The 67,039-nt window shown below is 33.6% G+C and overlaps 4 protein-coding genes and 2 pseudogenes across 7 annotated transcripts; 2 read left to right on the forward strand and 4 right to left on the reverse strand.

The window, feature by feature from the left end:
* Window positions 1-2,479, reverse strand: part of LOC110692350 — a 3,473-nt pseudogene extending 994 nt beyond the window's left edge.
* A 3,008-nt stretch (window positions 2,480-5,487) lies between these two features.
* Window positions 5,488-12,405, reverse strand: LOC110692300 (annotated as a pseudogene).
* A 2,468-nt stretch (window positions 12,406-14,873) lies between these two features.
* Window positions 14,874-24,859, reverse strand: LOC110692301 (subtilisin-like protease SBT2.5). 4 transcript variants are annotated; one of them, XM_021869303.1, is made up of 11 exons: window positions 24,597-24,859; window positions 23,706-23,926; window positions 22,499-22,643; window positions 22,015-22,409; window positions 21,059-21,154; window positions 20,901-20,973; window positions 19,804-20,089; window positions 18,279-18,604; window positions 17,604-17,871; window positions 16,920-17,204; window positions 14,874-15,738 (listed from the first exon to the last, which is right to left on the reverse strand). In XM_021869303.1, exons 2-11 carry the CDS (start codon window positions 23,894-23,896, stop codon window positions 15,332-15,334), a joined length of 2,472 nt encoding a protein of 823 aa, XP_021724995.1. In that variant the 5' UTR covers window positions 23,897-23,926; window positions 24,597-24,859; the 3' UTR covers window positions 14,874-15,331. The 4 variants fall into 4 exon arrangements, with proteins under 4 accessions (XP_021724995.1, XP_021724996.1, XP_021724997.1 ...); XM_021869304.1 differs by lacking the exon at window positions 24,597-24,859 and adding an exon at window positions 24,495-24,580; XM_021869305.1 differs by lacking the exon at window positions 24,597-24,859 and adding an exon at window positions 24,215-24,467.
* Window positions 24,860-32,332: 7,473 nt separating this feature from the next.
* Window positions 32,333-32,995, reverse strand: LOC110692351. The gene has a single exon (XM_021869358.1). The coding sequence runs from the start codon at window positions 32,993-32,995 to the stop codon at window positions 32,333-32,335; it is 663 nt and encodes a 220-aa protein (XP_021725050.1).
* A 15,063-nt stretch (window positions 32,996-48,058) lies between these two features.
* LOC110692353 (uncharacterized mitochondrial protein AtMg00810-like) lies at window positions 48,059-48,646 on the forward strand. The gene has a single exon (XM_021869359.1). The coding sequence runs from the start codon at window positions 48,059-48,061 to the stop codon at window positions 48,644-48,646; it is 588 nt and encodes a 195-aa protein (XP_021725051.1).
* A 5,687-nt stretch (window positions 48,647-54,333) lies between these two features.
* LOC110692303 lies at window positions 54,334-60,326 on the forward strand. The gene is made up of 5 exons (XM_021869307.1): window positions 54,334-54,955; window positions 55,966-56,069; window positions 56,388-56,564; window positions 56,825-58,683; window positions 59,966-60,326. The coding sequence occupies exons 1-5, from the start codon at window positions 54,780-54,782 to the stop codon at window positions 60,113-60,115; spliced, it is 2,466 nt and encodes an 821-aa protein (XP_021724999.1). The 5' UTR covers window positions 54,334-54,779; the 3' UTR covers window positions 60,116-60,326.
* Window positions 60,327-67,039: the final 6,713 nt, after the last annotated feature.

Genomic DNA, 67,039 nt, shown 5'->3' on the forward strand with positions numbered 1-67,039 from the left:
CCTCCTAAGCCCAAGAAAGAGCCACTTTTGAAGTATAATTCAGCTTCAAGACCTGTTTCTTGGCACTTAATAGATGTAGCCTCCTCTTTCCATGGGTCACTCCTTCTATGACAGTTCCTTTAACAAATTAAAGAGATTAGATCATTAGAGAACAACAAAGAAGAAAATAAATTAGTCCCAAACCAGCTTAGTTATTCAACTTGGTTAGTTGTATTAGCTAGTTTGGCTAATTAATTAATTGTCTAAAAGTATTTGGTAATAATTCATTACCCGATACATAATTACTTTAATTGTACCATAGTAAAAACTAGAAACTAAAAAGAATTGACGCTACTAGTTCTAACTATGGACATTCTTTTTTAAAGAGTCCCAACTTTTTTTTCAACTTATGGCAGTCCCAACTTTTGGGGTACTTCGGTCAAATTGATTAAAAAAATATGTTAGGGACCGTTTTGAAAAGGACGATGTTAATTAGGATTGCCTTAAGTTTATCGATAATTAGACCATTAAAGAAACTGACCATGCGTAGTTGAGATAGCTGGCGTTAATTTTTCCGAACTGAAATTGATTGATAGAACCAAACATGCAAATTTGTGCTCTAATAGTTTTGTTTGGTTCAAACAAACAATGAATAATTAATTAATACAAATAAATTATATAATTCACTTAGCCATGATAGTAATTAATACCGAACATATAAGAGTCATTTTGCAACACTTCACAAAGTTCTCCAAAACCTCAACTCTCAATTTTCATGCACTCCTTTTTTTTTTAATTATTTTGTTAATAACACACATACATTAAAATACTATGTACCTATTTTATTATATTATCCTATAAATTTCTTTTTAGAAACCCCAATATTAAAAGGAATCCATAATATAATTGCACTTTTTTTTTTCCCTAACTTTTCAGCACAGCTGCAGAGCACTTGAAAACTCAATCTTTTTTTTGAAATTATGTGCACTTCATTTTTTTTCCATAAGTTCCCAATTTTCCTTTAAGAAACTATAAATAGTGGAGTAGAAGTTTTGGAGTTTTATTTTAAAAAATTCAAATTAGAGAGGTTTTTTAAGAGTTTAAGACATCTATAATGCTGAGGGGTAATCCCTATAAAACTTTCATAATCGCCGCCCACACGATATACACAGCTACATATAATGATTAGTCACTATATCAAAACAACTTCCTGTAGTTGAAATATAATTTTGTTATTAGAGTTTTTTTTTATATATTTCTGTAAAATATATATCCCGTGCATTTTATACTGTTACATTCTAGTATGCTGTAATAGTTGAGTGATTATTAAGGAAAATAAAATGTACATAAGCATTTTAAAGGAGTAATGACAATACCATAGAACTTAGGAACAGCATGTTGGCACCAAATGAGTTCAATATTGTTGGCCTCGTCAGTTCCATGCAATGCTGTTACGGGCAATTGATGAGAAACCTACGAACAAGGGGCAGCAAAAGATGGTATAAATACGTATGTATGTATAATATATACGGAGTGCAAAAGATTAAATTAAAGTATTAGTAAGTTACGTACGTACGTACTTGTTCAACTAGGACTTAGAGGGTGCCTCTAGATGCATGATGAGTTTCACCAAGAATAGGGTTGAATGGGGCAACCCCAAACACCGGCGTACGAAGAGCGGAGAGGTTCCAAGCAACAACCGAGATCATCCGGTCGATGGCATTCTCTCCGGTGGCGCATTTTCTAAGCATGTCCTTGTTTACACAATATACTAATTCTCCATAGCATTGTAGTTGTGATTTTGGAAAATTAAACAAGGGAGGTAGCTGAAAATGTACACATCGAAATTTCCTTATTAATACTCCATAGTAAACTAGAGTATAAATACATATATTAATTCAAAAGTTTTGATTTGATTCCCATTCATTACATATTTCTCCCCTCTACCATATGTCCATATCTATCTATATCAAATGATAGACCGCTTTTGAAATTTAGTAAGTGTAAGATTATAGTATACAGTTATGACATTTTTAGTTTTTATTTACTCATTCGTTCCCTTAAAATGACCACTTTTGTACGTGGCATATTATTTAATAAAAGTAGATAAAATCTTACATTGAATCGAGTAAGATCAGCTCCAGGTCTAATATTTTTAAAGAGACTAAAAATCAATTGAAGAATATTGGGAGCCCTGTAATCAATATCCGATGAAATCCCTTCTGGAGAGAGCGGAGATGTTAATATGACATCCTTATTGTTCTCGGTCTCCAAATCATGATCCTATATATACATACATATCATCACCAGCTAAGTTACTCTGTATATAAGGTCTATTGAGTGAAAATCGGATGAATAAGACACGACTTAAGTTTTCTAATATAAGTTATACTAAGTTCAGATAAGATAGATAAATGAAAATCAAGTGAATGGAAAACCCCTTAAGATATTTTTTTTTTTTTTTTTTTTTTTTGGTGAACTCTATAACTTTTAACTCCATAATTTAAATACGGTTCTATACAAAATTAAATACATTAACATATTGAAACTCGTTGAGGAAAAAAAAAAATGAGTAAACAAATAAATTAAACGTTGCATTGTAATGTAAAGTTGTTTGGCCATAAGTGGAGAAGTTAAATGCTCAAATGCTAATTTAAGTGAAGCTACGTAGTAAAACAGATCTAGTTGAACATTCAATGTTGATAATTATTTTGGTCAATCAAATGACTGTCTGTGGCTCTGTGCAACGTGGTCTTAATAATTAAGCCGATGACGATAGTATTATGGGAGCATCCTATTCAGTTAATTTTTAATTATCTATATTTGTATTAGACGTTATTATAACTTATTTTAATATTAAAATTAGTGAGTAGTTCGAACGTTGTCCGAGGTTACTAATGTTGTTGACGTGTAATTGATAATTTTTTTAAAAGGTTTTTTAAAATTAAAATTGTTATTGTCAAATTAAAATTGAGTTATTCGTTGAGGTTTTTTTTTTTTTTTTTTTTTTTTTTAATGTAATTGAACCTTGTTTGCACTTATATAATTTTTTTACATATTAATAACATAGTTGTAATTGGTTTAGATAGTTAAATAAGCATGTTTGATATAAGAGGTTGACAGTACGAATCTTCTTATCCTTATGTTTTAATATGGAGTAATATTGGTTGCTTGGGTGATGTGGTGTATTATACTAAATAATATTGGTTTCTTGGGTGACGTGGCGTAATGGTTAAGATCGTTCGAGTGATGATGTGGGAGATGTTGGAAAGGTGACGTGACGCACAAAGGGACTACGTGACACATCGACGTTCTTAGAAACACCTTTTAATAGATTAGTATAGATTGAACTTGGGTAGTCCTTATTGATTTTAATCTAAGCTTATTTTTTTCTTAACTTAAAGTGAAAATAAGGTGAGCCTAAATATTTCCTGAAGTGAAAACAAGGTGAATCTAAATATTAGTTCCATCCCAATAAATGGAAATAAAGAGACAAATGTATTATGTAACTAGGATGGCTAACGAGCACGATGCGCGCGCCATAGCTAGTTATTTCCAGGGAGCTCTCAATTATTGGCAACATGATATGAGAAAATATGTAAACAAATATTTTTAGGGATATAAATTTACACACACTATTTTATAGAGTTTTTTAAAAAAAAGGCAATTAACGTTAAAGAGAGCAAATAAGTAATTAAAACATTTTAGAGGGTGTAATTGTCCAAACACTATTCTTGAGTTAAATCATTAAATCACACAAGGAAAAATTTATAGACAATTAACATCATATCAATAGAGACATGTAGATAAACAAACATTTTAAGAATATAATTATCCCCACACTATTTATAAGTGTTTTTTTTAATACTTTTTAAAAGGTAGGAAAGAGACATACCCAGTAATTGTACCTAAATCTTTAGAAGTGAATTACGGGGTATTATATATGTAAAGAGTCTCATTCTAGACCTGATCATAGGCTGAGCATGTTTTTAAAAAAATGTGGCCCATTTTAGGCTAAAGTTTCAGGCCAAGCCCAAGTTGAAGGAAAAATAGTTGTGCCTAAACCTGCAAATTTTAAGTGCACCCCGGTGCACTTTTTTATACTTTGAACCTTTAGTTAAAAAATCTGAACAATTGCAAATTTTGAACATTTAGTAAAAAAATCTGAACATCTCAAATTTTGAACATTTAGTAAGAAAAACTGAACAATTACAAGGCACCACGCCTACACTTTTAAACATGTAGTAAGAAAATCTTAACAATTGCAAAATTTGAACATTTAGTAAAAAAAATCTGAACATCTCAAATTTTGAACATTTAGTAAAAAAAATCTGAACAATCGCAATGCACCACGCCTATACTTTTAAACATTTAGTAAAAAAAATCTGAACAATCGCAAATTTTAAACATTTAGTAAAAAAATCTGAACAATTGCAAATTTTGAACATGTAGTACATTAAATAAAACACTATATAATAAACATCAATTTTTTATAAGAAGGTTGTCTGACTCATAATAATTCAATAGTTTTGTAATATAAACTGAACATTTATTGCATATAAAATGAACATTTCTTTATAAAATATGAACATATCAAATTGGATGTTTATGTTCATTTTTTTGTGACATGTTCATATTTTATACTAAATGTTTAAAAATATAGATGTGGTGCACCTATTTTTATGCGCACCATGATGCACATAATAACTATTGTTGCCAAAATCCTCCCGCAAAAAAATTCTGCCTAAATCCGGCCATGTTCAGGCTAGGTGTTTGATCACCTCTATCTCATACTATCATGAAGCTAAGTAACAATAAGAAATTCTGAAAAACTCAAAAACCTTAAACTAGGCCACACAGAAGTAAGATATATGATGCCACCACTTCACCTCAACCTCTGAACAAGACTTACGTAATTTTAAACTTATAGTATGTAAAAATCTATACTTTGCTTGTATACCAAGAACCAAAACATTTAATATTAGAAGATATTATTGTTAGTTATGGATTTTAATCAACCTACACATCTCAAGCAAATACCAACTGTAATCTTTATATACAAATCATAGTTCGATACAAAAGAGAAACAACATATGTAAAAGTGAAAGAAAATTTAAGCAAAGAAATAAATACTTCATATAATGCAAGTCCGGTCCCTTCAATTTAGAAGGTTTGAACACGATAACAAAGCATGCATCAAAGCTGTAATTAATCTCCTCGGATCGTACGTACTCATGTACACGTTGTCCCTAAATCATTGCACTAGCTCATATTTCGACTTAAAAAAAAAAAAAAAAAAAGGCACGCACAAATAGAGAGCGAAAGAGTTACGTACCATTATGATCGATCGATATGATGAGGAGAGATAGAAAGGAGTACAAAACTAGCTATTTAGTGTTAAATTGTTGATTGAATGTTTATGCTGCCTTAATGGTTTTGAGAAATGCGAAGTAGTTCATGATTGTACTAGCAATAACTCCATCAATCATAGAAGAAACTATTGTGATTCACACATGACACATTGCCCATTTCCTTCATTCAGAAGTTTGTAGTGGTTAGGAGGAGACCAGTCATGGAGGATTTTTGTAGTATACCAATTACCCATCTATCTATCTAAAACCTTATGATTGAAGACCATGATCGATTTATGTATACTTTTTTTTTTTTTTTTGACTGAATCGATTTATGTATACTCTATCACTAAATACTTTGTATATCATATTAGTATTAACATTTATCGATGCCTTGATTTTCTAGTGAATCTTTCTATAGTGGATGTTGGGACGAATCAGAATTTAAAGGCATCCATTGCAACAATGAAATTTATCAAACTTTTGGGTTAAGAAATAGGAGATGTTGTATTTGATTAATGCGGAATACATCAATGGAAGATAAAAATAAAAAAGCAATAAAAAGGTAAATAAACAAATAAAACACAAAAATTAACGTGTATCGGTTAAACTAGAGCTACATCTACAAGTGGGAAGAGCTTCTCTTAACTATGATTGAGAAAGAATAAAGAAAATAATATAAGGATTCTTAATTAATTAATGATTTAAGAGGTGTGATCTAATTGATCTTCCAATAAACCCTAGAGTATTTCCCGAGTATAAGCTAAGTCTAATATTCGTCCTTGGAAAAAGGCTAACACATTATTCTCAAAGAAAAAAACCTACACGGTCGTATATATATTTTGATATAATGAATACATGCATCCACTTCAACTCTAATTTTATTCAAATTGTCTTAAACGTACACTAGCTCTAACATAAATATACAGTACTTGAGTAAATTAAATTGCCACTACATTTAATCATTAACATTATCCAAAAAAAAAGTTTTTTTTTAAAAAAAAGGTTAAATTAAATTGGGAAAATAATAGGAGCTGGTGGAATGGTCTTTTCTTTAGGAGTGCATTCCCAACCAAATTCAGTGGAGTAAGATAAATCAAAATGCTTTGGAAACCAATCTTCACCCATTGATTTCCTTTGTTTTAAGAGTTCTCTTTCTCTCTCCTCAACTGTTCTCTTTACTTCTCTTGCTTTGTCCCACTCTCTGCTTAGAATTCCTTTACTCACTTCTCCCCATACTACCCCTGATTCACTTTGCCACACTTCCTGAAAAATTATGTGCTAAATAGTCAATATCACAAATTAAATTAAGTTGACAAATTAAAATGAGATAAGAGTTTAGAGTTAAGACAACATTAAGAAATTCGTCGAATATAAGAATACCTCTGGATCCCTTAGAGTTAAGGCCGGAAGTGTAGAAATAACTTCTCTAGCATCGTATAGGACTTTAGTTTTTCCATCTATGGTGTCGGTTATGTTTACAATCCTGAAAATATACATATTTTAAAATTAGTACTCCGTGTCACATGCTAAATATACGACTAGGTAACCTGGTTTACCAACTTCATAAAAGATCATACCCGACGTATTTTTTAAAATTCATATTATAACGAAATTAATTGATGTAAATTTGAACAACAATACTTGATAATAACGCAATCACCTGTCCCATTGGCCATGAATTTCATATAATGTCTTTAAAGTAGATGAATCGATGATCTTTCCTTTAACAGATCTACTGCCTCCAAAACCTAAGAATGTACCACTTTTGAAGGATAATTCAGCTTCAAGACTAGTTTCTTGACATTTGATTCTCACATTTCCTACCCAACAACACCAAGCTTTGGCAATAATCTTATCAACAATTTTGGAGCATTCATCACATAACTTTCTCCCTTATTTACAAGATTTAGCTTCCTTCTCCCATGCACCACTGTTTCTATGGTAGCTCCTTCAAAAAAAATGTAAAAAATTAGACTGAAAATATAATTTAAACTAATTATGTGATTAATTAACCTTTTTTTTAAAAAAAAAAAAAGGAAATTAGCTTATATTATGATAAGAACTATAGCCAATTAGTTAAATTCATCAGTGGGCCATTACTTTAATGGCCCAGCATTAGTGGTTATGTAAACAATTTTGGGCCTATCATCATTCATTTGTTATATATATCTCAAGCAATTAATAATATATAATGAACTCGAGATCATGATCATGGATAAGCCTTATTCATGAACTTTCAATCAGAAAATTGTTAACGATTATGTGCTTTAATGCTATTGTCAAAAAATTTACGTTCAAGATTTCTGAAATATGTGTTCATTTTCATAGTCCTTTAGTAATTGTGTCTGAAAAAGCTCATTTAAGTATTCGGGGAAATATATTTGCTAAGGGGTTGAGGCTATGTTATCTACGTCTTATTTGTTTAGCACGGAATGTTGGTTAGTTTAATAATATTTAAAGGTTAATACTTATGTAGTATATAATATGAAACAAACAAATTTAATTTTATTTTGTAAATGGAAATTTAGGAAATAAAATCTATACCCTGAAACTTAGGAACAGCATGTTGACACCAAATGAGTTCGACACCGTTGGTCTCATCAGTTGCATGCAATGCTGATACTGGTGGGTGATGAGAAACCTACAAATATAAAGAAATAAATTAAATATAAATTTATTTTAAATATCATATTTGAAACCAATTATTTTTTTGTTTTGAAATGTAGATTCAAATTTTATATAATTCCGATCCTTATAATTACATTTGTTATTAAAGTTTCAAAAATCGTACATTTGACTAAACAGTGACAAAAAATATTTAGTGGGGTCAAATTAAAATAGATTCTATTGGGATACTTTTGCTTTATATTTTCTCATTAAACAACTTTAATTGGTTTCAATTTTTAGCAATATCATTCCAAAAAAGATTAAATAGGTATAGAATATAGATGCATACTTGTTCAAGTAGGACATTAAGGGTGCCTCTAGACGCATGATGAGTCTCACCAAGTATGGGGTTGTAAGGAGCAACCCCAAACATTAACGGACGAATGGTTAAGATGCTCCAGGCAACGACGTAGATCATCCGATCTACGGCGGTCTCTTCGTTGGCACATTTTCTTAGCATGTCCTTGTTCACACAATACACTGATTCTCCATAGCATTGTAGGTGTGATTTTGGCAAGTTAAACAATGGAGGTAGCTGCAAAAAAACACACACACACATTATACTATAATTATATGAGAGTTGTAAATTTGATTTCGAGACACGATGAATCCCTACCTTGTAAAAAGTACAAGATTACTCTTATGAATAATTTACTGCCAATTATATCCTTCAAAATGTGTATTTACATGTTTTTTTTTTCCTTCATTAATGTTAATTGTCTGTTTTTTTTTTTTTTTGAATTATTTAGAATAGTGTGTAACATTTATACCGCTAAAAATATTTATTTACCTATTTCCCTCCGTCATTACTGTAGCCAACAACTGAAAAAGCTCGCCAAACATGGCTAGCTATGACGTGCGCATCACGCGTGTTAGCCACCCTAGTTCAATAAAAACATGTTTTGAACTTTGAACATTTATACCTCTAATTAAAAATGGAAGCTAGTATAAGAAATTATGATTTTTTTCCATTACAATAAGTCAATAACATCACTAATTATATATTTCATATAAAAAATTCAATCAATAGAATTTCTTATGTTATAGGTACATGTTACGGACGTACCTGAAAACGAGTAAGATCAGCTCCAGATCTAACATTATTAAGCAGACTAAAAACCATTTGAAGAACATTGGGAGGCTTGTAATCATTCTTGGAAATTCCATCCAGAGAGAGTGGATATGTCAAAGTGACCTCCCTCTTGTTCTCATTTTTCACTTCTTGGACCTGTACATACATAATTCAACATATAGTTATAATCATTGATGTCAAATTTTATGTCTATATAAGTTTGACCATTGATTAACATGCATAACAAATTAACATAGTACAATTAAGTTTAATAATTGCAATTTCATAGTTAACCATTAAAAAGAAAATAAAGTTACAATTAAGCACTTGCCGGAAAGTAAAGAGTAAGGCAATGTTCACTCTATCTTAAAAAAAATATATTAAAAAAAATAATAATTTCAGTTCACTAAAAATAATTTCAATTCATTAAAAATAATTTCAGTTCAGTAAAAATAAGTTCAGTTCATAAAAAAAATAATTTCAGTTTAATGAAAATTAGTAACTTTAAAGAAGAAATATAACAAAGAATCATAAAAATTAATTTCAGTTCAGTAAAAATAATTTCAGTTCAGCAAAAATAAGGTGAAGTAGTTAACAGGACCTAATATAAAAATTAAGATGAAAAAGATAGTCTAATTAAAATCATTAAGGGTCTGATCCTCTCCACTGTATTATTATTGTTAAATAGAACTAACTTAGTTCTACTTAACTTATTTTATTTTCTATTATCAAATGGTTTTTTGCTTGACTTAAATTTTAAAGGACCATTTCTTGAAATTTTGTTAAAGCCATCTTAAACAATTTGTTTTACTTTTAACGAATTTTAACATAGTAGTAATTTATTATTTTCATAATTAATTTAAATAAGTCAAATCACGAATCGTAATTTGTGTTGCCTTAGGTTATGGAGACATCTAAGATCCAACCATCCATCTTTCAATAACAGGGTGCCCAACCTTAAGTTACACTTAATGTAGGCTTTGTATGAGACTTCTTTAACACTCATCTTAATTTGGATAGTCGTATAGAGCCTTAAAATTGCGATGCAGACGAAAGTAGATTTTACTTTAAAAGTATATCTTAAGTACCACCATTTAACCAATTATTAATTAAAATAGTTGACATCTACAGTTGCTCAATTTAACCGAAAATTAATAAAGAAATTATTGTGATCTTTTTGGCTAGAAATTGGGCTGAAATTGAGCATCATTTATAGTGGGTTGGGAGCACTCGATCGGGCTAGAAATGACACGTTTATGTTCATGACTCATGAGTGATTTAAAGTAGAATGGATGAACACTTAAGAAAGTAATGTGAACACAATGTCATTTGCACTATTTAATAATAATCAAATAAAGGTATATAATTATTATTTTGCGTATGGAAAGTTTATCAGTAACACGGTTTTACTAATAACGTGATTTTCACATACTACGTATCTCAAGTTATTAGTTTAATTGATTTTTTTTTTTCTTAACTAAATTTAATTAAATTTGTTTAAAACTATTAAATTTTATTTCAATTATGATTTGAATTTAATATTCACTGTTTTTCCTTTGAATATATTTTTCATTATAGTATTACTAAATGAAACCCATGCGATATACGGTTTGTTTGTACTTTTTAAAAAAATATTTTTTGTATTTATGTGATAAAATATTATTTTATTTGTAGTAAGTAGTATATCATTTAATATTTTTATTTTAAAATAAATTGTGAATTTTCACTCATTCGTTATATATTTTAAATAAAATTCTTAATCTCATAAGATAATATTTTATATTTAATTAATTTAAACTTTAAAATCGCATTCGTCAATTTTGCTTATGTGACATTTAAATTGTTTAATTTTAAAAGTATTTACAAATCTCTTATTTAATTGGCTATAACTAAACTTTATAATACGCATTTAGAAAATTCTATTTTAAAAGCTCGGAAAATAAAATTCCCCTTTGTATATAGCCAAGAGGTTTTGTGCCCAGGCGATATACCCAGGTTGTTTATTAAGTATTAGGATAAACCTTTTGGCTATATACTATGCTCTGCAATTCCCCAATTTTCACTGTTTCATCAACCTTCTCCTTCGAATGAATCACATTCATCCATTCAGACAATCGAGACTCCATTATTGACCCTTGAATCAATTCATGCATCGATTGTTCAGGCGAGAGAAGTAGATCATCCAGATTGTCCAGATTCCCAAAATTAATCGAAGGAACACCCTCATCATTTCTAGGTCTGTTCTTCGATTGAGCTCGCAGAGGTGTACTATCAGTAATTGCGCCATCTTCCAATGTCCGTTGTAAGTCTCCCTCCCCTCTGATCGAATCCTTCTTCGCCTTTTTCCTCGCCATGGCAAAGGAAGCTCAAGCTTAGAGAGAGAGATTCTTTTTTTTTTTTTTTTTTTTTTTTTTTTTTGATAAGCTAGATTATAGTCGGAGAAAACCAGCCTAGTTTTTAAGTCTAAATTTTTTCAAAAAAAAAAAAAAATTAAATCGATATAGATTTCAATAAAATAAATGAAATTGTTATAAATTTCAATATGTATCACATTATTACATTATTACCTACTTTCAAAATTTAATTTACTATGTATTTTATGATAGGGGGAGGTTGAATGATTAGTATTTTTATTATAGGTTCATAATTATTTATTCATATTATTATAAGTTTATATCATCAAGACATTATAAATAAAAAAATGTGTTCGAAAAGTACAAGAGCGCCTTCCCCGTAAGAGTAGAATGGAAGGTTACAACTTGTATTTGATCCAAATTATTCTTTCAAATTAATCCAACGAACCTGATTGGTTGAAGCTTTCTTAACAACGTTTTTTCTGACCTTCCTCAAAAATTCAGTTAGCACATCATATTCTCGAACCCTTAAAAAAAACTTTTTTTTGCGTATCAAGAACACTGTTATGTTCTATTCTATTATATTCTATTCAATTTATAAGAAAAGAAAATTAGACGAACAATAATGTGAATGAACATCCTTTCGAATGAAATATAATGACTTTAAGGCGATAAGAATAACTTTGATTCCGACCTATATATGCATCAATGCAAGAATCGCAAGATCGAATTGAACAACAACTAAGACCATCACCATAAAAATCAAAGAAACAATAACATTAACACTTGTAGAATTATATTATATGATATTATATACACAAATATATGCGCAAATAATAATTTAAGCAAGAACTTAGAGAGAGACGTACCATGAGGAAAGATGAACCAGGAAAAACTGGAGGAGTTTTGGGGGTCTCGAAATTAAGAGCTTTGATGCCTTGATTAATTAAGGAGGGTGGATTATTAATTAATAAGCAAGATTAATATTTTAATGTAATTTTGTTGGCTTTTTTTGGTAGTGAAAAAAAATTGGAGGTGGAGTTGTTGCACGAATTCTTGTGTATATATAATAGAGAGAGAAAGAGAGAAGAGATTAGGAGTAATAAGTAGGATTATTTCATGTGGATCTTAATCATCTTATTTATATTAGGGTGTGTCTAAGCCGCTCTCTAAGGGAATAAGTATTTTTCTTTTAAATAAATATGTTTACGTCACGCTTTTTAACTTAATATGAAGTTAAGTTTTGTTTTTTTTTTTTATTTTTTTTATGGTGTTTAGAGAGCCACAAAGATGGAGGTGAGAATCGATCCCAAGATCTCTTGGAACTGGAAGAGAAGCTCTAACCACTTGATATATCCCTCACTCTCGTAATATGAAGCATATAGATGGTTTAAAAAATACTACGTATTTGTATAAATTTTGCTCCGTATTTCTTTATCTTAAATGATTAAACCTCAAACAATTTAGATCATTGCATCCTCTAAAAATTAAAAAAACTAAAAAATATAAAAAATGATCGATGCATGACTCTCGAATCAAGGATATATATACACAATGTTACATGATCTCGTAGATACTCTATACACTATAGCACAACATTTATAAATAGGTTTGATTGTTTTTCTAAATTTTGATGTCAAAATAGTTATTACAACATACTCGTATGATGCAAAATTGCAAAAATGCCTTGGTTATTAGACCTTTTGTACTGGTTACCGCTTTCAAATTCATACGGTAGATATTTAAAAAGTTCATTAATATTCCGGAGTATGTTTTAATTTGATTAGTGGGCCTTTAAGTACAAGCAAGAACCCAAGTAAGAGTGATTTTCATCATCTTCCACTATGCTTTACATACCAAAAACTAAAGCTTTTGGAAAGAACTAGAAATAATAATCAAGCAAACGGCCTAGGAAAAAACATTGTAATTCCTTTATCGGTTTACCCTCCTTACTTTTAAGCCATGTTCTCTTCACCTTAAAAATAAGTTAAGTTCAGTAAAGTAATAGTTTTAACCAATGAAATAAGTAATTTTAATGAACTTAGAAAATAACACCTGCTAAAAGACCCGATTTTATTTTTAACACCTTAACATTTCGAAATTTTATTATAACACCTACAAAAATCCCAAAATTTTGGTTTCACCACCCACTAACGGATTTTTGGATGGAAACCGTTAGTGGGACACGTGTCAGTTGTTTATTGGCTTAAAAATAAAAATTAGGGGTTTTTTTTTTATTAATTTTTATTTTTAAGCCAATAAACAACTGACACGTGTCCCTAGTGGGTCCCACTAACGGTTTTCATCCAAAAATCCGTTAGTGGGTGGTGAAACCAAAATTTTGGGATTTTTGTAGGTGTTATAATAAAATTTCGAAATGTTAAGGTGTTAAAAACAAAATCGGGTCTTTTAGCAGGTGTTATTTTCTAATTCAGTTAAAATAAGTTTTAATCGGTTAAAATAATTATCTACTTCTAATGTCGGAATTTGTGCATGCTCCCCATAGGCCCATACTATTCACTGCACCTTCATACTGTAAGAAGAATATTCAGGTATATGAAGGTGACACTAGATCATGGCCAATTCTTTAATTTTACCAAGTACTTGTAGCGTGCTATTGTGATTGCTTACTTTGATGTTGTCTTGGCAAAGAGTCCAGATAGTCAACCAACCACCACAGTTTATGCAGTTTTGTTGGGAAAAATTTTATCTCTTGGCTCTCCAGGAAACAACCTATTGGTGTCTAGATCCTCCGCAGAAGTTGAATATCGATCGAATAATTTTTTGTGTATGACTTGATAATAAAGTAGGAATTTTGCGACAAAATAATCTCATTACAGAGTATATTTAATCTCAAAATAATTACATATTACATGCATTTAATTTAAAGGGTTGTTAAAATCACACGGAGTGCTAAATTACTAAAAATTAACATCGTGACTAGGAAGTGGAATAACTCGCTAACCAATACATTACATAGATGAAGAATTTTATATGTTAGAAATATGTACCAAGTGATGAGAAAACATAAGTTATATTTTCACTTTCTTGCCTATCCAGGAAGCAACCATGGGTGGAATCCTTACTTGTGAGCTTCCAAAGTCCCTACTTTTCTCATTACTTTTTTGTATTAAGAGCATAGCATAATATGAATGAAATCAAAGAGAAAGTGATCATAAAGAAGTATAGAACAAATCGCGTCTGTGTTACGAATTATTCTATAGCAATTCAATACCTTTTTTGTTCTTTTTAGTTGTTCCACGTTGATTTTTGATTCTATTCATATCACAACTTAGACTAATGTTGGTTATGTACACTATACATAACGATTAACACGGTCATTTAGAACTTGTTAGATTTGTCTCAGTACAATTACTAAAATACAAAGTAAACTGACCAAAGAAAAGCTAATGAATTAATCAACTGTAAAACTGTTAGAGGAGATAGTGAAATTAACATGCATGTATATCATACAATTAAAGCCCTTTTTATTATGGAAGCTTTAAATTATGTTTAAAATACTCAAAATATTCATAATATTACAACGATCATGTAACTTACAATACTTTTTTTTTTTTTTTTTACCTCTTGCCTTCTCTTTCCCCAATTACCACTGCTTCGCTAGCTTCTTTACAACGAAAACGACCAGAAGAAGAGGTCAAGCTGAATCTATACTATGATTAACCTAAAGACTAATACAACAGCATATTACAACAAAAATTAGCCACCAAAAAGAAGTAAAAAAAAACTTCACCTAGGAAGAAAACGAGTGAGTTTCCCACCTATAAAACCTCTTCGATATTCATATATAGCATTCTCAAAACACCTTGTCTTCTCGCTTATTACCAAGTCATAAAGAATACCGTAAGTTATAAGTTCATGCTACAACGACAAGCATCCCTAACCTATCGCTTGAAACCCATAGCTACTACTGGAATACTAACCTTGTGCCCTCGGCTTCCTTTTAAGACAACTTGGCCAAAGGTGTAGGATCCAGTCACTGAACGTACAGTCAAAGACACTGAAAATTTCCGAGATGCCCCTGGAAGTAAAGTCATGGCAGGAGGGTTTACCTCAATGGCAATTGATGGTCCCATCCTAGCGGAAATTTTGTATGTTTCTTCCTCAGCGACATTAGTAACAGTTCTTGTGACAGTTTGGGTCCTGACAAGGTGTGAGATTGCTATTGACGGTGTGTTCAGATTTGATGGATGGCCCATGGTAAAATTACAAGGTGATTTTGTGAAGTTCCTTATTTCATGAGGGTTGATTCCTGGTGTGGTACATAAGAACCCCAAGTAATCTGAATAACCTGTTAATTGACATGAATATTGACAAGTGATCAATAAAGCAAAGAGTATTAATATCAAGAAAATATTATGCGAAGTATAAGGCAGAATGAGAAAGCCACTGAGGGGCAAGAGAAACCGAAACCACAAACCAAATGTACAACTTTCAAATTAATAGATTAAAGGTTCTCTTGAATGTGTAAATCCTGTATCCAAGAGTTTCTAACTTCAGGTCAGACATGTTAACAGCTTATTAAGCATTTTTCGTGCTAGGAAGTTTGAATGTCATTTCATTTGCTAAACATAACAAACGCATGAGGAATGCATCTAAACCCATCCCTAAACAACCCACTGCTTTATTTTGAACTTCTCAATCAAGCACGTTTATCCATGGAAAACTTGGTAATCACCATGGCATATTTATTTTAAACAAAAGGTCGCCCTTGATAACAGGATAAGTTTGACCTTCACCAGCTTACTTGGAAATCACTGACCTCCTCAGCATATGATTTCTTTTACATTCCTAATCAATGTGCTAACCGTTTTAATTATATTCTTCTCTTGTATTCATTTACCTTTCTATGTTCTTTAGAGTTTTTAATCAACAAGTTTCTGCAATTTTACCTTGCTTGGTACCTATTCAACTTCACAAGTTAGGGAATAGAAATTACTAAAAAGAACACAAAATTCGTATACAATTACCCCCCCCCCCCCCACACACACACAGAGAGAGAGAGAGAGAGAGAGAGAGAGAGAGGACTCCTGGATCTCTCAGAACACCCTGCCAGATGCAGAGACAGAAAAATAATAATTGCCCTTTCGTCAAACAATGTATCAACTTCTTTCAAAATCTAGCTTGGCTCTCTATAAGGAAGACTTTGTCTACTTTATACAGAGTAGAAATCTAACTCTTACTAAAAATATAAGAGTAGGTGACTAGGTGGTACTTTGTTAAAAATACATGTGCGAGGTTATATGTTAAACAAAAAGTTGAGATTCTTGAGAACAAGGAGAGGTTTTAATTATATTGACATAAACAAGGGGTGTGCTGTTAAAAACTTTGATGCTTACTCTAATTTTTGGTTTTTATTATTTTGCCCAGCAATATTTTGTTTCAAATGTGCTGATTGTTAATTGCAATGAGCAAGAATTCACATGAACACTGACAAAAAGCATGTTTTAGAAAGATAACATAAGCACATACCTGCATCAAAAATTAGTCCTGGATCTAGAGCAGCTCGGGGATCTACATGCCCACTTCCATAATCGAATGGTGTTGCAGGTACCAAGGTCATCTCCTCAGACGATCCAGTGTACTGCTGAGCTTGAAGTGGTACCCCAGCTCTATTGATTGTTGTCGTTGTAGTCATCAAAGCTGACTTAATAGCTGCCGGGCTCCAGGTAGGGTGCTTTTGCTTTATGAGAGCAGCAATCCCAGCAATATGTGGAGCAGCCATACTTGTTCCAGAAATCATGGCAAATGCTTCCCCTGATAGGAGAGTAAAATTAGCCTGTAAACAATTCTCTACCAACCAATATTCCTTAATTTAACAAGTTTTTGCCTCATAATGACACATGCAGCAACAGAAGAGGTCTTTGTGTTGAGAAAAATTTTCTGGTTAGGTATCGGGTTCAATATTTAATGTGCCTTCATTGCTTACTTGTATGTACATATTTGTAGTGGTTTTTGTGCCTTAAATTCTGGGGAGGGGAAAAATGGGATAACAAGGTTGAACAACAGTAGCATTATACTAAGTATATTAAGTTGGTTCTATACTTCAGTTCAGAATCAAGAAATTCGGAACCTTGGATGCTTCCAACTTCCATCAGATGAGAAAATTAACCCTTAACTGAACTTGTCATAAAATTGACAGTCATACACTCATACCTGCATAGTTGGGTTCGTCAGTACCGCTTGGAGACCAAGCTCCCCATATGAGAGCTCCAGGAGCCAAAATGTCAGGCTTCAAAAGATCAGCATCTCGGAAGCTGTAGTCTTTTATGTTGGGACCCCTTGCAGAAAATAATGCCACCTGTGGGGCCGATTTGTGAAGAGTAGCCTTTAACCCATTTCCAATATGGCCTTTTGCTTCAAAGCTCTTAACTCGTCCAGTCCAATCCCGTGGAGTAGAGACATTATAATAATCTATGAGCTCCTGAACAACAGAGGTTCAGAAATTAGAATGCATTGCATCAACATGTTGTAGACTTTGGAAGCCAAAATTCACCACAGCTTGCAGAAACTAAAGACTTGTATTATACAATTGTACAAGTATTAGATGATAATGTTGTTGGGGAATAATTGACACATCTAGCACAAGAATTTAAGTATGTCAACAAGTTTTCTAGTCAAAAAAAAAAAAAAAAAAAAAAAAAGGAATACTCTTGCCTTTAAATTGTTATTAAAACAAAAGAAAACATATATAACCAAATAGTTTACTAGGAAATTTTTTTAAATATCCACTATCCAATAGCCAAATGAAATTAGCATTATTGTCTAAATCGACTAAATGTCATTTCTACTTAAGACTCGTTCACATAATGGATGTCTCAGGAAGGTTACCAGAGACTTGCTGACATCAGTCACAACAATGCCAGGTATACTGCTAGGGACAGGGTCAAACTTTGTCCCAGGAGTAACGCTTTCCACAGCAAGTACAAAACCAGCAGCACCAAGGCTCTTGGCTGTCTCAGAAACTCTCTTGATTGATGCACTACCAACAACAAAATTGAAAGAATAGCCACAAAGCAGAATCTTTCCCTCCACCAATTTTCTGTTCAGAACTTCAGGCCTCTGACAATCTGAAGGACTGAATCTCATAACAGATGTATCTAGCAATGCATCATTTGCCGAAACAAGGGTGTAAGATTTGTTGAAATGAGTGGCAGCTGCAAGGGGAGCAAAATACACGCATCAGCTTGACATGAGATTAGATCAAGAAAAAAAAAAAAAAAAAAAAAAAAAAAAAAGCAGATAAACATGGTATATAGAGAATTTAACATCTTACAAAATCCATTTGGCACAGATAGTAGCTAAACAAGGGTCATGATAATAAAGGACATAAAAACAAGTACGTAGAGATAAAGCAAAAGTCCACATTAAAAGAGGCATACTACAAAATCCTAGTAAACCTAGGACTTATTCACATATAGTGAAGAATTGCTAATGAATCATAAAATTAAAGCCAATACATAATCATGTTTTCCTCCTTGACAATTTGAGATATATATAGCAACATCTCTGTCACTGTGTGAGGAAAATAATTTGCAGCAAGTCACATATCAGCTTTCCCTATAATAAGCAAAAGCATCAAAACTACTTGCAGAATGTTATGCAGCTTTTAACTAACTGACAACCAGCAAAACCATTAACATGTGTTTCCTGATCTTCAGTTGGTACCAGAAGTAATTAGACCATGGATTCAAGATAATAAGGTACATACAGATTCAGAATCATGATACTATACCATATAACAGTTATATATAATTCCTCAAGCAACCATCGTCCTAATATGAGAATTCATTCAAAGAAATTTAGAACCTGAAGATATTTGAAAAGGCCCTAATGGATAAACTTTATTTACTACGTCGTACAATGGACAAAATGTCAAAATCAATTACGTTATAAAATAGTCCTCCTTGTTAAAATGTAAACCAATCTGGTGCTCAATTAAGGAACAAAAGTTTTATGAAAACCCTCCTTGCAATTGTGGAATATTATCCCACTTTAATAACTTCATTAAACATTGAGGTAAATCATATGGAATGGTAAAGTACCAGAATTCGAAGAACGCTAACCAAACGAACTTCAAACTGTGAACCACAACATACAGGTGAAAGATACAGAATAAATAGCTGTCACTGTTATTAGGTTAAAGGAGGAAATGTTACACACTCCTACTAAACTTAGAAACTGAAAAATTGATTATATTTTGGGCTGGAGGGATGGGGTCACTGTTATTAGGTTAAAGGAGGCAATGTTACACACTCCTACTAAACTTAGAAACTGAAAAATTGATTATATTTTTGGGCTGGAGGGATGGGAAACAAATAAAGTATATAAAAGGAAGGGTAGGCATAACACTTACGTGAAAGTCCTATTCCAGCCAGAACTTTTCCATTTCCCAAGAAAAAGTGATTTTTATATCTTCGATCATCAATTGCAGCTGCAACAGATGTTATCCATGGACTGTAAGACAAAACAGTCTTAGGAAAAGGACCCCCATTTCCAGCTGCCTGAGCAATAAAGATGCCTGCCTTAACAGCTGAAAGAAGTGCAGCATCAAAAGGATTTAGAAACGTTGTTTTTGTTGCTGCTGGCGGACTATTTGGCCCAACTGAAAGATTTATGATATCAACACCATCGTGAACAGCCTGTGAAATATTAGTTGTGAGTTCAAGAATAAAAATTAAAAACACAATCTATTACATAGCTTTAAGTAATCAGTTTAAAGACATCTTGAAGCAGCCAACAGAATCAATTCAACCTCCAGACAATATATTTTTTACTTTTTTTGGTTTGTGAAATGAGCAGATTAGAAGTGTTTAATATTTGCTCCTATTCTTCCCCTATCACTAGCACAAAAAAGGAACACTCCCTAAACATGATATATAAAAAAATCTATACCTCCTCTGTTCTTTTATAATTGCAAAAATGTAAGGGACACAATATTTTAGGAGCCCATGTGATGAGAAGAGAGATAGAGATAAATTACTAGAGGGACTGAAGGACATATGTGATGAAGACGAGATAGTGAGAAATCATGAGCAAATAAGGAAACATGGCAACAGATATAAAACTTTTAAAAGGGACATGTTGCATTTTTTAAAGAACGGATGAAGTACTTTGTATTAAGGTTCCATTCTCCTTGGGATGTTTTTTAGGATCTTACCCAGACTCATTGCTTTACTAATTTTTGTGTAAACTTATTTCGACAAGTTAAGGAGAACAGAGCCTTGGTATCCTGGACAATACATGACTATAATCTAATTTCAACAAACATACAACTATACAAGCACATGTCCCTCATTTGATACTGCAGAAGTCTCACCGAACTTCATCCGAACCCCAGGGAGAAATTATAACCACTCAAACTGAAAGACTCTGGCATAACCCACAATATTGATCGTGTATGTGCAAAACCAATTCTACATCAGCAAAATATTCAATAATAATGTTATTTACCTGGTCGATTGCGGCCATCACATCTGCAACAAATCCTCCAAAAAGTGGGTAAAGCGCCTTATAAACAGCAATTCTGCAGCAATATAGAATATGTTTTGTTCCTCAATTCCAGTAGAATGTAACAGCCAGCCATAAGCAGAAAGGTCTGTAATTCTTACCTGGCACGAGGAGCCATGCCACTTGCTTTTCCAAATTCATATCTATGCAATCTGACAGGAACTCCATTGTTTCCAGCAGCAATAGAAGCTGTGTGGCTGCATGAATATAGAGTTCACAGAAACAGATTCCATCCAAATCATTTTCTAAATCGGATTTAATGGGTAATAGAGGGGCGATTAAACAAAAGATGCAATCTCCTTATTTTCGCTGATGTAATATATTACTCCCTCTGTTCCACAATATGTTCCTGTTTTCCTATTTTGAAGACCCAAAATGTTGTTCCTGTTTCTATTTTTGGATAGTATGTAAAGACCATTATACCCTCATTTTTTAAACTTTATTCATTGAACTTTCTAATTTACCCTTAACTTATCAACTTACATTGTACTTTTTTCCACTTTCTCTCTCTAACTTTTGTCTATAATTGTACTTTTCACTTTTTTTTCCCCTTAAATTATCCACTTACCTTGTACTAACTTTTGTTTAGCTTTTTTCCACTTTTAATGTACTCTTCCACTTCTCCTCCCATTTCTTAAATACCGTGAAAAAAACACAATAGGAACTATATTATGGGACGGAGGGAGTAGAAATCATGAAAATAAAATCTGATATAAAGCAACTTATTCTGACGACTAACATCTTGTTTGGCTTTTAAAGGTGCTCTAAAAAGGAAATGAAGGGAAAAGGGAAGATTGTTTGGTTTGAATGGTAAGATTTTCACATTCTTTTCAAGTTTCAACCAAAATCTGCTGTTTTGAAGGGAAGAAAGTAAGAATGTTATACAGTTGGATTGCTTGTCACCTCCTTTCCTTTCCTACCAATTCATGCATAAACAATATACCTAACTCTGGAAAGGTATACATTTTATATCTTTTCCTTATCTTTATTTCCCATCCTATTACTTTGAATCAAATAACCTTGCGATAAGAAGCCCATCAAAGTATATGGTTCTGACCTTCCATGTCCATCACCATCAAGAGGAGAAGCATGATCAACAGAAGGATTGAATGCTCCAGCTGCTTTGGCAGCTTTTGCAAAATGCTGAGCACCAACAATCTTGCCATTACAGAAACTCCTCTTTGTATCAGGATCAACTTCACATTTCCCTGTATACTTAGGAACAGGTCCGTATCGTTCTGAATCATGTGCTGCAAAGCTTGGATGTGAAGGAAAAATTCCTGAGTCCACAAATCCGATTACAATGTCTTCTCCTGCCTTGTCGTGGCCACCTCCAGTTGGCCATACTTCAGTTGGGAGCCCCAGAAACTCAGGTGTATGTGTTGTAAGCCTCTTCACCTTCCAATCTCTTTCTACTGATTTCACACCAGGGGCTCTTCTAAGGGTTTCTACCTACTAAAAGTTGTGGTTGCATAAGTAAGAAGAAACGAACATGAATTAGCATCAAAATACTTCATATTAAACAAAACATAAAGTTTCACCTGCTCAGGTGATGTATGAACTGCAAAGCCATTAATAAGGTGCCAATAGCTGTATAATTTGGTGTAAGTACCACCTTTGAACAGCAACCCAAGAAGCATATCATGTCTTTTTTCTAAGTGGCGAGCATATGATATGACAGCCTCACTGAAATAAACCCAAGAAACAAAAAGCACAAGTAAACCTTCAATGTTGTGACCTATATAGTATATAAAATTATCATACTAAGAATATAATGGCATAATAAACATTCATAATGCCATTAAGAAAGTCATTTAACATTACTGAGAACATTTTTTCATAAGTGTCAATTGATTAAGAAAAAATATGTATTCATCACTCATTATCTCTATGACTTGAGTCTTTTTGCCAACCAAAAGCACTTGGTATGCTGCCAGAAACTCAACATGATTGCCTATGTTGACCTAACACATCCCTCCAGCATGTCAGTAAAATTTGTTTGACTGTCGCTATTAAGTTTAACACCCCCCTCCCCCCCCCCCCCCCCAAGGGTATCACACATGTACTGCACCTGATTACACCTTTAAGATTACAGTGTGTACTTCCTCTCTTAAATTAGCCTCAGTAGTCAAAATCTAAGCTTGTAATAGAGCTATAGAAGATAGATGGTGAGTGAATGAAGCTCAAGCCTAGATGCTTGGAGAGAGATATTCGTCCAAGGTTTATGTTTCTTCTTTTGGTTTTATTTAGCTTTAATTCTTCACTAACAGAATCCATCTTTAATTGGCTTCCTAAATCTCACTCAAATTCCCCAAAAAAGTCATTTTTGAGGTGACCCAATAATTAAAAGAAATCCTTCAACATTGGATTGTTGGGCCTCACCAAGGACCATGTCCTTTACTGTACTCTAATATACTTATTACTTCAAAATACCAAAGCAGTATAATTGGTCTAATTACAATACTAATAAAATCACCACTAATCCATCATATGTGTGTTGACTAAAAGCTTCATTTAATCTGAAGTGTACTACATGACATTTTAGGCAATTTGGCACATTTCAGCCGATAATACAAGAAAATTCTCCTCTAACAAACAAACAAATTCAATAATACGAAGGACAAACACCCTAACTTCATCCCTTCACCATAGGTCAAGATAACATAACATATATTTTCATAAACCTTAAACCTACAGGCTACAGCATAGCAATTGACAAATTCACCAGAATCAAATGAGCAAATTTACCTAGTAACATCAATCTTCTCATCAGTCTCAGAAGCAGTGGCTTCGAAACCGTTCACGCCTCCTCGGTAACTCACTACAGGATCTTCCTCAAGTGTCACTATGTATATCTCTGCCTTCAGGAAAGCCAAATGGGCAACCAACACTACCACCAATAATCCAAATGAAATGCCCTTCATTTTCACAGTGGCCATCAAAGTTGATCAGCAGCACATCCCCTTTATCTATTCAAGAAATTACTCAAACCTTAGTACACTGCACTGAAACTCTCAAAGAGTATTAAAGTAACACTCAACTAGAAACTTATACCTTACATAAACAGAAAACAAATCATATGGCAAGATAAAAATATTCATTTATCAATTGAAAAATTAATAAGATATAATTACATCAATCATACACTTACACAGATTCTGACAATCAGATTTTACACAAGATCTAGATAATTAAGTCTACAAAATTTACACTCAAAGAATTAAACAAATTAAAATTAAAGCAAAAGTGGGTATTACAAAAAGGGAAAGTTGCCTGCTTTCTTTTGTTTGTAAGTTTATAAAATGCAGCCCAATGTAACACACACATTCAAGAAAGGAATCCAAAACACCCAACTTCACATCCACACTAACATTCAGGTTAAGGATTTAACCCCGTCTACGTCACTGTCCTTTATGGCTCTTGGAAAATTATACATTCACAATCACTAGTACTCCACTAAAACCACAAGCAAGCCCCACAAAAATGTAGATAAAATAAGTACAGGAAATAGAAAAAAGATAAGATCTTTTTACTCACATTAATCCAAAGAAAGGAATCAGACCCAGAAATTGCAAAAAAAAAAAAAAAAAAAAAAAAAAAAAAAAAAAAATGGAATAATTAGATAAAATCTGAATGTACCCAGTTGTTATTTATGTTGGTAGATAAAAACCCAGAAATTTGGTGATACTATTGGTTGAAAGAAGGCAGAATGATTCAGTGGAGGTGAGTGGAAGTAAGAGTGAGTGAGAGTGAAGTAAGAGAGAGAGAGAGAAAGATGGTAGTTAGGGTTTTTAATTAGACTATAAAGATAGGAGTAATTAAAAATACGCGCCAGACAGAAAAATCGAACGTGGAGGGGTCTCCTTTTTGTGTTTATTTTTTTTGTTGCAACTATTATGGTCCTTATTTGCAACTACAAAGACACCCGAGTATAGAATGAAAATTAGTAATTAGTCAAATAACGATAGTTGAATTTACTCTTATCTATCTATATATTGGACTTTGCTTTGAAATTAGTAAGATTTTTTTTTTATTTATACGAATTGAATAATGACTAATATTTAATTATTATTTTTTTTTCACGAAGTTATTAAATAAATCTTGTAAATAGGTATGATAGGGTTTTTGTTCTTGCATTTAAAATCTTAAATTTAGCCATTGTTTTGTAGCAAATTATTAACTGTATCACAAAGTATTAAGGGTGATGTCTCCCGTCCATATGTAGACAATATGCGAATGTGGGAGAAGTGCATATTATGTTGTCTGTGTATTCACTCGTTGGCACATGATGCACACACATCCGTTCATGTTAGCAGGTATCATCCTTTGTGTGCCCCAAAAGTCCCAAGAGAATTATACATTTTGAAGAAGAATAGTTCTTATAATTTGAATCCTTGGTTGTTTAATACATTAATATTTGTATCATGTTGTTACTTTGATTCTTCAAAATATAAGTCACCTTAGTTAATATCTTTTAAAAACAACAAATTTTAAAGTTATTGACAAATCATAGTATATCATGTTATTCGGTCATTCGATGTTACCAAAACTAAACTTTCTTTGTATTATTTGTATAATTTAATAAAATGATGGGTTTTGAAACTTTTATTTGAATTAGAGGAATAGATGGATAGAACAAAATTAATCATCATATATGATGAATCCAACTCACTCATCTATAAACCATGTAGATGTTGTGGTGGGACAATGTTGGTATAATCTAGGCAATCAAATTACTAGTTGTATGAAAATTATGTAGCTATAATATGAGCAAATCGGGAGAGAGGAGAAAAAATGATGGAATTGGACCATTTTTCCAGCTTTAACAGCTATCAGCATAATCATATATAGAAACAAACTATACAAGTACCTTTTATCAATTTTATGCAATGATATATTGATGACCAAAAATGTTAGCGATTGAATTTTTCTTTTTACCTTAATTGATGAACTATGCAATATCAAATTAGATCAATAATCCAAAACATTTTAGATTAGATTAGAACAAATCCGCTAACTTGTGTATGTGGTTGATATCATATCCGTCAACTCATTTAAAAGTTTAAGATTATAGTTGAAGTCTGTGTGATTGATTTTTTATTTTATCACCGTATCACGCCTCTCACATGAAAGTCTTAAGTGTGAATGTAGTGTGGACTCCTTTATGCACCGTGCTAAATGTTCCATAAAGCTGGGAAAATGATGTATACGAAATTTGACAAATTTTAAATATCAGATCACCCCTCAACACTTTAACCAAATAAGTTAGTTGATCGTTTACAGAGTACAAACAACATACTTACACGTTAAGAAAAATCGTACTCCAACACAAAACAACTCATGATTAGCTCTACTCATAGTATTTTTTAGGATCGGGCTAATAACACTAATCAAGATCATCTATGAAAAGCTAAAAGAATTCACCAGCTTTTCAGTTTAAAATCAATAATTATTGGTAGCTAAGAAAAAGGAAAAAAGCAATTCAAACAATGGCCCCCATCCTTTTTATAGTCCTAAGTATAATTAAGAAACATTATAATTAAAATTTTGGTAAGGTAATTGATATAATAATCGATTATATTTTCACAGCTAAACTTTCATGAGAATGTTTGCCAAAAAGTGAAGAAGAAACGCGTTAAAATCACTAATGTTGGGTTAAAGTCAAAAAGATGTAAAGATTGTGATTGAATTTTTGCATGAAATTTGGACGCATGCATCATAAATTCATAATCTTTTGGTGTTAATAGTTGTTTCTTTTGAAAGTTAGCACATGGCCATTGCTACACTTACATATAGTGTTTGACAAAAACTTTATAATTTGTGGACTTGTGGAGCAAACTATATATGACCATAATATATAATTCTATAAATAGTATGTTTATATGGTGTGTTGTTTTGGTTGATGACAATTAACAAGGGGAGAATTTAGAAAAGTTGTGCAAGAGGAATGAAGGGGTGAGAAGAGGATAAAAATTGAGGGAGGATAGGATATATTAGCTAATTGAGGGAGAGCTTTTATGCGTATTGATTAAATCTAGTTATTAAGTAGATCAGGTCGGATTATAAGAAGGTTGTTATTTTAAAGGTCAAAATGAATTGGGCCAAAGCAAGTTAAGGCTAATAGTGGATCGTTAATGAACCAGTCATTACACGACCCACTGGAAATGAAAAAGGCGAGAGACAAATTATCTACATATCTAAGAATATGGGTCAGTAAGGAATGGAGGCGGCATGTAATATGCTCATAGTCATAGTTCGTTCATGGTTAAAGCGTGATTGATCATCATGCTAGTAAGACATCTCATACACCACCATTTCACTAATAGCTACGGAATAAGACTGTTCTCCCCTTTTCAATTTTTTGGGTAATATCGTATTACACATGGTAAATATTTTAAGGTTTTTTTTTCTAAATTCTCACCACATCACTCCAAAATCCCAACCCTTCAATTTTGTTTTTTTTGGTGCGAAAGAGAGACTAAGTCTCTAAATAAAAAAAACGCAAAACACACAACTGCAAAAAAGATAAAAAATAAAAAATAAAAAAAATAAAAAAAAAAGAAATAAAAGAATAGAACAAAAAACTATCTAGCAACAAAACAGACTTCGTTGCTTTATTTCTCCTAGCACACGAACAACTATGGCATAGCAGCAAGCACCATCCGAGCTCAACACACACCTCCCAAGTCCTCCAATAAAATGGCACGAAGGTCCAACGGGACCGCATCACACTACTAGAAATAGGCCGTTTTCCGACGGACTAAAATTCCGTTGAAAAATTCGAATATTCCGACGGAATTTTGGTCTGTCAAAAAAATCCGTCGGAAAATATAAGTTGCGACGGAAACTCCCTCAGAAATATTCTGACTGATTTTTTATCCCTTGGAATTTACAGCTTCCGACGGAATATTCCCTCGGCAAAATTTCTCCCGACGTAATACGACAGAAATTCCATCGGAAGATTTAAATTCCAAGGGAAAAAAATCCGTCGAAACATATTAATTTCCTACGGTTTTAAATCCGTAGGAAAATTTCCGACGGAGTTTATTTCCGTCAGAAATTTCCGACATAATTTAGGCCTTTTCCGACGGAAATTTATTTTAAAAAAAAAAACAAAAATAAACCCCTAAATGAAAACCGGACCCCCTAACCCCTTCCCTTTTCATTTCTCTTTCTCTCTCCCCGCCCCTTTTCCATCTCCTCCTATTCATTTCTCTTTCTTTCTCCTCTCCTCCTCCTCTTTCTCTCTCCTCTCCTCCTCTCTTTCTCTCTCCTCACCTCCTCTTTCACCGCAACCAATAAACGGCTATCCCTCACTCACCGAAGCTTTAACACCCATAAACGGCTCTAGATTTCCCGACGAATTTTCAGGGGATGACTGAGGTTCGGCGTCGAAACGAGGCTTGGAATTGTTGAGCTGGACTCGGTTTCATCAACAACAACCTAAACATCAATTGTAGATCTTGTAATTTAGGTTTGTGTTTAGATCTAGTTTTTTTTTTTTTTTGAATAAATGTTTAGATCTAGTTAATTGTATATGTAATTGTAATGTTAATTTATAAAATTTATTAGACAATTATATATTTATACATTTCTATTAATTTTCCTTGTTTAATTTTGGTTTTTTGAATTTTTTTGGGGTGTTTTTGGGGTTATTTCCGGTTTTTTGGGGTTAATAGTGGTGGTGTGGTGGTGTCGGTGGTGGTGGGGTGGGCTGTTGTGGTGGTGTCGGTGGTGGTGGGGTGGGCTGTTGTGGTGGTGTCGGTGGTTATGGGGTGGGGTTGTGGTGGTGTGGGTGGCATGGGGGAGGTTTGGACTGGTGGATGTGGGAGGTTTGGAAGGGGGGTCTGGGTGGTGTAGGGTCCGTGGGGTGTGGGTTATTTAGTGGTTCTGGGTTGGGTTTGGTGGGTCTGGGTAGGGTGTCTGGGTGGAGTGGGGAGATTGGTCTGGGTTTGGTTTGGTGGGTCTGGGTCTGGGTGGGGGGGGTGTCTGGGTGGGGTCAGGTGTCTGGGTGGGGAGATGGGTCTGGGTTTGGTTTGGTGGGTCTGGGTGGGGTGGGGTGGGGAGTCTGGGTGGGGGAAAATGGGTTGGGGACGTGGTGGGTGGTGTAGGTTGGTGGCGGGGGTGGATCTGGGTGGGAATTGTGGTGCTTTTTTTTATTTTTTTTTATTTACTTTTCCGACGGAATATACCTCTTCGACGGAAAATTTCGTTAGAACATCTCCTCCATCGACGGAAATTTCCGTCGGAACATAACCCACTCCGACGGAATTTCCGTCGGAACCTTGCGACGGATTTTCAATTAAAGTCAACAAAAGCGCCGACAGAACATAAACCGTCGGAATAGACCTTTCCGACGGAATATCGCGAAATTCCTACAAAGTGTAATGTGACGGTGCTTTCTGACGGAATTTTTCCGTCGTTGATTGACTGTTTTCTAGAAGTGTCAAGAACCATTACTCTTTGGGAAGATCAACACCGAAATTAGCTAACCAATCCGCGGCACGATTAGCTTCCCTATAGCAATGATGAACCGTAACTTCCCATCCACTCCTACGAGCGATGGCTTTGCATTTTCTGATGAGATGAATGTATGGGGAGTTAGAGGGAGTTTCCTTCGTCAGAAGTCGAACCACCACTTCATAATCTACCTCCAATTGAACCCTTCTATGGCCAGCATTTCAAGCAATGGCAAGACCCCTCAACACGCCCAAGAGCTCGGCTTTTGTACATGAACAAACACCACAATTAGTGGCAAAAATTTCAAACAATACACCTCTATGTCCACGTATAATGCCTCCAGCTCCAGCTTGTCCCGGATTCCCTTTCGAAGTCCTATCAGTATTTAATTTGACCCACTCCTCTTTAGGACACAGCCATCGAACCAAGCGTTCAGGTCTAGCACTCCTAGCAGCCTTCTTTCCAACACTAAGATATCTATCTAGCGCTTTATTAATTTCACCAACCCTCGCATAAATGAAAGCAACTTGGTCCACTGGAATGTTCACCTCTCTAGCAAAAGAGTGTTCATTTCTCCACCGCCACAGCCACCAGCAAGTGACTGCAAACACTATCTCAAGACCTTTGTTACTTCCACTCTTGCTCAAATCAATATTAGCAATCATCCATTCATTAAAACACTCCCCCGAGTTCATGAGGAAATCTCTAACTCCAAGCTTGCGCCACACCATTTTAGCAGCAGGACAAAGCCTTAGTATACTTCAACTTCCCCACATGCTATACACCTTGGATCATCCGTGAATTTTCGAATGAATCTATTAACATTTGTCATAAGCCGATCCTTCATAGCCAACCACATAAACATACGAATGCGCTGTGGCACAGACGTTTTCCAAATAAGTTTCCAGCCCTTAACGTGTTCCAGATCAGTACTCCAATTATTCTTCATAATTGCGAAGGATGAACCAATATTGAAACCCTCCGAAGGAGCACCAAACCAGTAGATCTCGTCCACCGCATCTTCTTCATCTGCTAACTCGAAGGAAGCTATTTCACTTAGCATATGAGCAAGCAACTAATCCGCAAAGAGCTCATGCTTCTAACATGTGTTTGTATCCCACATATCTTCAACCAAATCTTCTTGAATTTCAATCGGAGGTTCCATAACAGCACACTCCAATAAAGTCTCCTTCGAAGCCCATCTATGCTTCCAAAATTTGGTCTTACGGCCATTGCCAACCGCCATACCCACACCCTTCCGGAGGGTATCTACACAACTTAAAATCCCCTTCCACGCATTCGAAGCATCTGAACGATCCTTGAACATGTCAATATCACATCTTCCACCACAATACTTGTACCTCAACACTCTAGACTATAAGGTGTTAGGCTCAGCCAACACTCTCCAGCCCAACTTAGTAAGGAAGCCCGCATTTTCTTGCCTCATGGATCGAATCCCCAAACCGCTAGCACTTTTAGGCTTAGTAAGCGCATCCCATGCCACTAAGTGCACTTTTCTCATACTTTCACTTCCACCCCACAAAAATTGTCTAGCCTTTTTATCAATATCATCACATAGGGATCTAGGAAGCTTAGTGGTCTGCATAGTGTAGTATGGCACACTCGACAAACATGACTGGATCAACGTAGTTCGGCCAGCCATAGAAAGTGTCTTCAACTTCCATCCTGCCAATTTCGAGTTAATTCTTTCCATGAGGTATTCATAGTCATTTCTTGAGGTCCTTCCATTAATCTTGGGGACCCCCAAATATTTACCAAAATCCAAAGTAGCTTCCATGCCAAGCTCTTCACAAATAGCATCTCTGAAATCCAGGCTGGTGTTAGCCGAGAAAAAAAACACGAGATTTCTTCGAACTAACTTTGATGCCCGATACTTCACAAAACTTGTCTAGGCACTCACGCATCAACCTTGCTTGGTCTACATTTTCCTTACAAAAGAGAATCAGATCATCCGCAAACGCCAAATGTGAATTACTCGGCCCATTAACACTTGCTCTCACAGGAATCCAAGCCCCACATTGCACTTCATGCTCAATCAAATGTGCCAAGTGTTCCATACAAATAACATAGAGATACGGAGACAATGGATCGCCTTGTCTAATTACCCTTGTCAGAGAGAAAGGAAAAGTAGGTTCCCCATTCCATAAGACTTGCAACTTTGTAGAAGAAACACAATTCATTACAAGATCAACCATATATTGCGAAAGACGTAATTCAAGTAAAGAGTCACGAATAAAACTCCACCGCAACCTGTAATATGCCTTTTCAAAATCGATCTTCATCGCCATATAACCCCTCTTTCCTTGCTTCCACCTCATGGTATGGAGAATTTCTTGGACAATTATGATATTGTTTGTTATTTTTCTCTGAGGCACAAACGAACATTGAGTTGGAGAAATAAGACTTGGCAACGCCGGCTTGATACGATTCACTATCACCTTAGTCACGATCTTGTAAACAATGTTGCATAACCCTATGGATCTAAAATGTTTCAGGGTTTACGGGGAATCCATTTTTGGTATAAGCACCAAAAACGCATCATTCAAACCCTCTAGAAATTCTTTGCCTTCCAGCACATTGGAAACAAGTCGAATTACACTTGGATCAACAAGATCCCAGTAAGTTTGGTAAAAAAATAGGTTGAAAGCCATCGGGTCCAGGGGCTTTATAAGGCTTCATACCCATCAAGGCCTTTTGGATTTCACACCAATTAAACGGTCGAGACAACAGGTCCCATTCATCCGAACTCATTGATGGAAAGTGATCTCTCAACAGCCTTTGTCCAATAAATTCGCACTCCTCTTTTGAAAAAATAGAACTCCAGTAGCTCACCACCATTTCCTTGATTCGATCTTGACATTCCATCCATACTCCATTCTCATCTTGAAGCATCTCTATACAGTTCCATTTCCTTCGAATAAGAGTAGATAGATGAAAATATTTGGTGTTTCTATCACCGTCTCGAATAGCATCCATGTGAGATTTTTGAAACCAAAGCATCTCTTCTTGATCAAGAATCTCATCAACTCTCTTCTAAGCACTGCTTCCAACTTCAATAAGTGCGAGAGACGCCCCTTAGACAAAGCTTTTTTCACCCCTTCAAGACGCGCCCTTAGTTCTAATTTTGTCTTAAAAATATTATGAAATTCCAGTTTATTCCAACCAGTGAGTAAAGCCGCAAATTTACGAAGGAACGAAATCAAATGCTCACTATTACTCCAATTCGAAAAAAGAAATTCTTCAAATTTTCCATGGCTCATCCACACAGCTTGGAACCTAAAAGGCTTCATCGCTTGAGGCACTTGAGCAACGCCATTAGTGCTTATCAACATGGGGCAATGATCTGAATTGGACCGAGGTAGATTGCGAAGGGCACCGTTTGGAAACTGTAACCTCCAAGCATCATTACTTAAAGCACGACCCAAACGGGCCGACTTAAAAGTGGCCTCCAAATTTCCTCTAAACCAGGTTTGTTCTGGTCCAGAGAAAGACACATTGATTAATCCAATTAGAAAATTCCCTACACCTCCTCTGCATTTCCGATCCACCACAACCATTTCTCTCCGACATGCTCATGGTATCGTTAAAATCCCTCGCCAATAGCCACGGGCCTTTGTATCTATCACGAATTTTCTCCAATTCTTTCTACAAATCCTTTCTCAAAGAATTACATAAATCGCTGAGAAAAGCCAAGGTTCCTCACTACGGCGAAAGATTTCCACCATAAGATGTTGATTATTATGAGTTTCGAAAGGCACAACAATAATTTCTTCCTTTCTCTAGAACAACCAAATTCCACCACTAAAACCTTGCGCCCCCACCCGGGTTTGGCCTGAGAAACCAATTGTATCACTAATACTTTGGGCTTGATCCCCACTAATATGAGTCTCAACTAACACCAAAACTGAAGGCTTTTTGATTCTAACCAATTCACGAATAGCATTGAGCTTTCTACTCGTACCTTGAACATTCCAAATCAATAGCTTAATGGACATATTAAACATAGGGAAAATAGGGTATCTATCATACACGTTCAAAGGAACGTTAGGCATCAATGACAGGAATTGTAATACCCCGTATTTTTATATGTATTTTAATTTATCATTATTTTATGAAGCATTTAAATAATTTGAAATGAATTATTTATCGTATTTTTATTATTTATGGTATTTTAAATAAAGGTCCATTTTTATTTATTTAATTGTTTTGGAAATTTTATTTTATAATTTAAAAACTTTGGGGCATATTATTCTATAAAAAGAAATTTAAAGTCAATGGTATTTAAGGAAATTCAAAGGACTAGTTTGAATAGGAGAAGGGATCATTAAGGGTAGAAAGGGAATTTAAGCTTAGGAAGCTTTTAGAGAGAGGGTATAAATGACCATCTTATGAGCAAGTTAGATCTTGCCCAAGGTAGAGAATACCCAAAGGTAAACTCTCTCTCTCTCTCCCCTTTTATTTTTCTCTCTCATTTAATTTTCCCCCTTCCCTTTTTAATTTTACACACACCACGGTGGCCGGCTGCCACCACCACCATAGTCGGCTACCGCCGCCAACACAAGGCCGGCAGCAGCAACAGCCGTGGGAGGTGGCGCCAACCACCCTCCCTTTCCCCCTTGTGTGTGCGTGTGTTTTATTAAAAAAAAAAAAAAAAAAATTCTTCTTTGTTTTTTTTAAAACTTATTCTAGCTTTGATTCGATTATTATTTTTGGGTTGTGTGATAATTTTTATGATGTTAGATTATAATTATTATGTATATAATTTTCAGATTTGGTTTTTGAATTAAAAAGCCCCAAATTGAAAACCCTAGGTTTCTAATTAATGTATATTGATGGAAATTGATTGTGGGTGATTGAAACTAATAAATTAGATGTTTTTAAACATAATTATAACAATTTTACATGTTTTTACAAAGCTGAAATTTTTATATAAAGGTTATAATTATGTTTCTTGGAGGGATTTTTATTTAATATTAATTGGGAATAAAAGGATTTTAAATTAATTTTCAGCTTGTTTTAGAGGGTTTATGAGTGATTTAAAGAGTTTATATATTACTGAAAATTTATATTGAATGGGTATTAATGTCTCTTTGTAATTTTGGGTTGTAAGAGATTTTCAAGTGAGTGATTTTGTGTAGTCGTGGCGAAATTGAGATCATATTCAAGGTACGTTCGCGTACTCGGTAATTATTTAAGTGTATAGAAGCATGCTAGACTTTGTTTAATTAATTCCAAGGTAGTATCATGATAGGTGTTGGTTGGAATTGTTGATTGAATTGATGTTGGTGATTGATTTGTGAAGTATGAATTTATTTGTGGTGAATTGATGATTGTAATTAATTATACTGACATGTTGAATATGAACTACACTTTTATTATTGGCATGATTGAGAGCATGTTTAATTAAACTAAATGTTTAATTTGGTTTGGAATATAAAAAGGGAATTTTTTTGTATTTCGTATAATTTTTATTGATACTTTAAGCATGGGAATTAAGCTATTAAGTGTCTTAGTACACAGGAAAAAATTATATTGCGGTGCCTATGTGCACTTAAGGTGTTCTAAACACCAAGGGATAGGATTTGCGGTACCTTATGCACTTAAGGTATTATTTAACACCGAGGTAGTTTAAAAAGGATTCAACATTAAATTATGTAGTCATTAATTATTCAAGAATTAAATTGGTATGTTTGATTGCTTGAATGATTTATTATGATTGATTGTGTTATGGTTTAAGAGTCATCAACAAGTCTAAAAATATGTAAACAACGTAAAGTGAAAGGGGTTACGCACCCAAATTCTTGGAACGTATATACCTCGAGTATGAACATATGGGGGGAGTTATGGGGTTTTATATTTAACCATGACTTCTATTGGGAGTACAGGACGCTGTATTTTCCTTTTATTTATTTTATGCGCAGGACGTCCAGTCACTTCATGTGGCATTTGCCTACCCGGTTAGCTCCCGGTGTAGTTTACCTCAATTTATTTGGGGCAGGGATTTTGGTGGGAAACCCATTCGATGCGTAATTAAATTAAATAAGCAATTTAGTGGTCTATTTATTTGTTGGTTGTGTTGTAAGCTTGAAAACAGGTGCAACAAGGTAAGTTATGTGTTGATAGAATTAAAACATGTTAGTGTGTACTGTTTACGCTTATGTACTCAGAATTGCTGATTGTGTGTTGTATGTTTGTTTGGTCTTGTCTTTATCTTGGCCCTACGACGATCCATTTCTAATAGCGAATAATGGGGATAAAGTAAAGAGGATCTTTTCAGGTGTGGAGGCATATTCATGATGGGCATGAGTGAATAGCGAATCATGTTTAGTTTTCATAAGAATATGATGTGGTTTTATTGCTTTAATTACATTATTATATTTTGCTTGTGAGACTAACGCAAAGTTTTGAGTTTTATTTCGGTTTTTATTAAGGGCCTACAATTGTTCCAAGTTGTGGGTTGACTTTGTTTGATTTTGGTTGACTTTGCTTTCGTTTGATTTGACTTTTTAAGTTGACTTGTTTTGAATGGTTTTAAAGAAAGTCTTCCGCTGTGTGTCTTTAATAATTGCTTTAGCCGTTTTCACGTTGCCATGAGATCCGGAGGGTTGTGCCTCCGAGGAAGGTATGAAGTCACTATGAGATGGACTTTGTTCGCCAATGGATGGACTGTGATCGAAGTCAGTTCTTCCATCTGATAGTCTATGAACATGTCGTAGAAAGGGGGGACACGAGTCTCCAATGTAATCGGAATTAGACTCATGTTGAAGCACTCTATCACAACTCTCTCCACTCACACTAGGCACAATTTGCTGCACTCGAAGAGGTGAGGGGTTAGAAGAGGCAATGGAGTAGATATTTTCCTTCCCAATCACAGAAGGCTTAGAATATGGAAAAGAGGATTTTCTTACTTCCAATTTCTTTCCTCTAATACTTTCTCTGTTATGGATAGCCAGAGGATTCCTCATTATTTTACCAAAATAGAGGATCCTTCTAAGGATCTTCCGCCCTTTCCGAGTTCGTATTTTGGGAAGTATCCATCCAATCCTTTCCTAAAAAATTTAAATCACTTAGCCCCGGATTGGTGTTATTTCCCAAACTCTCACCTTCTCAATCTCCATGTCATGGGACATAGGGTTAGAAGAATTATTTCAACTTTTTATTTGAACGTTGAAGGATGTCAGTTTCCTCACTGGAAAGCGCTTCTTCTTTTCTCTCGCTCTCTAGCATTCTTCAAAAATGAAAAGTATTTGTGGATGGAATTTTAGTCAAAATTGTACTTTGTAGCAAGCCCTTTACGACAACAATCAAATTGTTACTAGCTACCTTAGTAACCCTTCAATTTTGTGCATTCCCTTTTTTTTTTTTCTTCCTTTTAACAATAAGTCAATAACCTTTAAATAACTTCCACTATTCTAAATAAAAACTATTCTATAACTTCCATTTCTATAATTTTTTTACTACTACAAATACATACTACGTATATCCATACACTCTAATACCAACGCATTAGAGAGCTTTGGATTCGGTTAATAATATGAAGTAGGAGGCCCATATATTAGAGTTTTGGATAAACAATGCGACTCAATACTTGGCCTGATTGGCTCAAATAATTTTTTAACCTATACCTCCAAATCAAATGGGGATCCATTTTTTCCTTAAAATTACAATAACTAGATGGAAGCCCATGCGATGCACGGTTTTTTCATCTAAGATTTTTAATTATTTGATTTATTGTATTTAATAATTTCAGACAAAATTACAAAAGTTTAATATTTAATTTTTTTAGTATAATTTATAATGAATTTGTTAAATATAAATAAATTTTATATATGATATTTTTTCCGTTATATAAAATTTTTAATGTGAAATGATAAATTTTTTATAATTTAAATCCTAAATCATTATTCATTGTTTTACCATATCTTTTATTTCGATAGAATCACCAACCTCGTCCACAACCAACCTACTACATTAATGGATAAATTGAACCATGAAATGTTAGCCAAACTAAAATTGATATAAATTAAATCTTTACATTTATGTAAAATAAATCAATATATTTACCTAAAATGAAAAATTGTTGCGATATAAAATCAAACCTATGCATTGGAATTTTTTATCATCTCCAAAAATAACCAAAGTCATCCATATATTAAGTATACAACATCTATTCGTATGTCATTACATAAACAAATAATCGTTAAATATCCTAAATAAATACAATGTAATTAATAATTACAAATATAAATTTAAACATAAGATTTTAAAAATTACCTGAACATTAATGACCTAAAATTAACACAAAATTACTAACACAAAATTCGCTTGATGGGGTTTGCATTGATACGAAATTTTATATATGTCGTATGATGTGTTAGTTTTGCATGTAAAAAAACCATTTAGTAAATAAAACATAAACATATATCGTTGAGTATCCCTAATTAGTACAATGTAAATAGTAATTAGAAATACTAATTTAAACATAGGATTTTAAAAATTAAGCTAAAAATTACCCGGCCATTAATGACCAAAAATCAACACAAAATTACTGACACAAAATTCGCTTGATGGGTTATTTATTGATACGAAATTTTGTTTGTGTCGCATGATGTGTCAATTTATAATGGTAGGTATCACAAATTTTAATTTAATTTATAACTAACGAACAATTTGTATTTCTTATCATAAATACTATCAAAAATTATCTTATAATGATAGGTATCAAACTTTATTATAAGCTTTTATCATTTAAATATTTTTTAGTATAATTTTTTTGGATTTTTTATACTCGTAGTATTGAATTAATAAATTTATCTTTTCCTATATTTTTACTTTATTTTTTTCATTAAAATAATCTAATTCGTGGATTATAATCTACGTGGCATTAAAATTTTAGATATATCAAATCTAATTCGTTACTTTTATCTAGTTGGCGACATAATTTTTTAATTCAAAAATAAAATACAAATCTTTCTTCTTATTGGTCGAAATAAGTATATTTCTTACGTGGCGCTCCGAATGCTCTTGAAAAATGCCTACTTTATTTATATATAATATTAGATTATAACCACAAAAATGATAATATTCTAAAAAAAATAAAACACCATTAGAATCAAAGTTCACAGACCATGATATTCGTATGATGTAGAAGGTCACGTGAAGCTGCATAAATAAATTAAAACGACGGTTGAATGGAGATATATGTTCATTTATATTTGGAATTTGACCCTATTTTTCTTTGGATTGGCCCCTCTAATTTATTAAACAAATTCTATTATCAATTCTTTTTTTTTTTTTTTTTGTTATTCTCTTGAGGGCACAACACAAGTCTAGTAGTCTACCTAAAATAGAAACAAATACAACAATGCGAGTAATATAATTATGCGATGAGACGATTATAGTATGCGACTTATTATATAAGGGTGAGTTTTATGATTTACTTTGAGTAACCAACTTTAGTCTAGATACTCACAGATTATGGTACGGCTTCTCATTCAAGACTAAATATGAGTATGTCGATCCAATTAATTAGAATATTTAATGCTCAACATAGAATGTAACTATGATGTAAAGATAGAGTTAAATTATCTTTTTTGTCAACTACCAATTAATCAATATTGATTATCTACTTTAACATTTAGTTATTAGTTATTAGTTATTACTAGCGACTATAACAATTAATTTTTCTGAATTGCATGATGAATCTAACTAAATGATCAACCTAAGTACATTTATGATCAACACAAATTTTTATACGTGGCTAATATGTGGTTGGCCACACCGTGTGCCAGGAGTTACTTATTCAGGGGTTACTAGGTCGGTTAGGGGTCATACGGTCAGGGGTTACTCGGTCGGTTAGGGGTTATTCCGTCAAGGGAAACTTATTCAGGAGTTACTCGGTAGGTTAGGGGTTATTCGGTCAAGGAAAACTTATTCAGAGGTTACTCTCACACAAAAAAACACGCTAACCGAATGAGTAACCCCAAAATAAATAACCCTTGACCGACTGAGTAATCCCTATATAAGTAACCCCTGAATAAGTAACCCCGACATAAACACGCTAACCGACTGAGTAATCCTAGAATAAGTAACCCTTGACCGAGTAAGTAACTCCTAAATAAGTAACCTCGATCACACGATATGACCAGCCACACAGATCTAGAAAAAACAATGTATGATCAGTCACATTATCCATTTAAAATTTCCTCCCTAAGCTAGTTCCTAGTCCTTATCATCTAAATCATATGAGTTACTCACATAAATAAACCAACAGTTTACTAATAGTTATACTAATTAAGGTTAGATTGGACAAATTTAATTTAAGGTGCCACATTCAAAAATGAAAAGGCATTGCATGTGAGGGGTGCTCCCACTTAACTCGTCCTTATGCTTGACAATAACATGTGATAGCAGTATACATGCATCCAAGATTTCATCAAATGAATCCCATTTTTTTATGGTAAAACGTGAGAATTACACTCTTACAAGCATGACTCGTATGCAACTTATAGTACACCACCTCAAACTCATGTTCAGTCCGCATCTCTTCGTTTTTAGGCATTTTTTGTCATATATTATGTACGAGGAACAGATTTTGAGCAGAATTACAGATGCTATTCTTAGTAATCAAACTTACACCAATTAGATCATGTGATGTTAAACGAACCGGTTGCGGATTTATGGATATTAGCTTAGGCTCGTTTTCAATAGAGCAATTATCTTACTCCCTCCATCCATTACTATTAAGTCTCATTTGCCTTTGTCATAAGTATAAGTTTTTAGTAAGATATATAGAAAACATAAATTAGTGAAAGTTGAAATTTGGTTGATTAATTGTAAATATGTTAATAAAGATAGTAGAGTTTTAGCGTTTTGCTATGTAAAAGTAATTAAAGAAAGAAGATAATAGGGTTTGGTTGATAAAAAGAGAATAAATAAAGATAAAATGAGACTTTTATTTAAAAACGAAAGGAGTACATTATTTTATGTACATTTGCCTTAGATTTTTTCCCCGATTTCCTTTTTGTTAATCCATTGATAGATTCTTTTTTAATTTCTTTCAATATTCTAGACTAAGGTCCAAAAAAATTGGTGAAGCTTTGTGGCCCTAAGACCAAATTAGCATGAAATGCTTTTTGGGCTTAAACTACAAGCCCAAATCCCAATTCATTTTTGGGCCGACATAACAAAACTTGGTCGGTTTAGCTTGATGAGCTCTATCTCATTTGAAAGAATACATTGTTGCTAGACTGTTAATTCCTCCCCTTGCATCATATTCTTCACAAATTTTCATTACTATCCATTACCTATTTTAGAGGTGCCGAGTTGGTATTGTATGGTAATGAAAATTTGTAAACACAAATACATTATTTTTAAGATAGAGTTCCATTAACATTGTAATGACCATGAATTTTCCTTGCAAAATTACATACAAATTATAACCGCTTATCAAACGTATCATCAGTTCCATAGACCTGACTTTAAATTTGTAGTTGTACAATTGTCATTTATCAAGAGTACAATCATAATGTTTACACACGTGAATCATGATGTAAAGATATTTAGTTTGAGACCGATTCAACTGATTTAAGATAAATGAGTATGGAATTCTTGTCAAATTCACCTTTTTCCAATTGTTTCAAGATAAACAATAAGTTTGGATAAAAAAAAAAAAAAAAAAGAGTTCAAAAATAAAGTTAAATAAGAGATGATAACGGTAACATTTACAACTAAAATACTCTCGTGAAAATAGGAAAATTATAAATCAACACTAGTTAAAGAAATTGCAATTGTTTTTTAAACAATTCAAATGTGTGCTAATTTTACTACATGTTTATACTAGTAATATAATATTGCATGTTACGACATACAAGTAGCGCAAGCATGACAATTCTAAATTAATGTGGTCCACAACACCAAACAATATGCAACATTGCAAGTTAAGTATATGCCTAGAATATTACTTACTAATACTATTTTGAACCTGTATACCACAAGTTGAGCATAGCCATATATACCCATAATACATGATATAAATATTGACGCCATCCCCTTATTAAGACATTTTATAATTCAGTTTTGAAGTATGCGGATTAAGAAATGACTATTTTATACAAGTACCATACCATACATGTCAATTCAATTCCTTGAGCAAAGTTAAAGCACTAATGTTTAATTTACTCTAGATATCATACAAGACGTCACCATATTATTAACAACTTGTATATTTATTTTTTTAATCTGATGAAGATTAGAAGGATTCTACCTTGGCTTGGTTTAGCAAGTCATTCTGTCTTTCACTTGTGGGTCCGGTTAGGGTTAATATTTGGACAAATATACAGTGTAATACTTTTAGTGGCGTCTTAAAGGAAATGTCATTGTAATTTACCTACAAATCTTTTGTAAATCAACCCATTTTTCTAAAATTAAATGAACTGGCAATAGTGACACATTTTAACCACATAAAAAGGGATCGGAAACTATCCCAAAGTATGTCCTGCTTCTAAATGATGTGGTTATGTTGGTGATATTGATGGTTAGTTCACCAAATCACATACAATGTCTTTCGATCAATTTCTCTTTCATAGTAGCTAGTGTCGGTGTGCATGAACTATATATATACTTGAATACAAAGAATTATTGATCCATGGTATTTTTCCTCTACCCTACATCATGTATTGTCTATTTGTCTGTCTTGAAAACAAATTTTATCTACAAGAATAAAATGTCACATACCCTCTCAACAAGATGTCGACATTTATCTTAACTTTGCTATAAAGATTCCCTCTCTACCTCAATTATTTCATTTGATCAATTCATCAAGAACCATGCATACACCATTTGGTTCACGTATTATTACTATTTATAGTTGTAAGATATATATATATATGTGTGTATATATATATATATATATATATATATATATATATATATATATATATATATATATATATATATATATATATATATATATATATATATATATATATATATATATATAAACGGTTGGTAAAACAACAATTTGCAATTAAAATCACAAATTCTTGTGGTGCATCAATCTTATAATTTATGCTATCTTTTTCTACAACGGTTATGAAATACGTACTAGTAAAGTCATAACATGAAATATTGCTTCGTACTTTTTTGATTTAGAATCAATCGAAGAGGATATGGTACAAATGTCCAATTATATTGTTTAGGGGCAGCACTGTGTATTTGTGTGACCAAGTTTCGTAACTAGTTCATGCACTCTATATGGTTGGTTAAGCCGATGTTGACGACTCTGTTGATTCGAGGAGGAAGATTGTGGGGAAAGGGAGTGTTGCAAATGGGATTTGAGTGTCATGATATTATATGTTTACTTCGATAATACTTTTTATCAATATATAAAAAACATATGTTGCCATATAAAATATTTTTGGATTAGTCTTTATGTAGATTTCCTTATATTAACCTTTTATACTTTTTAATAATGTATAATTACAAATATTAATGGGCAAAGTTGCATATTGACAGGTGTGCAAATCAAAACGGTGCGATTATTATGAAACGGATGGAATAACATTACAAAATAACCTAGAATCCTATTCTAAACTACACCTTTGGGCCAATCATTGAGGGAGCCTAGGCATGGGCTTTAGGAGCGCTAGCTCAGGGAAAAGGCCCAAAGATACTTATTCTTTGAACTGAAAAAGGATGTACAGTAATAAAAATTTGTGCGATTAGTATACACCATAATACCATATACTACGTACATCAATTTTAATTAATGTTTTGGAATAAATGGTAATTAATTAGTGGTTACTTAAGAGTGAGTTATTAGGGTATATGTAAGGACGGATTAGTCATTTCATTATTTAGGTTTTGTATCTATTATTTTATATATATATATATATATATATATATATATATATATATATATATATATATATATATATATATATATATATATATATATATATATATGCAGCGCCAAGGCTCGCTAAGGGAGGTAGAGTCGTATTAATCTGAATACTCGCACATGGTATCAGAGTCAGCGTGATACAAAGGTCACGGGTTCGAATCTCATCCATCCCTCCTTTCAAAGTGGAATATTAACGCTGGGTATGGTAGGGCCCATGCTACATCCACACTTCAAGCCCAATGGGCTCTCGTTTGAGAGGGCATGATAGAGTATAAAACATATTCCTGGGCTTCAACCATCAGCTTAAACTTTTGGTTGAGTTGTTCTGAGTCAACTACCACGCCAGTCAGTCAAGCTCGGTCAGCAGAATAGTCACATTCAGTGCTTGTGTCACCTGCAACGTCAGCAAGTCAGTCCCAGTCACCAAGTTCTGCATCTAGTCTTCCTGATTCCACTTCTGTCTTGGTCAGTCCTAGCAAGTCCCTGTCAGCATCCCAAATGGAGTCACAGTTAGTGTCCTAATTAGCATCACCTAGTTCGAGTCAGCTAGTCTCTAATGAACTTTTTTCGCATGACAACTTCAGCCCCCCTTTTAGCTACTAACTCTCCCAATATGGTCACGCGTTTAAAAGATGGAATTGTTAAGCCCCGAAAGTTGTTTAATTTTAAAACTGATGTTCTTGAGACTGAACCAACTTCGTATAAACAAGCCTCCGAGGATTCTCGTTGGCGTCAGGCCATGGCTGATGAGTATAAAGCTTAAATGGATAATGAAACTTGGGATTTGGTACCTCGTGACAACAATTGCAACTTGCTCGGTTGTAAGTGGGTATATAAGATAAAGTATAATTTTGATGGTACTGTGGAACGACTAAAATCTAGACTAGTTGTTTTTGGTAATCATCAACAGGCAAGTTTGACTAATTTGAAACCTTTAGTCCAATTGTCAAGCCTATTATTGTACGCTTGGTTCTCACTATTGTTGTTACTTTTAAATGGGTTATTCGTCAGTTAGATGTAAAAAATGCTCATGGATTTTTTACAACCTCCAGGTTTTGTTGATCCTTCCAAACCTTCACATGTTTATCGTCTTAAGAAATCCATTTATGGCTTGAAACAAGCTCCCCGTGCTTGGTTTTCTCGTTTTAGCAATTTTCTTCTTTCTATTGGTTTCAAATGCAGCTACAATGACAATTCTATGTTTACTTTACGCTATAAGGGTCACATTGTAATTCTCCTCCTTTATGTTGATGATATAGTTCTCACTGGTAGTAGTTCTGCTTTGGTCCATAAGTTCATTAAACTTCTTTCTTCTTAGTTTGCCATGAAGGATTTAGGGGATTTGCACTATTTTCTTGGGATTTAGGTAGTGCGTTCACCATCAAGCTTGTTGTTGTCTCAGCAAAAGTATGTCCAAGATTTACTTCATAAATTCCACTTGCATACTGTCAAGCCTGTACGCACTCCCATTGCATCTAAAGTCACCATGTCCCTCTATGATGGAGAGCTTCTAGCTTATCCTACAGATTATCGTAGTATGGTTGGTGCATTGCAATATTTAACTATGACACGTCCTGATATTGCTTATGTTGTTCATATGGTTTCCTAATTTATGCATGCCCCTCGTACTACTCACCTTCATGCTCTGAAGAGAATTTTCAGGTACTTACGGGGTACTTCAGAGTATGGATTGTTTCTTCACTCCACATAAAGCTCGTTTGGTAGCTAAAGGCTACAGACAAAGGGAGAATGTTGATTTCTTTGATACTTATTCACCTGTTACTAGAATAACTTCTATTAGAGTGCTAATGTCTCTTGCTTCTGTTTTTAATCTTGTAGTACATCAGATGGATGTAAAGACAGCATTCTTGAATGGTGAATTGGAAGAAGAAATCTACATGGATCAACCAGAGGGCTTTGTCATCCCAGGAAAAGAACATCTGGTATGTAAATTAGATAAGTCTCTTTATGGTCTCAAACAAGCACCTAAACAATGGCATGAAAAATTTGATAACTTAGTCATTTCACATGGTTTTAAGATAAATGGTAGTGACAAGTGCATATATGTAAAATTTGAGAATGACATTTGCACTATAATTTGTCTGTATGTGGATGACTTGTTAATTTTTGGCTCGAATATTCACGCTGTGAATAATGTGAAGCTATTGTTAAATGCTGGGTTTGATATGAAAGATCTAGGAGAGGTGAATGTAATCCTTGGTATTAAGATTACTAGGACAGTAAATGGAGTTTCTTTGGATCAGTCTCATTACATTGAGAAAATCCTAAAGAAATATGGTTACTTTGACTGTAAACCTGTTAGTACACCTTATGATCCCAGTGTAAAGTTATTTAAGAACACTGGTGAAGCCGTAAGGCAATCTGATTATGCGAGCGTCATTGGCAGCCTTCGGTATGCCACTGATTGCACTAGACCCGACATTGCCTATGTCGTGGGATTATTAGGCAGGTTTACTAGTTGTCCTGGTAATGAGCATTGGCATGCTATTGAAAGGGTCATGAGATACCTTAAGAGGACCATGAACCTAGGATTACATTATGAGAGGTTTCCAGCTGTACTAGAAGGCTATAGTGATGTCGACTGGAACACCTTATCAGACGACTCTAAGGCTACTAGTGGATATATTTTCTCTATAGCCGGTGGAGCTGTATCTTGGAAGTCTAAGAAACAGACTATTTTAGCTCAGTCCACCATGGAGTCAGAGATGATAGCACTAGCTTCAGCTAGTGAAGAAGCAGGTTGGTTAAGAGACCTGCTAGGTGAGATTCCCTTGTGGGAAAAACCATTACCTGCTGTCTTGATCCATTGTGATAGTACCGCGGCTATTGCAAAAGTTCAGAACCGTTACTACAACGGTAAGAGACGACAAATACGTCGTAAGCACAGCACTGTAAGAGAATATCTTTCTATTGGAGCTGTGAGAGTGGATCATGTACGCACGGAGAATAATTTGGCTGATCCTTTGACGAAAGGATTAGCTAGAGAGAAAGTCCATAATTCGTCTAAGAAAATGGGACTATTGCCGTTGAAATGAGTTATACATAATGGTAACCCAACCTATAGACTGGAGATCCCAAGAAATAGGTTCAATGGGTAATAACAAGTTATGGAGTGATATGAGTTGATTATGTTTAAATAAACATAAAATTCCTGAAGCGATCAAGGATGAGTTAATAGGAACTCTTAATGAAATCTATACTCCATTTAGAGTGGAGTACCTAGCTACAGGAGTACTCTTGATAGATTCACCTATGTGAATGTGGAAGTGAGGCCGCTTCCTATGAAATGTGTGGCAGCATTTCTAGAGCATTCACTATACTGGGATAGACGTGCATGGCCTTAATAGCACGGGTCTTTAACAACACCAAGAATAGGTCGTGTGAGGTACGTTGTCAGAGATAGGGTTCAAAACTTCGAGTTACCCTTGTTAAATCTGAATCGTATTGACTATGCAGAAGTTCAAGTTGAAAAACACTTCTGTGTATGCACAATCTATATGTGTAAGGATTCTGCTCGAAAATGTTTTCAAAAAATTCAAGTGGGGGATTGTTGGAACAAGTGTGTTTTGGTGTAAATTTTGTGGAAAACAAAAAGTCCCACATTGGTGGGAAATAGAAGTTTGTCCTCCCTTATATTGGAGAATGTGGAGTATTTGGGTGTGGCCCTTGGGCTACCCACATTTTGTGGAGAGGGAGGACTTACCTACCAAGCCCACTTATCACACACGCGCGCCGAACCGAACCGAGCCGAGCCGGGCTGGGCTGGGTTGGGTCGAGTCGGGTTTATTAATTAAACTTAATTTTTGCTCAGTTTTTGAACAAGGCTTAATTACGTAATTAGTGCCTTGATTTTTGCTAAACGGTTTTGACTGGTTATCTCTCTAACGTTTATTTCCAGATTAATTAAACTTTGGCCGTTTTACTAGCTGTTTTGACTGGGTAAATTAACGTTTTAATTGACCGTTTTTGGCGTTAATCACGCTGGTGTTGGAACGGTTTTTGCTACCGTTATACCATTGTTTTGCCTATAAAACATCATGTTATGTTCACTGTTTTTATATAACAAAAAATCACAGAATTTTTCTAATCCCTTTTTTCTCTTACAAAATATTCGAGCAGTGTTCTTTATATTTTTTGGTGGTTAGTTGTCCACTGGTTCTGTGCAAATCCACTAGTATTTTCCTTGCTTAGACAGACTGTTTTATCCTGGGGAACATCCGGTTGTTGTACGAGCTGCTTGCACAAATTAAAGGGCAGTACCGTGAATGTTCTAAAGAGAGCGACATAGTCCGCGACTCAGTCTAATTCCCGGTAACTTTGTTCTGTTTTTATTGTTTACAGCAGTTCGGTTTATAACAGTTCTGCTTTGGTCCATAAGTTCATTAAACTTCTTTCTTCTCAGTTTGCCATGAAGGATTTAGGGGATTTGCACTATTTTCTTGGGATTCAGGTAGTGCGTTCACCATCAAGCTTGTTGTTGTCTCAGCAAAAGTATGTCCAAGATTTACTTCATAAATTCCACTTGCATACTGTCAAGCCTGTACGCACTCCCATTGCATCTAAAGTCACCATGTCCCTCTATGATGGAGAGCTTCTAGCTTATCCTACAGATTATCGTAGTATGGTTGGTGCATTGCAATATTTAACTATGACACGTCCTGATATTGCTTATGTTGTTCATATGGTTTCCTAATTTATGCATGCCCCTCGTACTACTCACCTTCATGCTCTGAAGAGAATTTTCAGGTACTTACGGGGTACTTCAGAGTATGGATTGTTTCTTCACTCCACGGGATCTCCTACCATTGTGATTGCTTACTTAGATACAGATTGGGCTGGCTGCCCAGATGGCCGACGTTCTACTATAGGTTATGCTGTATTTTTAGGGAAAAATTTAATTTCCTGGCGCTCCAAAAAGCAACCTACAGTGTCTAAATCCTCCACTGAAGCTGAATATCGAGCAGTTGCTTACACAGCTGCAGAAACTATTTGGCTTAAGCAACTTCTAGCTGATCTTGATTATTTTCTTCGGCGTCCTGTAACCTTGTACTGTGATAATGTCTCTGCAACATATCCCACTTCCAATCCAGTGCAACACGATCGAAGCAAGCATATTGATGTTGATTACCATTTTGTTCGAGAAATGGTTACTAGTGGTGGTCTTCGTGTTCGTCATGTTCCGACACAATTACAGGTTGCAGATATTGTTACTAAAGGGCTATCTAATGACTTGCTTGGTAAATATAGGGTCAATCTGTCCATAATTGCACCCAGTACAGGTTGAGGGGGTGTATTAGGGCATATGTAAGGACGGATTAGTCAATTCATTATTTAGGTTTTGTATCTCTTATTATATATATACAGCTCTAGGACTCCCTAAGAGAAGTAGAGCTGCATTAATCTAAATACTCGCACATGAGTGTTACCAATGCAAATATGCAATTTGGCATAGTGATTAAGACTAAAAGTCTATATGATAGGTCGCAAGTTTGAATCCTTTACTAGGTCCACCCTAATTATTGTAAATTGTATTGATCTTATGACGCATATAGACCAAAAAATAAAAAATAAATTAAGTGTTTAAGGGGTGCTAATCGAGCGAGTCGATCATGAGCTAAGGGGTGCTCGACTCGACTCAACTCGATTTTTTTTTCATGTGCTCAACTCGTGCTCGTTATTGTTTCGAGCCAATAAAACCTGCTCGACTCGTGCTGGTTAAAGTTTCGAGTCGAGTTGAGTAGCTCACAATCTGCTCATTAAAGTTTTGACCCTTCTAAAATTTTAAGCCTTTATTGTTTTATTCACTTAAAATAGTTTTCTTTTATTTATTATTAAAGATTTAATCTTTCTTTTTTGATAATATAAATTAAATCTTATTAAGTGTCAAGTTTGTTCACGGTAATAACTTTGTTTGTAAATTCTATATTAACAAAATACATTATCGGGTTGCTCACGAGCTTATCGAGTCGAGTTAGAGCTTGCTCAACTCGTGCTCGTTAACATCTTGAGTCAAGTCGAATTCGAGTCGAGCCAATTTGAGCCGAGTTTTGATCGAGTCGAGTCCGAGTTGCTCATGAGCTGCTCAACTCGATTAGCACCCATGTGTTTCCATTCAATTTTTTTTAAAGCTAGTAAAGGAAGAGAGATAGCAAAAAGGCAAATTAGGAAAGAAGCCCACTGGTTAACGAAAAGGGATAGGGGAAGAGATATAGATAATGTGTGGTGGTCGAGGACTGCATCACGTTTATATCATTTCAACAATTTAGAGTACAATATTTATTTATTTATTTTTTGAAGAAAAAGAGTAGAATACAGTATCATTATAGGCATTTATGGTAATTGATTGCAGGCCAGCCAAGGGCCTATGCAAACAAACCCTTAGCACAGGGCCTGAATTATTGAGGGCCCATTTATACATAGCGCCCAATCCTAAGTAATACAAGTGTTAAAAAAATAGCCAACTCTTTTTGCTCAAGCGTAAATCAGAAGTCAACAACTTTCCGTCTTCCTTTCTTCCCGCTTCAATTACTCCCACAAATCAAGCACCTAGATTACCTCGTAAAATGCTCTAAATTTGCTTAAAAATTCTAAAACCTTCTTTCTTCAGTCATTAAATTTCTTTTTTTACCCTGTTTTCAAAAAAAAAAAAAACCTTGTTTTACCCCAAATCTTCAATTTTTCCAAAATAAATGGTTTGCCTTCCTTTATCAATCACAATGGTTATGACGAGGATTTTCTCAATTCCTGAATGACTTCTAATGGAGGAATTAATTTTGTATTTTCCACAATTAAAACACTTGATTATGGAAACAACTTATGTATAGAATTTCATTTCTTTTATGAGTTATTCATTTATTATTGCCAATATTTGATTTTTAAAGGAGGAAATAAAGAAAAATATGAGTATTCCCCTGAGTCGGTGAGTCAATGAGTTGCGGCAATTGAAGTTGTGGGAAACGTTTATAAGTTTATTGCTCCTAAGTTGTTTCCATTCTCTTTTCACTTTTACCTTTTTCCTGTTCACTTCACTTTATTTTTGTTGAACTGAACTTATTTTTACTGAACTTGAATTATTTTTACCGAATTGAAATTATTTTTGCTGAACTTAAATTAGTTTTACTGAACTGAAATTATTTTTACCGAGTTGAAATTATTCTTGCTGAACTGAACTTATTTTTACTGAATTTAAATTATTTTTACCTAATTGAAATTATTTTTACTTAATATTATTTTTTTAGGTGAAGTGAATAGGGCCTAATTGTTGAATATTAGATTTTTTTGAGTGCATTGTTTGTTTAATTATTAAATACTGATGTTCCCTCAAAAAAAAGATTAAATACTAATGTAGTTTTTCTTTTTTAAATTATGTCTCCCAAATAATCTTTTGGAGAAGGTGCAATATGAAGACTTGTTGATGAATTTGCTACAAAAATTGCTAGAATTTTTATTTTTATTTTTATTTTTATTTTTAACTTGAAGTTGTATTGGGGTTTTGGGATATGATTTACTATATATTTAAATAAATCAGTTTGAGTTTTTGTGCTTGGTTGTTTGAAATGTTGTAATATGATTGATTATATTGAAATAATACCTAATATGTTTTTTTAAAAAAATAAAAAATAATAATACCTACTTCCTTCGTTTTAGTAATATTAATTATATAGCAACAACTGGACTTTTACACTATTCATTATGCTTGTTTTACCACATATTATGATTTATACGTAAAGTAAAATATAGTCATGTGGGGTCTTGTTAGATTCGTCTTGTAAAATACTTTCACAATATCAACTTTTTATAATTTGTACTCTTATATAATTATAGATATTTAGCATATAAAATGTGCTTTGGAATGCGTAATTTCATCCTTGTTACAATATTTGTGGAACAGAAGAAGTAATAAATAATTTTAACTTTCTATTAGGGCCTAATTTCTAAGTATAGAACATGGCCTCTAAAATGGCTAGACAATCCAGACTGATTAGTTAATGGGACTTCAATTTTCACAAGCGAAATTTTCGATAATGTCATGTTATACATACATTAGGTAAAGCTATACCTGGTAGAGATGCTCTGCATGCTAAATTGGATCATATACAAAGTGAGTTTGATATGTTTCTCTCTTCGACTACGTATGGACGGTATTATGGTATGTGTGCGTGCATGCATGCATGTCAATTATTGGATCATTTCCTTGCTCTTACATCCGAATGTCCGATCCGATCCTCAAATCATGTTCATGTATTGTCTTATTGAAAATGAAATCCCTAAAATAAATATGTATGGTGTTTGGAATAATGTCACACACTCACACAAACACAAGACACATGCACTCCACTACTTCGGTCAATTAAGGCCTTGGTGTTGTCAATTTGAGGAGGAGGATTATGTGGTGAAAGGGAGTGTTGTATGTGAGAAGATTATTGATGCCTATGAGCCATCAAAATTGAATACTACCTATACACTTTTGCAAATTACCCGTCAATTATAGATTTTGGTCTTTTAGATGCTATTGAGAAACATTATTATTTCCGCTACTTTCAGATAAGTGTATTATATCACTTTAACTTTTGCACTGTTCCTAAACTAATTTTGACCATTTATTATCATTTAATATATGAATGTAATTGTACTTGTGTAAAATGTTATTTACTTTATTTTAGATTAGTCGTCAGATCACGGTACATATTTTCACAACACTATATTAATTTTTATAGTTCATACTAATAAAAATGTACTGTTATTAATGGTCAATTTGTGCATTTACTCGGGGAATATATCTAAATATTTTTTAAAATACTACTCACCACTACTTTATTGATTGGTGTACTTCAAATTAATATTTGGTATGAATGTGTGTGGCTGCTAATTAAGTGCTATGCGGTTAGAGTAATGCCCCTAATAAAGAGTTAAAGATTTAATCTCATTGATATAGTGGTTGAAAATTCGGGTCTCATACCTCCCTTACACAACGCATCCAACTGTCAATTTAACACAGTTTAATCGTAGAAAAGAACTAAACTTATACCAAGTATGTAAAGAGGTAGGGTTATGTGGAGTAGTGTTTAACCTAGTTCTAATATTCAAAGTTACCCAAAAACTTTTGCCACACAATCCTTATCTGTCCACATAAGTATCCACTATTTCCATATTCCAAAGACCATGCAAAAAAAAAAAAAAAAATGAAAAATAAAAAAAATAAAATAAAAAAACCTCCACACAACATAGGAGGATAAGATCAAAGATGATTATGTCCTCAACAAATTGTAGCCATGATACATTAGCTAACTTGTCAGCCACGCAGTTTGACTAATACTTGTAAAATTCTCCTCATGTAAAAAACCCTTCATTAAAAAAAATAAAAAATAAAAAATAAAAAAAATGTCAATATCAATATATCATGAAAACTAAGTTTTATTCTAGGAAGATAAAGTACAGCTATTAAACAAAACAAAATTTTACAACTGGCTAAATGGCTTGCTGACCAATCAGAATTTTTTGTTTAAGAAATTAGCTTTTATTTTTGAATGGAATTGCTGATCTGTTATTTTTTAATTGGGTAAAATAAAAAAGGGCAAAAAAATTAATTTGTGGATTTGTGGTTGAGCTAGTGGACTTAGTATCAAATAATGGAATCTTGGAATATAATTTTCAAGATTTGCCCAACTTAACCAATGGCCGGTGCATATTAGTAGGTAGTCATTTTAGTGATGATTATTATACTATTGCACTTTATTTTTAAGGTTAATTGTGATCATACTATTATAAGATTTATATTTCATTGTTTAGTTTATTTTCATGGTCCTAAAATTTGAGACGGAAAGGGTTTTAACAACTTTAAATTTTGTTGTTGTCAATGACCTATAAATTGTTTGCACGAGTTCAATTAGAAATAGAAAAGTGATGTATGTTGTGAATTTCTTATTCGATGGGTGATAGATAATGATAAGCTTTACAAAAACGGAGTGTGTTATAAGGTTTTTTATAATTATGTGAATTTAAACTAATTGTTAAAGTACTTTATTTTACTTTGTAGTTTGCATTTTAACTTTTTTTTTACAATTTATTTCATGTCTTTGTTGGGTCTTATTTATTTACACCTTAACATATACACCGTATTATCTTTATAAATCACGAGTTGGAAACGAGTCATGATACAAACAATTTTCCTTTCTTGAAATAGTAAAAACTTCATGCATCGTTGAATCATTTGTCATTCTTGGAATTCAGAAGTGTAATCAGGTAAATAGCATATATCAATTAAGTGTCTATATTAATTGTAAGAAGACAAATGTGGAAAGAGCACAAGACTAGTAGTACATGAGATGCAATATTAGATCAATTCCAGACATGTTAAATAGTAAAATTAGCAATATCGGAATCCATGTAGATGATAGTGCTATTAATCTCAACAAGTTACACCACTACTTAAGATGTCTTTGCTACTTAATTAGGCGTTTAAGTGACTTAACCCCTATAAGCATTATTATTAATGGTTGGTACTTAGTGTACATCCATTTTGGTAGTAGTAAAGTACTACACTCACATCAATTAATACAATAAATATACATAATGAAGTTTATTTCACTTCACTTAAACTTAAACAAGAATAAGTGTCCTTACTTAAAACCAAAGAAATACTCTCTATGTTTGTATATATGTTTACATTAGTTTTCAATGCACATTTTCAATCTTGTGCTATTAAAAGTTATGAAAAATAGAAGTTATGAAAAATAGATAGAGCATCTTTTAATAATGGAAGGATTAAAAAACTTAAACATATTAGGTTTAATAGAAAGACATTGTGTGATTTAAATGGTATGAATAGAAGTGGTGTTAATGATTCAATGCAATTCGGCCTCGAGCTCAGGTTCAAAACTATCAATAATCTAAAATTTAAAACATGACTGAACTTAAAAACTCAAACCTCATCATCTTAAGTTTGAAGTCATTTCAATTCAAGATCAACTCAAATTATTGACCAGATATCATTAGACCATCTTATACAAGATTTCACGCGGGGATTAGAAAAGGAGAAGAACGAGAGAGCGTTTACAACGACAATAATTCTAGTGGCGTCTCAAAGCTTGATCATTTTGTCTCTCTTTCATTCTCTCTCCTCAATTGCGCCAAATAGTAGCAGAAACCCGAGAATAAATCATTGACAAGATCTCTCTATATCTTTCTGATCCTCTCAACTCTAACCCCAACTCTTTCTCTTTCTATAACCAAGTCTTTCCCTAATTTCTTCTTCATAATCTTATTTAAATTTCCCCCCTTTTAAACATTATTTGATTTTATTTATTAATTTCTTCCTACCCATTTCATCATTTCTCAGAAAAATTCAATCTTTAATGTTTTGATCGATTGATATGAGCTGTTGTGCATTTGGGTCGGAGTGATTTCGCCGGTAAATCATGCCTCCGGCAGTAAATTTGATGGAAATGGCGGAATCGTTGCCGTGTTCTTCTTCAATGGAGTCGCGTTTTCCTGATCTTAGAAGTGTTCGATGGCGTATAAATCTTGGGGTTCTTCCCTCTTCTTCCTCCTCCATTGATGATCTTCGCCGCGTCTCCGCCGATTCTCGTCGTCGGTAATTTCTTCTTTCTAATTAGCTTGCTTACTTGTTAATTAATTTTAATCTGGAAATAAAAATTAGGTTTCATGTTGTTGGCATCAGGTTTATTGAATTGGGTTTTGGTTTTTAGATGATTTGGTTTCTGGGTTTTAAGTTTTATTAGCTTATTTGTTTGACTGTATTTTATTGATGAAATCAATTGGAATTTCATGAATTAATTATAATTTTGTCCTTATTGTTAGTTACATGATTGAGCTTACCTGAATTCATTTTTTTGTAATTTATAAGAAGATATTTATTATTGTATTAGTCACAAGATTCACAACATACCTTAATGTACTCCATAGTTAACAGTGTGGAAAACTGCCGAATTTTGATTAATGAGTTTAGAGTTTTGAAAAAAAAATCATTTGGAGGGTTGAATTTGTGGTATTTAGTCATTTTTACTCGGGCGAATATTAATTGTTTGCAAATACATTGGTTTCGCTTGTGTTTTCGATGATTTAGCTGATGTTGGATGCAGTACATTCTTATTACTTGCAACTGAAGGATACATGTTATAATGTTTGACTTGTTCGTTGATATCTTTTGGATTTACTCTTAATTGCTAGAGTTGAATCGTCTTCACAGCACATAATCCTGTTTCATCTAGTTAAAACCTGGCATTTCATGTACTTAAGTATGAATTTAGCCGACGTTTCCCCAATGGAATAATTATAGAATATAATTGACATAAACTCTTTCAGTTTATTGGAAAGACGTAAAATATTCAGAGATGAATTTGTATGGTATAGAGAGATTCCAACCACCCAAGTAAAAAATTCATACTAAAAGTAAAGAGATAAATTTAGATAAGGCGCCACTTAAAGTAAACCAAATTCATCAACTCAATATGATACCCTGCTTGATTTGCTTTGGTAATGCACTGTAATATCATCTAGTAAAATCTAGACAAATTATATTTGTTTCTTGAAAGAATCTAGATTTGTTTCTTGTTCTGAAGAGAAGTAATGTTTTTTCCACAGGTATGCTGCCTTAAGGAGGTGCCTCCTTGTTGATCCACACGTAACCAAATTTAGTGACAATTCTTCAGATCTAGTTGTAGATAATCCACTATCCCAAAATCCTGGTGAGCTTTATTTTATGCATTTTTGAACAGATTTATATAATATATACTGTACCTTGGGTTTGTTGCTTCGAATCCTCCTCTATATCTCATTTATTCTTCATTTTATCATGTATCTATATCAGACACTCTACATTCCAGTAGTGTGAAATCCCTACCTCACATCACTTATCATGAACTGGATAATTTGTAGAGAAAAGTGATAACAAGAAAGGAGAAATATATAGAAAAAGTTTGTTGTGTATGCTCAAGTACTCATAGAAAGGGGATATCCGATGAAAGTGGAATATCTAAGTTGTAACTGTGCTGTTTGTTGTGCAGATAGCACATGGGGTCGCTTTTTTCGAAATGCAGAGTTGGAACAAATGGTTGACAAAGATTTATCTCGCTTGTACCCTGAGCATGGTAGTTATTTCCAGACACCAGGATGTCAAGGCTTGTTGAGGCGGATTTTATTGTTGTGGTGCCTTCGACATCCAGAATGTGGTTACAGACAAGGTAGAGTGCTGCTTTGATTAGTACTAGAGTTGTTTTTGATGGTGAGACTTGGATGGTTGTAAAAGTTAACATAGTGTGTATGATGAGTCGTCTTTAAATTTCCTTGATAATATAGTTTTCTGCATCAAGGGGTCAGAACTCATGGAGCCATATCTTATGAATTTCTTGATTAAGTGGATGTTAATTATGATCACTTAGGAATCAAGATTTCTCCTCTTGCTACTAATTCTTTTTTTTTTTTGTCCGTATTCCAATTGTAGGGATGCATGAACTGTTGGCTCCTTTATTATATGTACTTCATGCTGATATTCAGCATCTTAATGAAGTTCGCCAAATTTATGAAGAGCACTTTGTAGACAAATTTGATGAGGTTTTGTTGCATGAAAGTCATGATTTCAATTTCAAGATATCTGTGAATAGTCTAGAAGATGATGCTAGCCCTCAAGAAAGACCCAGGAAACATACGAGTTTTTCTGAACTTGATGCCAGTGTACAAACCATTGTTCAGCTAAGTGATCCTTACGGGGCAGAGGGTGAGCTTGGCATTTTGTTATCCGAAAAGTTTATGGAACATGATGCATACTGTATGTTTGATGCTTTGATGAGCGGAGCAGGTGGTGCTGTAGCCATGGCTGAGTTTTTCTCCCATCCACCTGCAAATGCCACCCAAACTGGCTTACCTCCAGTCATTGAAGCTTCATTGGCACTTTACCATTTGCTTTCCATTGTTGATTCCTCACTGTACAATCACCTTGCTGAACTAGGTGTTGAACCTCAATACTTTGCTCTTCGTTGGTTACGTGTTCTATTTGGCCGTGAGTTTTCTCTTGAGAACCTGCTGGTTATCTGGGATGAGATGTTTTCATATGATAACAGTGCATCTGGTACAGCTCCTGCAAATGATCCTGGGGTCTTGAACTCCCTCAGGGGAGCGTTTATCTCTGCCATGGCTGTAGCCATGATGCTCAATGTGAGATCTTCTCTGCTTGCCACTGAATATGTCACTTCGTGCCTTCAAAGATTACTCAATTTCCCTAAAAACATAGACCTGGAGAAATTGATAGGAAAAGCGAAATCTTTGGTGGCACTTGCTCTAGCTGCTAACGTTCCTTCACATTCTACTCCAGTGATTGGGCTTGGCCCCCTTGGCCCCCAGAGCAAGCAAATGGCAGTGAAAGGTCATGCACATAGCCTTTCATTTGATTCACGTGGTCCAGGAACACCTGTGAGTCTTGTACCTGAGACATATTGGGAAGAGAAATGGAGAGTTGCACAGGAGGTAGAAGAAACTAAGAAGGAAACTTCTGCCAAACAGGTATCATCTCAGAAGAAAGGTTGGACAGAGAAGATCAAATCAAGGTTATCTAGAACGGAATCTGACCCATCTCCATCAAAAAAAGAAAGTAGACAGAAGGATAAAAGACCAGCTGTCAGAAGAAGTCTGCTTGAAGATTTGTCCCAGCAGCTGAACTTTGGGGAAGATTCTGAAGAAACAGATCATGATAAATTTTCTTGTCTCGAGGACCCCCGTTATATTGAGTCTGATGTATATGTTCTAGATGCTGAGCATGAAAATGATGCTTACTCTGGCGAGAGATGTTCTGGCCTGAGTATTGCCAGTGAAGAGCATTCTCCTGCCTTTTCAGAGCCACTGAGTCCTGCTGAAAATGACTCTGAGAAGAGCAGTAATGCATCACATGTATCCCATGATTCAATTGATGGCGAAACCCATGATTCTTCTTCGTTTCAGTCCACTGCAGAAGAGTCACTGCTACCAATTTCTGATGCTCCGGATGCAAATGCTGATGGATTGTTTGGTTCTGATAGTAGCTCAAAAGAAATATCAGCAACAGCTTCAAAGGAACGAAAAGGTTTATCTGGGAAGTTTCAGTGGTTCTGGAAGTTTGGGCGCCAATCTTCTGGTGAGGGAACTTCTGATAAAGGGCCTGAGGTTGAGGATGTAAAATCATCTGATGCAGGAAGTCTTCAGGTAAATAAACCAGGATCTTCTGTTGATGAGACAAATTACAGCCTTGCGAATATAAAATCAGATGGCTGTGACCAGAAAATGTTATGTGCGTTGAGGAACCTTGGCCAATCTATGCTGGAAAATATTCAGGTATTGCTCAAAGTCGAACCTATGGACTTTCTTATTTTCTCTCTTCAATGATCAGATTTAGTTGTTTGCTTTCAATAAAATAGCTATAATTGTTTTTCACATTTTTATAAATGAAACATGACTACATGAGAACCATGCTTTTTTGTGTTAATGTAAAACCATAGTGGAACATATTGATTGTTTATCCGTAATCCTCTGAAATTAGCATGACTTACTGACAAGTGACAACTATATGGTCTAGCAATCTTTGTAAGCGAACTAGAACAAAAATAAAGGGGTGCTTCCGAATAACCAATGTACCCTATCAATGATAGACTCTAGGGCATTCTACCCCCACCCCTTCTTTTCCTTGAGCTAGTTTTGCAGTAAAGATACCAAAGATAAGGTCAAATCCTGGAGATTGTCTAATAACTAATTTGTTCCCCCCCCCCCCTCCCCTGGGTTCCTCTCTATCAACACCAAGGTGATGCAATGTAGGCCCATGCCATTGATTGTTTAGCTATGACTTCGAACTCAATGTATGCGAGCTTGTGAGGCTGCGATTGTTGGTCTTCAGCCACTGATTTAGGGCCACATTATAGATTGAAGGCAAGTTGTGTTATGTACGGAGTTTTTCTCCTTTTGTGTGTGTGTGTGTGTGTGTGGAGGGGACTATTTTGGTATGTAATAGAGAATTTGTCTGAGCTTCTATCATTGACAGAGACGTGAGATTATATCCCTGCTTAAAAACCTCAGGCCTTTAGGTGGTCCATTGTTGGGTCTAAAGATTCTAAACTAACTTCAATTTTGGTACTCTACTGTTTTTTGCTTTCTAGTTCGATGATTAGTAAAAAGGTTTATGGCGTAATGTTACTACAACTCAATGTTGATATATTCAATCAATCCCCCCCCCTTTTGCTATCTCTTAGTGTTTCCCATTTACTGGTAGATATTTGATGTCTTCGGAAGTTAAAATTTTTAGGTGGTCCAAATCCAACTTTTGGTAAGACCGTGATGTAGGTTGTAGAAAGCAGCTGTTACTGAGGCAGTTTATGCAGATTGCAGAATTACGGTACATAAGTCATTCTATGGGGAAATTGTTCAGTGGGGGTGGCTAAATATGAAATGCTTAGCGTTATGCTCTACTAATAAGAGAAAATCCACTGTTGATGTCTGGAGATTACGTACTAGCATTGTAATTGATAGTCATATCTTGTGAAAGTTGAAGAGCTCTGTCTGACAGCTGATCTATTTATTTTGTGTCTTCCACTGTTGATTAATGATCGTGCGACCTGTGTGGCAGGTAATCGAGTCAACATTCCAGCAAGAAAAAAGTCAAGCTGGCTCATTAGATAGCCTTTCTAAACATGCCCTTGTTGAGAAAGGGCAGGTAACTGCAATAACTGCTCTTAAGGAGCTTCGGAATATCAGCAACCTTCTACGGGAGATGTGAGGCTGGTTCAACTTCTCTTTCACCTGTATATAATATTGATTTTGTAGCTAAATGCTTCTACATGTATACAAAGAATAAAGAGAAATTCTGTATTAGCTCAGCTTTAGTAGATTGAATTGTCTGAGAGCCTGAAGAGCAATTTGTAAATGAGAAATGCCATTTGTTTCTTTGAATCCGTTATGGATATCCCATTTTGTCGATTAATTGCAAAGACTCCTCCAGTTTTGGGCATTCTTGATGCATGGCTATTTACTTCGGTTTCTTGAAATATTGCAGGAATACTCTTTACAGATTGTGAATGCAGGTTTGCTATTCGCAAGTTGATATGATGTGCTGAATTGTGAAATCTTTTTTAAAATCGTAAATGAGATAAATCTAATATATATGGAGATTTTGTCAGAAAAAATCTTTTAAATTTTTTTTGGCAACTACAAACCAGATTGTAAAATTTTTTTGTTCAAGACAACCAAGGCTCACATTCCGGCATTGATCCTCCATGTGTTGGTCACGTGACCTTTTTTTTTCTTTTTTACTATCTCACCCCTTTTCTTCTAATTTCCCCCCGAATTTCCCTCTAACCTCAATTGTTTTTAATCTTCCCCCTTTTCTTCTAATTGTCCCCCATCTTTTCTCTCCTCTCTTCAAAAATGAGGTAATAAATCATTTTCAACCTATTCTCTGCCATGGCTTCATCCTAAACCTGCAAATTAATCAATGAAGATATGAAGTGAAGTTAATTTACACCCACCCTAAACAGTAAGTTTAGTTAATTTATTGTATCTAAATGATTTTATATCCTTTTTTTTGGGTATTATTTTCTGAAATTTTGCTGCAACTGCTCTGCCATGGGTAAAGAACAAAGCAAGGAAGGAAGGAGGAAAGGAGTTGCGTCATGTTCTAAGAAGCTAAGGACGGCCAATTACAAAGTTATACATAAACCCAGATACTTGGATGGAGCCATGGTTGCTACATAATTGAGATAAATAGATGTTGTTAGCACAAATTAAAAAGGGGCAAAAAAAACCCTAAATATTTAAATACCTGCAAAATTGATGATCTGGGCAACAATTATAGAACAATGTAAGTGTATCCTTGGTCGAAATTAATTGCCAAAAACAATTACTGCAATTAATTCAAACTACCATGCTCGAAAGATCTTCAATAAGAGAACAACCTAGCTAGTAAGAGAAAAGAGAGAAGATGGGGGGAAATTAGAAGAAAAGGGGGAAGATTAAAAACAATAGAGGTTAGAGGGAAGTTAGGGGGGAACTTAAAAGAAAAAGGGTGGGATTAGTAAAAAAAAAAAAAAAAAAAAAAAAAAAAGGGCATGTGACCTGCACATGGGGGGTCAACGCCGGAAATGACCAAGTCAATGCCGAAATGTGAGCCTTGGTTGTTTTGAACAAAAAAAATTTTACAATCTGGTTTGTAGTCGCCACAAAAATTTTAAAAGGTTTTTCCCAACAAAAAGCTGTTTTAAAAGATTTAAACTAGAGGTGGGCATGGGCCGTGCTTGCACGCGGGCGGCCCGGGCCCAGCACGGTGGTCAAGGCGTGGGCCGTGTCGTGGACAAGGTTTTTGGAATTCAGCACGCGCACGAGTGGCGGCATGAGTTTTGGCCCACGGGCCCGGCCCGCCGGCACGGCACGAGGCACGACCCATGCTAGCCAGGCACGTGCCCAACGGATATAAACGACTACTTAGTGATTTCTCCAACAGCATTAAAACGTTCATAAACGGTCGTATTAACGGCTATAATAACGGCTACTTTGCTTCCTAATTCCTATAAATACTTCACTTCTTCCTCCATTTTTTTCCACAACTCATCTTCTCATATTCTCTAATTACTACTCTCTTATAATCACTACTTCTCAAAAAAAAAATCTCATATAATCTTTAATTCTCTCAATTATAAAAGTTAATATAAAAAAAAATTATAAGTTTGGGAAATTAATTAGCGGAAAGCAATCGAAGCATCGTTGTAAGATCTAACTCAAAGTTATTTTAATTTGTTATTGTTATTGTTATTGTTATTGTTATTGATATTGTTGTTGTTGTTATTATTATTATTATTATTATTATTATTATTATTATTATTATTATTATTATTATTATTATTATTATGGTATTATTATTATTATTATTATTATTATTGTTTATATTAATTAATTATTGTTCTTGTCACTATTTTTATTGTTATTGTTATTATTATTGTTGTTATTATTATTATTTATTATTGCTATTGTTATTTGTATTATTATTATTGTTGATATTATTATTGTTATTATTATTAATTATGGCATCAAACCTGAACCCTTCTTCCTCCTCTAGGAAAGCCAAGTCAAAACGTACTAGTACTAGTAGGGAACCACCAAATCCAAACATTTCAGTGCCCCCTTCTCCTACCATGCCCAATCCGAACATTACCACCCCCTTCTCCTATCCCCAAACCATGGGAGGATTTCAACAATTTAACGATATGTCTCCTTGGATTATGTCTAGTTCGGGATTTCAAGTAAACCAATTCTCACCTCATTTATACGGCTCGCAACATAAATTTTCTTATCAAACTACTAAAAATAGCCAAACAAATGCCACCGGGTCAAGTGAACAATCCCCCGAAATTCCAAATACCGAAATTCTAAAAACATCATAATGGTGTACCGAAGAGGAACTTGCCAATAGCAAGCGAAAGAGTAATGTTTGGGGATTTTTTCTATTAAGTAGAGATGGACTTAGGGCCAAGTGTAAGACATGTCAAAGAACTTTCTCGGCCGATACCAAGGGAGGGACGGGACACCTTAGTAGACATGTAAAAAAATGTGGTGGTCCATCTAGTGATGCAACTCAACTCAAAATTTCTCAATTCCACCCACAAGGTTTCACTTACAGTTATGAGAGAGATAGAGATGAACTTGGGAGAATGTTAGTACATGCCGAACAACCTTTTCTTTTTGCCGAAAATGATGCCTTCAACAATTACATTAACCGAGCACTACAACCCCAACACAAAAAAAAATCTCTAGAAAAACTGCCCGTTCGGCTGCCATGAAATCTTTTCTAGAGTACAAAATGAAGTTATGTGATGAATTAAGTAATCTTACTTGTAGAGTTTCTTTGACTGTTGATGCATGGGATAGTGGTTACGGATATCACTATTTGTGTGTGACTTGTCATTGGTTGGATAGTGATTGGTTATTACAAAAACGCATTATTCATTTTAAAATGCTTGAATACCCCCACGCCGGTCTTAATATTGCTCATCATTTAATGCAAGCTATTGATGCATATAATCTTAGGTCCAAAATCATGTCTATGACTTTTGATAATTCAACTTCTATGACATTTTGTGCAAATTTAATTAAAACACAATTGACCGACTTCATATTAGATGGAGATGCACTTCATATTAGATGCATTTGTCATGTTCTTAACTTGTGTGTGAAGGATGGAACACAAGCAATTGGTCCATTTTATCACAAAATTAGAAATATTATTTTGTCTATTAACAGTTCTAACATGAGATTTCAGGAATGGAAAGCTTTTTGCAGGCAACAATGGATAAAGGCTATTAAAATATCAACGGATTGCGTAACTAGGTGGAACTCCACCTATAAAATGTTGAGTAGGGCAATCGAGTACAAGGGTGCATTGACAATTTTTTATAATAAAAAATTTCCACAATTTGCTTTACTAGATGATGATTGGTCTAATTGTGAAAAATATATGTAGTTTTTACAATTATTGTATAGTATGACACATTGTTTTTCTTCTGTTTATAATCCTTGTGCTCATTCTTTTCTTAGTCATGCATGTTTACTTGCACAACTTTTCGATGAATACCGATCACAACACGATTATGATGGATATCTTCCATCAATAGAGGTAAAATGGCGGAAATATTACACTACTATTCCTATGATTTATATTTTTGCTTCTATATTAGATCCTAGACAAAAGTATGATGGCACATTTTTGTTAATTGATATTTATTTTCAATGCATGAATTTTGAAGATGATGTTGATTCTTATAAAAGTAATGTAACCGATCAATTTTTTTCCTTATATAGAGTGTATGAATCTATATATGGAATCGTGACTAGATTTGCTCCTTCTCAATCATCCAAAGATATAAGTAAAAGGGCCAAAGGTTTATTTGCACAAGCTGCTAACATGATGTCTAAGTTTTCAGGTACTGAATCATCATCTAGGAGAACACAAAGCGATGTTTCGGAGTTGCAAATGTACTTAAGTTACGACTTCATGAAAGGCATGGATGACGAAGAGAAGTACGGCCTCGACATCCTTGAATGGTGGAAATCACAAAACTCAAGCATCCAATTTTGGCGGCAATGGCACGAGATATTTATGCTATCCAAGTCTCCTCTGTTGCCTCCGAACGAGCTTTTAGTGCATCAGGGAGGGTTTTAGACGATAGAAGAACAAAACTAAAACCCGAAACACTTGAAATGTGTGTTTGTTACAAGGATTGGTTGGATGCCGAAACTCGCTGCCAAGATCGTACTTATGTACAAAACGACGATGATGAAGGAACGTCGGGTTCTACTAGTTCTCAATCAACGCAGTTGGTCGATGAACAAGAATAAGAAGATGAAGACGAAGATAACCAAGAAGAATAATTATAGCTAATTTTTGTATTATTGCACCCTATATAATAAAATAAGCTAACTTATTCATCAATTATTGTACGATTTTATCATTATAAATTATTGTATTATCGATTTATCGTACCAGCTTATAATAAAATTAAATAAGTTATTCATCAATTTCTGTGTTTTCGCACTTCTAAATTTTTTAATGTGCATTGTTACTTTTTGCTAAATAATAATAAATATGTATAATAATAATAATAATTAATTATGATAAAATTAGTAATAAAAATAACATAAATAATGAAGAGTAAAAGAACTATAATAATAAAAAGCACATTAAGTCATTAACAATATAATAAATAAATAATACAAAAACATAAATATAAATTAATAAAATTGTTTAAATATACTTATCGACTTATCGTACAAGTTGTTAAAAAAATATATATAATTTTTTATTTTATTTTTTTAAAAAAAAAAATAAAAATAAAAATGTGGAGGCCCGCTGCCCGGCACGGCAGACACGTGGGCCGTGGGCTGGGGTGTGCCAAAATATGGCACGGCACGACATGACACGCTACCTGGAAGGCACAGCACGGCACGACCCACCACCAGGCACGGCCCGTGGTGGCCCAACACGACATGATGCCCACCTCTAGTTTAAACCGACAAAATTTCATATATATATATATATATATATCTATATATATATGTATATATATATATGTATATATATATATATATATATATATATATATATATATATATATGGCAAAAAATAGATATTATTGTGACACATATGATACTAAGTAAATGAATTTTGGATTATTTTTTTAAGATAAAAATGTTGTATAGAGTTTTATTATCAATATACTTCTAATACTTCATATATAGAAAATTAATCATAACTTTTAATAAATATCATATAAATCGGTTCTATTTCCGTCATCAAATTTGTTTTAAAATGTTCTTTAAAATAAGATCCATTTATAATATATTTAATTTATTTTATATTTAATTTATTTTAAAAAATTAATAGAGAATTAGTAAAAAAAACAATTTAAGTTCAATAAAAATAATTTCAATTCAATAATACCATAGATATTCACAAATTAAACTACAACAAGTACACTATTATTATTTAATTAAATAAGCGATATGACATCTTATTTCTAAATATCCTACATTATCAAAAGGATTGTAAGACCGTATTTAATATTCAAGTAAAAAAGTTTATACTAAAATTTTGTCAACGATTTGGGCATCGCCTGGGCACAAAACTAATCACTAATAAGGCGCTGTTCTTTTGAGCTGCTCTGCCCTGATCTGCTCTATTCTACTTAAAAATAATAATAATAATAATAATAATTATTATTATTATTAATATTTAATAATAATAACTAACGTTTATAGATAATAATAATTAATATATAATAATAATAATAATTAATATTTTATAATAATAATAATACTTAATATTTTACAATAATAATAATAATTAATTAATAATATTAATTGATAATAATTAATATGTTATATTATTTAACACATTTTCTAATGTAATAAAAGAGTAAAAAAAATCCAATTATAATAAAAATATTAAAAATAATAATAATAATAATAATAATAATAATAATACGACGATGACGATGATGATGATAATAATAATAATTAATAATGATAATAATGCGATAATAATAATAGTAATTATACTACTACTAATAATAATAATAATAAATAAATAAATCAATAAATAATGATAATAATGCAATAATAATATAATAGTAATAATACTAGACTACAAGTGAATAAATTGGGTTCAACTAAGCCCTTAACCCAACATGAGGTGGAGCCTTAACCCGACACCACTAATAATAATAATAATAATAATAATAATAATAATAATGAAATCTGCTCTGCCCAAAAGCTAAAAAGAACAGGCTCTAAAAAAAGTCGGTCTCGCAGTCAGACCACGAGACAGCGACACTTGGCATTCTAGTTTTTCGCCAAGTGTCGCGCCACGTAGGCGACAATTAGGTTTTATTGTGACACATATGATACTAAGTAAGCGATTTTTGGATAGATTTTTTAAGATAAAATTGTTGTATAGAGTTTTATTATCGATAAAAATCTAATATTTCATATATATAAAATTAATCATAACTTTTAATAAATATTCTATAACTCTGTTTTATTTTCATAATCAAATTCGTTTTAAAAAGTTCTTTAAAATAAGATCCATTTATAATATATTTAATTAATTTAAAAAATTAATAGAGAATTAGTAAATATAAGTTATAATTAGGAAAAA

Source organism: Chenopodium quinoa, unplaced genomic scaffold (assembly GCF_001683475.1).
Source record: "Chenopodium quinoa cultivar QQ74 unplaced genomic scaffold, ASM168347v1, whole genome shotgun sequence".
Classification (NCBI taxonomy): domain Eukaryota; kingdom Viridiplantae; phylum Streptophyta; class Magnoliopsida; order Caryophyllales; family Amaranthaceae; genus Chenopodium; species Chenopodium quinoa.

What these genes read in the sequence shown, in the direction of transcription:
- LOC110692301 (XM_021869303.1), bottom strand. Translation starts at nt 23,896, where the DNA reads ATGGCCACTGTGAAAATGAAGGGCATTTCATTTGGATTATTGGTGGTA. An exon ending in GGCATGGCTCCTCGTGCCAG is followed by an intron (nt 20,974 to 21,058) that starts GTAAGAATTACA and finishes ATATTGCTGCAG; the next exon opens with AATTGCTGTTTATAAGGCGC. An exon ending in AGGACTAATTTTTGATGCAG is followed by an intron (nt 15,739 to 16,919) that starts GTATGTGCTTAT and finishes GTCAATTAACAG; the next exon opens with GTTATTCAGATTACTTGGGG.
- LOC110692351 (XM_021869358.1), bottom strand. Translation starts at nt 32,995, where the DNA reads ATGGTTGTGGTGGATCGGAAATGCAGAGGAGGTGTAGGGAATTTTCTA.
- LOC110692353 (XM_021869359.1), top strand. Translation starts at nt 48,059, where the DNA reads ATGCATGCCCCTCGTACTACTCACCTTCATGCTCTGAAGAGAATTTTC.
- LOC110692303 (XM_021869307.1), top strand. Translation starts at nt 54,780, where the DNA reads ATGCCTCCGGCAGTAAATTTGATGGAAATGGCGGAATCGTTGCCGTGT. An exon ending in TCCACTATCCCAAAATCCTG is followed by an intron (nt 56,070 to 56,387) that starts GTGAGCTTTATT and finishes TTTGTTGTGCAG; the next exon opens with ATAGCACATGGGGTCGCTTT. An exon ending in CTATGCTGGAAAATATTCAG is followed by an intron (nt 58,684 to 59,965) that starts GTATTGCTCAAA and finishes CCTGTGTGGCAG; the next exon opens with GTAATCGAGTCAACATTCCA.